The sequence below is a fragment of the Lactuca sativa genome, chromosome 1 (genome assembly GCF_002870075.4).
Source record: "Lactuca sativa cultivar Salinas chromosome 1, Lsat_Salinas_v11, whole genome shotgun sequence".
Taxonomy (NCBI): Eukaryota; Viridiplantae; Streptophyta; class Magnoliopsida; order Asterales; family Asteraceae; genus Lactuca; species Lactuca sativa.
In genome coordinates, this window is record NC_056623.2 from 236,843,799 (window position 1) to 236,915,887 (window position 72,089).

Genomic DNA, 72,089 nt, shown 5'->3' on the forward strand with positions numbered 1-72,089 from the left:
AGATGGTTAAGGACAAGGATACACCCTATCTGAGCATAGTAGGGCATGTATTAGCTGCAACGGCAAACGATCAAGGAGAGGATATTAGGGCGGTGGCTCTTATTGTCTATGATGAGTATCGAGTGTGGTAATGAGGAATCCACTCTTATTACAACCCATGTGATGGAACGTTGGTTGAAGAGTCGAGGATGAGGATTATGTAGTTCGTTATTTCAGACTGAGAGTCAGGGTTATGAATGGACAGTTGAGATGTCCGGTAGTGGGATGGTACGAGATTTTGAATTACTAGAGGTAGTCATGATGAGAAGTTTATGAGGATTTCATCGGAGATTCGGAGAATTCGGAATTACTTGACCTCCATCAGGGAGATCATCGAGCATTGCGTATCATCTTCCAAGAGTAGGTGTGATGTTATTGGAAAAAACAGTCTGTGGGTTAGATTGTTGGCAAACTAATTGGTGATGCATCAAACCCTAAGTGGGGGAGAACCGAGTACTTTTGAGGAGATCTGAGAATGGTTCAAGAGCGATTAGAGAACTGGATAGAGAGGCCTGCTGCGCGAATTCCTGAGACCAGAGTTATTGGTGGTCAAGGAGAGGTGCAGAGTGAGATAGTGCATGTGGTACGTGTTTGAGAAAGGATGAGTGTCTCCACGGCAAGTGGCCGTTGGTAAGAGACCTTGTGGTGATTAGTAATCCTTCAAGGTTAAAATGGTGAAATCGAGGTGGTTGGCTAGCAAGGTTAGATCGGCGGTTGCGAATTTCTGGTTCAGAGTATGGGCTATTATATGCAGTATGGGAAGGAAAGAAGTTGATTGGGCGACCAACCTCAGGGTCGGTCAGTGTATTCTTGCATGTGTTTTGAGCAATAAAGGAGGGAGTTTCGGATGGTTGTCATCATGTTCCGAGTCATTGTCGATTCTTTAGTGTTTCGATTGAGAGTTAGGATACTCCAAAGTTGCGTGTTGTGTGAAATGAAGGATAGTTATGATATCCTGAGGGGATACATGGAGGTATCCATATATGATGTCGTAAGTATGGGATTGGTGGTTGAAGCAGGACGTTGCGATGTTCTGCGATGGTGTTTCGGGGTGTCCGAGTATGATGTCCTGAATTCCGAATTATATTAGAGTTGTGAATTTCAGGCGGCAAGTGGTGATTTGAGTACCTACGGTTCCAGTGGGAGCCCTTCAAGTATTGACATCAAGAGGGATTATTTAAGAAAGTGGATCTCCGCAGAGGTAGGTATTTTGTTATGACGGTTGCCGCCAGAGTCTGTGATGCATATTTGGGTCGAGTATATGTATCTATCTATGATAGTCTGCAGAGCATGAGTTAGTGGACGTAGTGTGGTGTTGTCATGCTACAGGGAGTCGTAGTGCTCACAAGTCAGAGAGAGGGAGTTGTGATACTACGGGAAGCCGTAGTATTCATTAGTCAGAGGGTGTTGTGATACTACGGGGAGCCGTAGTACTCACTAGTCAGAGGATGTTCTGATACTATAGGGAGCCATAGTACTCACTAGTCAGAGGGTGTTGTGATACTACGGGGAGCCGTAGTACTCACTAGTCAGAGGATGTTCTAATACTATAGGGAGCCATAGTACTCACGTAAGAACCCATATCCATGAATGGAATGCACTGGATTCAAGCATAATCAAGTATATCGTAATTGCATGCATACGACTCGGTGAGTCGTTCTTCGGACTCGACGAGTCGAGTCGCGAGTCTCTGATTTTTTCCCTTTTAAGTTATGCCGAGTGGGATCAATGAGCTATAAGTGGACTCTATGAATCGGAAGCCAGACTCAGTAATGGAGGGACTCGGCGAGTCAATGCCCTGACTCGGCGAGTCCAAGGCAGCCTTCTTTCCTTAAGAACATACCCGACGAGTAGTTCATACAACTCGACGATTCACAGACCAGAGTGTTCATCGGATGAAGATGAACTCGACGAGTTATTCATACAACTCGGCGAGTCGAATGAAGGACTATTGGATATCTGTATGGAAGGAGAACTCGTCGATTCATGCCTAACTCGACGAGTAGGGACGGGAGTGAGGACAATCGACTGGATAGGGACTCAAGGAGTTAGCGAGCCAACTCGGCGAGTCGGGTCAACTGGAAGTTGACTTTGACTTTGACTTTTGACTTTGTTAGGGGTAAAATGGTCATTTTACCCTAAGGGAGGTTAGCAGTATTTGATTGAGTGTTTCGTGGGAATTGCAGTCGGAGGATTTTCGGAGCAGCAGCAGCAGACAGACAATTCCCGCGCAGATCAGCAGCTACTTCGAGGTGAGTTACCTTCCAGTAGCGATGGGTCTGCGGCCACAATGCCGCCCCACCACTAGGGTTTGTATGTTAGGTGATTGTCTTTGTGATATCATCTATGTTTGCTACTACCTGATATGTTATATGCTAGCATGATATGTTGTATGTGTAGAGTTTGGTTGTTAGGACCGAAGGGTAGTCAGACACCCCAGATATGTCTGACGGTATGTGATGATATGTTTGCAAGCTAGCTTGTATGTTATATGTGATAGAGGTAGTAAGAGGGGACTAGTCCCTGAGGTTCGGTTGTTAGGACCAATGTGTAGTCAGCACTCCAGAATGGCTCGACACGGGTAGGTCAGCGCCCCATAATGGCTTGACACGGGAAGGTCGGCACCCCAGAATGGTCGTACCGGGTAGGTCGGGCACCCCATAAATGCCTAGTAGTATGTATGTGATATGATTGTATGGTATGTGGTACGATGGGGGAACTCACTAAGCTTCGTGCTTACAGTTTTCAGTTTTTGTTTCAGGTACCTCTTCAGCGAAGGGGAAGGAGCCGGCGTGGTAGCGGCACATCATACACACACACACTTTGGTTTTCCACATTATGATATATTCTGGGATTGTACTCTGACACTATTACTATTTTCATGTGTTGGGTATTTAGACACGAGATATGTTTATTGAAATGATATGATCGTATGACGTTTTACTACAATTGTTTTACAAACTACTTAATTTAAATGAAATTTTTGGACGTGAAATTTGGGTCGTTACAAGTTGGTATCAGAGCCTTGGTTTGAGGGATTTGGACACACTTTCGGGGTCGTCTGGACTCAAACCGAGGGATTAAAATATTTTATAAGAAAATAGTTTTCTAAATAATAAAATAGAAGAGATTTTGTTTCAGAAAGAACAAGTGTGTGGTGTGCGCGACCGGCCGAGTTCAAGTAAGTACTCCCCAAAGTACCCATACAAGTTTATGTTACGTTATCAGTTTCAGTAGAACAACATGCTAGAATAGGACTAAGGATCTAGGAGTGATGCCTTATGTGTCTGCTTTATATGCTTCATCTTATGAGAGTTGCATGCTAGATTTGAGTAGACAGCAGTAGGATAGCCTGTTTAGGTTATGTCTTATTGTATGAGCTTAGCATTGTATTAGAGTTGCTTGAGATTGTTTCCTTTTGTTCGAATGCTGTTTGCTTTGTGCTTTGTGGGCCTTGAGTGATGGGAGTTAGCTGTTAGGTGAATACGTTAAAGTCGCATGTGATAAGGGTTGAATAATCTCAGAGTGTTGGATTTGACCCTATGGCGTAGCTCTTGTTTGAGTCCTAACCGTTATGGGGATGAGTCCCTTACTCGAAGGATTATCTAAGCCTTGTTGCATGTGATTGTATTCAGGTAATGGCTAATTGGCATTACAAAGAGACCTTCAACAGCTGAGGACCGGTTTGGGTGGAGTCAGAGGTTTCCTAGGGTAAGCCTAGGATACGAGTAGCAGAGATCAGCAGTGGTAAAAGGGATATGGTGGAGTCAAGGCAGTCCTTGAGGAAGGTACGGATAGATGTGGAAGGTAGTATAGGCCCGTACTACTGGAAGCAGAGGATCCATACCCGACTTAGGGAAGGCTAAGACAAGACCGGGGAACTTGTAATAGATGTGATCCCTTTAAAGATATCAGTATCACTAATAGTTGCCTGTATGTATTGCAGAATGGTGGTACTACATCAGAGGCCAGCAGTTGGCAGTTCTGGAGAGGGATCGGGTTCGGGATCAGGTTCTAAGTCAGCAGATGAGAGGCTACGTGATTTCATCGCATCAGAGATCACCAGAGGCATCCTTGAGTCGACCCCCATCATTTTCGGGTCGATCAAGGAAGGGATAGTTGAGCTGATGGAGGATCGCCTCAGAGCGTTCAGGAGCGACATGGCATCTGGCCAGTCAGGATCTCGCACACTGTCCTTTAAGGACTTCAGGGGCAGTGGTGCGCCGGATTTCCATGGGGCAAAGGACCCCATAGCTGCCAGGCGGTGGATTGCAGACATCGAGTCTACACAGTTGACTAGCTTCTACCTCGAGGGGTCGAAGGTGAGATATGCAGCAGGATGTTTACGAGACCGAGCTAGAGATTGGTGGGAGTCCGTTGGTGATGATGGGTTTTGAGCATTCTAACACTTCCTAAGTGTACATGCAACCCTAATAACCTTGGATCTATGTTTGTCTAATTATCATGCAAAGTGAATTCCAAGGTTATATTCCTATCTAGCATACATGGGGAACAATTTTAACTTGAATCATAGATAGAATAACTTACCTTGTTGTTGCTTGTGTTCCTTGAAACCTTGTGAGCCTAGCACCCCAAGTGTGATGCCTCAAATGCTTCACACAACACCAAATGCTCTTGGAAAGACTCTTGAGATAACACACACTTCTCAAAATCGGCCAAGCCCTCTTGTTTCTTATTAGTGCCGATTTTTGGTGGAGAATGGGATCCTTATATAGTGTTGACACATCTAGGGTTACACCATGTAAACCCTAATGTGTCATGACTCTTCATTTTCATGACCCATGGGTTTGTAACTCCCATGGAGCATCCATGGAGCATCCTATGGGTAGAACCCAACTTGATAATCCATGGAGCCTCTTAGCCCACTATACAAGATATGGATGAACCCATATATTTAATTAGTTAACCTTTGATCACTTAATTAATTCCAAATTAATTCTTGATCAAACTAATCAAATAATATTATTAATATATTAGAACTTATAATATATTAATAATCTCCAAGTGTTATTTCTCTCATTTAGTCTAACCAATTGCATGGTGCCATGCAACCCAAATGGACCATGCCGGGTCGGGTCAAGTACAAGCCCGAAATAGTTATGGACTTAGACACCTTATCCAACAGTCTCCCACTTGGATAAGTCTAATAACTATATCTCTAGTACTTCAGGAACCGACCGGCAATCGTAGCTCTTTCAAGGTTTCTCGGAACTGAGAAGATGATAGTACGCCATTTAAGATAAGTGATCATATAATCCTCCGTTCTAGATATCAGCCGGACAAATACATGGAACAATGTCTTACTTATTGTCCAGCAGTTTGTTTCCCGATTTCCGATTTGTTTGACATAGAACTTAATTGAACACATCAACTTAGTTCTGACCGGGCCCGGTACATGGGTCAAAACAAAATCATCGAGGGGCCCAGATATCAGCTTCTAATCCAAGAAGGAATAGATAAACTTCAACTCATATGTTTGTTCTACCACTCATTGAATTACACACAAAAGTACGTTTTATAACATCGAGTTACCAATGCGGTTTCGTACAGTCAATGCATAACCAACTTGTAAGTAACAAATCATATCTCTAGGTTTGAAGACTTATATGATATTACCGTCTCACGATCACTCGAGATAGAATTCCATGAAGTGATTCCAGTGAGCGTGGGTTGAGTCCAATGCTCAGAACTTATGAGCACTCATGATTGTTGTAGCCTTGTCCAACACCTTAGACCTCTACAACCCATCATGACAGTCTTGATTCATACCTACTTCCGACATATGACCGACTGTGGAGGTTTGAATAATATGTTACACCAAACAAAATTATTCTGGAAGTCAAAACATGCAAAAGAAATATAGTAAACGATTGACAAGAGATAGCAACACTTTACTCATAAATAAAACACCTTTTATTCATCATCAAATGTCAATTACACTTTACAAATTTCTGGGTTATCTAACTACTAAAACTTATATCATCCTTCAGCCCTATGCTCCGAGCATGCTGGAGATGCTTAACCCTACTCAGTCCCTTCGTGAGGGGATCTGCTGGGTTCTCATCCGATGATACCCTCTTTGCCACGAGGAGTCCTTCTTCGATCCGATGTCTAATGAAATGGTATTTTCTGTCGATGTGTCTGGATCTCCCATGATCCCTTGGTTCCTTGGCTAAGGCAACAGCACTTTCACTATCACAGAAAATTTCCATTGGCTCTTTAATAGCTGGTACAACTCCAAGGTCTCCAATGAAGTTCTTCAGCCATATAGCCTCCTTTGCTGCTTCGCTAGCTGCAATATACTCTGATTCACAAGTAGAATCTGCCACTGTCTCTTGCTTGGAACTCTTCCAAGAAATTGCTCCTCCGTTTAGGGTAAAGACCCAGCCCGACTGAGAGCGGAAATTATCCCTATCAGTCTGAAAGCTAGCATCACTATACCCTACAACTCTCAAGTCATCACTTCCACCAAGGGTAAGGACCCAGTCCTTAGTCCTCCGTAGGTACTTGAGGATATTCTTTACCGCAGTCCAGTGTGCCTTGCCAGGGTTCGCCTGATACCTGCTAACCATGCTCAAGGCAAAAGCTACATCGGGTCGAGTACACGTCATAGCATACATGATCGATCCTACAGCCGAAGCGTAAGGTGTTCGACTCATTTCTGCTATCTCAGCCTCAGTGCTAGGGCTTTGTGTCTTACTCAATCTGGTGTTACTCTGGATGGGTAACTCTCCTTTCTTGGAATCCTGCATGCTGAATCGCTTCAGCACTTTATCCAAGTAGGTACTCTGACTAAGTCCAATTAGTCTTTTACTCCGATCTCTCAAGATTCTTATCCCTAGAATATAGGCAGCTTCACCAAGGTCCTTCATAGCGAAACACTTCCCAAGCCAGGACTTTACTTCCTGCAGGGTTGGAATGTCGTTTCCTATGAGTAGTATGTCATCCACATACAATACCAAGAAGCTAACTATACTCCCACTAGCCTTGACATACACACAAGATTCATCTTCACTCCTAGAAAAGCCAAATTCCTTGACCTTTTCATCAAAGCAAAGATTCCATCTGCGAGGTGCTTGCTTCAATCCATAAATGGATTTCTCAAGCTTACACACTCTATTAGGGTACTCGTTGCTGACAAAACCCTCTGGCTGACTCATGTAAACATCTTCAGCCAGCTTCCCATTAAGGAAAGCGGTTTTGACATCCATCTGCCATATTTCATAATCATGAAACGCAGCTATGGCTAACAGAACCCGAATAGACTTAATCTTGGCTACTGGAGAAAAGGTCTCATCATAGTCCACTCCAGGAATTTGAGAGAAGCCCTTTGCAACCAGTCTAGCCTTATAAGTGTGTACTTTACCATCCATGTCGGTCTTCTTCTTGAAGACCCATTTGCACCCTACTGTCTTACGACCTGGTACATTCTCAACCAAGTTCCAAACTTGATTGTCATACATGGATTGTATCTCGCTATCCATAGCCTCTTTCCATTTAGCAGACTCGGGGCCTGCCATGGCTTCCTCGTAGCTGTTAGGGTCATCTTGACTTACTAGTGTTTCATCACTAATAAGTGTCTCACCTTCTGCAGTAATATGGAATCCATAGTAATGCTCAGGTGCACTCCTAACTCTCGTGGAACGTCTCAGAGGTACAGATTTGTCAATTTGCTCAACAGGAGTTTCCTCCTCAAGTTGAGGGCTAGAGTTTGAAGTTCCTTCACCGCTTGATTCTTGAATTTCTTCAAGATCAATTTGCCTCCCACTGTCTCCTTGGCTTATAAACTCTCTTTCTCGAAAGACTCCTCTTCTTGCTACAAAGACCACATTGTCACTAGGTCTGTAGAAGAGGTAACCAAAGGAATGTTGTGGGTAACCGATGAAAATACACCTCTCGCTTTGGGGTTCGAGCTTATCATGAGTCTCGCGTCTCACGAAAGCCTCGCAACCCCAAATCTTGATGTGGTCTAGTTTAGGTACTTTACCAGTCCACATCTCGTGAGGAGTTTTGGCAACTTTCTTTGTAGGGACTAGATTGAGGATATGGGCGGCAGTCTCTAAGGCATACCCCCAGAATGAGATTGGTAGCGTGGCTCGACTCATCATGGAACGAACCATATCCAACAAGGTTCGATTACGCCTCTCAGCCACACCATTCAACTGTGGTGTCCTGGGAGGTGTCAATTGTGAGACTATCCCACATTCCCTTAGATAGTCGAGGAACTCTGAACTAAGATACTCACCACCACGATCGGATCGAAGCATCTTAATGTTCCTGCCCAATTGATTCTCGACTTCCTGTTTAAATTCCTTAAACCTCTCGAAAGTCTCTGACTTATGCTTGATCAAGTAGACATATCCATATCTACTATAATCATCAGTAAAAGTCAAATAATAACGATTAGCATCCCTTGTGGCATGTTTGAATGGTCCACACACATCCGTGTGTATAAGGTCCAACAAACCTTCACCCCTCTCACATGAACCTGTGAAGGGTGACTTTGTCATTTTTCCAAGTAAGCATGATTCGCAACTATCATCTGACTTTAGGTCAAACGACTCCAAGACTCCATCCTTTTGGAGTTGGCCTATGCGTTTCTTGCTTATATGTCCAAGACGACAATGCCATAATGATGCTTTATCCAAGTTATTATTAGTAGAATCAATACACAAAACATTATTTCCCAAGTTATCTATAACAGATACAGCTTCATACACACCATCACAAGGTAATGCTTTAAAATAAAAGACATTATTATAGAACACATCTATAGAACCAACTTCATTATTAAATGAAAAGGTAAACCCTTGTTTGTACAAAGCATGAAAGGAAATAATATTTCTTGCCATTCCTGGCGAATAACAACACTTATTCAAATCTAAACTAAACCCACTACTTAGCGATAAAGTATAAACTCCAATCTTGGTAACAGGTATAACTTTCCTATTCCCCATGATCAAGTTTATCCTTCCTTGCTCCACATCCTCACTTCTTCTTAGTCCCTGCAAGTCACAACAAATGTGAATACCACACCCGGTATCAAGGACCCAAGAATTAGAATGGGGTGAGTTATTAGAAATGATAGTGTAAATACCTGCATGGTTGGGTTTAACTTTCCCATCCTTCACATCTTGCTGGTATTTTGGGCAGTTCCGCTTCCAATGAGCTTTTTCATGGCAATAGAAGCATTCAGCCTCTTTTGGGTCAGAAGAAGGAGTAACGAAACCTTTCTTGGTTCTACTTGAAGAAGAGCCATCAAGGGTCCGAGCCTTGGTACCCTTAGAAGAGCTCTTTCTCTTCCTCCCTCGACTTTTCCCGATTGCCAAAACCGGAGTAGAGTTTTGAGTAGGAGTGATAGCAACCGACTTCCCCTTAAGACCTGTTTCTGCGGTCTTGAGAAGTCCCTGAAGTTTGCTGAGAGTGACTTCTTCCTTGTTCATGTGATATGTCATGCGGAATTGATCATAGCACGATGGTAAGGAATGCAAAATAATATCTATTGCAAGATCCTCCGGGAAGTTCACATTAAGCTTCAGCAAACGATCCACATACCTTTGCATTTTCTTCATGTGGCTCGTGACGGATTCCCCGTCCTTCATCATGGTTGTTATCATGGAGCAGATGATTTCATACCTCTCTTGTCTTGCACTTTGATGGTATCTTTCCATCAAATCTTGGTGCATGTCATAAGGGTAGAAATCCTCATAAGACTTTTGGAGTTCCGCTGTCATCGTGGCCGTCATGATGCAAGCCACTTTCGTAGCATCCTTTTCATGTGCCCGAAATTCAGCGATCTCCTGAGGAGTTGCAGTGGACTCATTAATCTCCTTAAGCTCCTTGTCAAGGACATATTCTTTGTCCTCGTAGCGGGTAATCATCCTGATGTTTCTGATCCACTCATTGAAGTTGGATCCATCAAAGGTGACTTTCCCACACAAGTTCATAAGGGAAAAGGAGCCATTAGGATTAGAGCCAGAAGCATTGTTGAAAGACATCTGAAGGAGAGAGGACAAGATTAGTTTAGATATAAGAGAGTCCTTAATAAAACACCCAAATGTAATATTAAGGCTAGGATCCAATCACAATATAATATAACTTAGAAGAGGTATGCCGTAATCTAAGCTATATCATATTTGAAAGGTAGGTGAATGACGATTCACCAATTTCCACCACGAAAACCGCAATATTTTAGTATTAGGTTTTGAATGGTTCTTAGAAATTCCTAGATTCTTTGAGATTCAATGAACTTTTCAAAGGCATGTTTCAATCTCGAGTGTGCCCTCCAGGTTTTGTGACTGGGATGCCGAGGATCACAAAACGAGGTGTGAAGTAACCATGCAAATCACTTGGTACCCTTAAAGTTTATCACTCAATCGATGTGCCGGTTAACCACACACGCTCCATCGATACTATAATAAACCCTAAGTCACCCTTTACCTACCTTGTTAAGTCCAAGTTAGTGTGCCGGTTAACCACACACGCTCCACCAACGACTTAATCAAAGTGTAAAGTGTAATTTCATGGAATAGCACCTTATTCACATTTTTCCTAAAGTAACTAAGATTGGGAATTTAATAAAACATTTAGTTACTTTATAATATTCATCATACTTTGAATGAGAATTAATAAGTCCTTGTCTTACCCGTTCGGCTAACGACCCTCCACCGATCAAGCAAGCGGTGGGTGAGAGTGGACACCCATTAAGTCACCATTTTATAGGCAACAACCTTATACCCACCTTATAGACCGGCTTCGTGAATGAGGCGTACTAGCGGTAAGACGACTTTGTTCTTATACATATATATATAATTATTAAATCATAATAATATAAGTATAAGGGTTGAATTTTAACTTTTAAAATTCTAGGGGTTGGAACTAAAGTTTTAACTTAACTTTACTTGTTCCAAAACTTGAGGGCAAGTTTTGTAAACTTTCAAAACTTTTCATTTCTTGTAACTTATGAGTTTAATAGAGTAATAAAATGAGGACTTTTCATTTTTCTAACTCTTGTGTTCTTTTAATGGTTTTTTAATCCAAGGGACTTTTGGTTTTCCATAACTTGAGGACAAGTTATGGACTCCATTAAAACACATTATGATCATGAATTAATCTACCACATAGGTTACAAATAATTCCTATGATCATCTAAACATCATAAGAACAAGAACATGAATATGAACACTTTCAAGAATCAAAATCACATTTAATCTTTGTAATTTTGATAACTAGTTGTTGTAAATGAGTTAGAAAAGACATTACACCTTCTAAAATAAGTTTTCAAGTACCAAAACATTTTAGGGTAATGATTCTAATCCATTTCCAGCAACACAAGTCGAAATTCTGCACTCTGTCGACCCTACTCGCCGAGTGCATAAACCTACTCGCCGAGTAGGTTGAAGATACACATGAACTCGTCGAGTCCTCCCCATGGACTCGCCGAGTCCATCAGTCAGACAGCAAGATTTTCGACTTTCTTCAACTTTTAAGCACAAATAACAAACAAACAAGCCTAGGCTCTGATACCACTGATGGGTTTTGAGCATTCTAACACTTCCTAAGTGTACATGCAACCCTAATAACCTTGGATCTATGTTTGTCTAATTATCATGCAAAGTGAATTCCAAGGTTATATTCCTATCTAGCATACATGGGGAACAATTTTAACTTGAATCATAGATAGAATAACTTACCTTGTTGTTGCTTGTGTTCCTTGAAACCTTGTGAGCCTAGCACCCCAAGTGTGATGCCTCAAATGCTTCACACAACACCAAATGCTCTTGGAAAGACTCTTGAGATAACACACACTTCTCAAAATCGGCCAAGCCCTCTTGTTTCTTATTAGTGCCGATTTTTGGTGGAGAATGGGATCCTTATATAGTGTTGACACATCTAGGGTTACACCATGTAAACCCTAATGTGTCATGACTCTTCATTTTCATGACCCATGGGTTTGTAACTCCCATGGAGCATCCATGGAGCATCCTATGGGTAGAACCCAACTTGATAATCCATGGAGCCTCTTAGCCCACTATACAAGATATGGATGAAACCATATATTTAATTAGTTAACCTTTGATCACTTAATTAATTCCAAATTAATTCTTGATCAAACTAATCAAATAATATTATTAATATATTAGAACTTATAATATATTAATAATCTCCAAGTGTTATTTCTCTCATTTAGTCTAACCAATTGCATGGTGCCATGCAACCCAAATGGACCATGCCGGGTCGGGTCAAGTACAAGCCCGAAATAGTTATGGACTTAGACACCTTATCCAACAGGTGACTCATTGCGAGCCTCGGCTGTTGAGGCTATGACCTGGTCAGACTTTGTGACCAGGTTCAGGGCAGAGTTTGCGCCGGCTGTCGAGCTTCAGCAGCTGGCCAGGGAGTTTTTGGATATGAGGCAAGGATTGTATTGCCCCTGCCTCAGTTATTCATACGTCTGAGTTGCTATGTTTCCACTACAACCAGAGGGGCCACAAGAAGGCTAACTGCCACCAGTTGACAGCAACATCAGCGCCAGTGAAGGCGCCAGCTCCAGCGACCTTGCGGATCACTGATGGCCGGCAGGGCAAGGCAGAGGCTCCAGTGGTGAGGAGTCGGGCATTTCAGCTGACTACCAAGGAGGCACACGCCACACCCGATGTGGTGACAGGCTCGTTCCATGTGAACAATATCCCAGTTCAGGTGTTGTTTGACTTGAGTGTCACCCGATCGTTTGTTTCTCTTGCGCTTATCAAGAGGTTTACTGAGTCTTCGGGCATGTTGGATTGCCCTTTGGAGGTAGAGATTGTCGATGATTGATCGGTGCGAGCATCATCAGTGTTCAGAGATTGTGTCCTAAGGTTGTTTGAGGAGCGCTACTTGGTGGATTTGGTTCCCATTCCGCTGCATGGGAACAAGGTGATTATAGGCATGGATTGGTTGAGCCCTAATGGGGCGGTGATAGATTGGACATAGCAGCTGGTGCGGATCAGGACCCCGAGTGGGGGAGAGTTGGTGATTCACGACGAGAGGCCACATCGTGGACCCACATTATGTTCAGCAGCGAGAGCTAGGCGCTACCTTCAGCAGGGTTGCGCGGGATATGTCGCGTATGTTATGGATACCCGGGAGTTAGGTAAGGTGACAGTGAGCAAGGTTCCGGTGGTACGAGACTACACTGATGTGTTCCCAAAGGATCTTCTTGGAATACCTCCCGAGCGAAAGGTAGAGTTCAGGATCGACCTAGTCCCTGGTGCGGCTCTGATAGCCAAGGCACCATATCGATTGGCTCCTCCCGAGATGCATGAGTTGTCTACACAGCTGTAGGAGCTGTTAGACAAGGGGATCATTAGACCGAGCAGTTCACCCTGGGGAGCCCCGATTCTGTTTGTAAAGAAGAAGGACGGGTCGCATCAGATGTACATATATTATCGGGAGCTGAACAAGGTAACGGCGAAGATCCGTTACCCACTCCCGAGTATTGATGATCTCTTTGACCAGTTACAGGGAGCATCTTGGTTCTCCAAGATCGATTTGCGTTCGGGTTATCATCAGATGAGGGTCAGAGAGGAGGATGTGCAGAAGACCGCGTTTCGGACGCGCTATGGCCATTATGAGCTCGTGGTGATGCCGTTTGGGCTCACCAATGCCCCTGCCGCGTTCATGGACCTCATGAACCGTATGTGCAGACTGATGCTGGATCGGTCTATGATAGTTTTCATTGACGACATCTTCGTTTATTCGAAGACGCAGGAGGAGCACGAGGGGCATCTGCGAGAGGTGTTGGAGACCCTGAGGAGGGAGAGCTTATACGCTAAGTTTTCCAAGTGTGAGTTCTGTTTGCACGAGGTGCAGTTTCTCGGACACATTGTCAACTAGGACGAGATTTCAGTGGATCCGGCCAAGGTGGAGGCCATGATGAAGTGGGAGGTTCCGAAGTCTCCATCCGAGATTCGGAGTTTCCTGGGATTAGCGGGCTACTATCGGAGATTCATTCAGGACTTCTCCAAGATAGTCGTACCCCTGACACGGTTGACCAAGAAAGTCGTGGTCTTTCGATGGGGGCCTGAGCAGCAAACGGTGTTTGAGGTTCTGAGGCAGAGATTGTGCGAGGCGCCAATCTTAGCCCTGCCAGAGGGCGTAGAGGATTTTGTGGTATACTGTGACGCGTCTATTTCAAGTTTGGGCGCGGTATTGATGCAAACAGGGCATGTCATTGCTTATGCCTCGAGGCAGCTGAAGGCTCACGAGGCGAATTACCCGATGCACGATTTAGAGTTGGGGACGGTGGTCTTCGCCCTCAAGATTTGGCGGCATTACCTCTATGGGGTTCGGTGTACCATTTACACGGACCACAAGAGCCTGAGGTATCTCATGGACCTGTCGAATCTGAACATGAGGCAGCGTCGGTGGCTTGACGTGGTAAAGGATTATGATTGTGAGATCCTTTACCACCCGGGGAAGGCCAATGTGGTGGCTGATGCGCTTAGCCGCAAGGCGGTGCCGATCAGGGATATTTGCGTGCGGATGACAGTGGTGACTCCGCTATTAGAGCGGATTCGGGAAGCCCAGTAGGAGGCCATGAAGGAGGAACACCGAAAGAGTGAGCGCATAGTGGGTCAGGTTTCCTCCTTCGATTATGACAACCGAGGATTATTGACACTACACCGTAGGGTGTGGGTGCCGTATCACGGAGGCGTGCGCCATGTCTTGATGGAGGAGGCGCATAAATCCCGATTCTCCATTCATCCCGGGGCAACGAAGATGTATAGGGATCTTCGTTTAGACTATTGGTGGCCCTGCATGAAGCGGGATGTGGCTTGGTATGTGGAGCGGTGTTTGACCTGCAGGAAGGTCAAGGCCGAGCATCAGAGACCGCACCGCAATATGCAGCCGTTAGATATCCCGTTGTGGAAATGGGAAGATATTACGATGGATTTTATCATGAAGCTTCCTAGGACCGCGCGAGGAGTGGATTCGATATGGGTCATCGTGGATCGATTGACCAAGAACGCCCATTTTATTCCGATTCAGGAGAGCATATCGGCCGAAAAGTTAGCCGACATCTATATCAGGGAGATAGTGGCGCGGCACGGGGTGTCGGTATCAGTGATTTCATATAGGGATGTGCGTTTCACTTCCAGGTTTTGTAAGAAGTTTCATGACGAGTTGGGCACTCGTCTGCATTTTAGCACCGCCTTTCACCCACAGACAGATGGTCAGAGTGAGCGGACCATCCAGACTCTTGAGGATATGTTGCGGGCATGCGTGCTAGACTTTGGTGGTAGTTAGGATACCTATCTTCCTCTAGCTGAGTTCTCATACAACAACAGCTATCACACGAGTATTGACCATCCTCCCTTCGAGATGTTGTACGGGAGAAGGTGCAGGACCCCTATATGTTGGGGAGAAGTTGGCCAGAGGGTCATGGGGAGCACCGAAGTGGTGCTCAAGACGACCGAGAGGATTCAGCAGGTGCAGAGTAGGCTTTAGACTGCTCAGAGTCGGCAGAAAAGCTATGCCGACAAGCGCCGATCAGACATGGAGTTCCGGGTCGGGGATATGGTTCTTATGAAGGTGTCGCCATGGAAGGGCGTCATCCGATTCAGGAAGCGGGGCAAGTTGGGCCCTAGGAACATTGGACCATTCAGGGTTCTAGCACGGGTGGTCAAGGTGGCGTACCGGTTGGATCTGCCAGCCGAACTCAGTCAGATCCACAACACCTTCCACGTCTTGCAGGTATGGAAATGCCTAGTGGACGACTCAGCGGTGGTGCCTTTAGAGGATATCCAGGTTGATGACAGTCTGAATTACATTGAGCGGCCAGTAGCGATCCTCGACCGGAGGTCGAAGGATCTGAGGAACAAGAGGGTGCAGCTAGTAAAGGTGCAATGGCAGCACCAGAAGGGTTCGGAGTGGACTTGGGAACTGGTAGAAGATATGAGGGAGCACTATCCCGAGATTTTTCAGGAGCGAGCGGAAGACTTCGAGGACAAAGTCTAAAATAACTGGAGGAGATTTGTATCACCTGGTTCCTGGTATGTAATTTAAACTAAGTATTTTTGCATTTTTAGCTGGAACTCAGCGAGTTGTAGACCCGAATCGCCGAGTAGGGTCGGGATATCGAGCATGTTTAAGTTGGCGACTCAACGAGTCCATATCCTGGACTCGGCGAGTCCGCCAATCTGGAAGAAACCCTAATTTCAAAGGGTTGCACCCTACTTAAACATCGTTTTGTGCCTCATAACGGCCCCCATTGTGTCCAGAACACCCCTCTCAAAGCCCTAACCCCTCTTTTGGTAATTTGAGTGCTTTTGGTGAAATTCCTTGAAGTTTTGGAGAGAAGAAGAAGGTAGATCAAGAGGAGAGGAAGAAGATCCAGAATCTTTGTGCCATTTTAGAGCTTCTAGAGGTGTTAGACTTGAAACCCTCTCTGTTCCTTCATTATTATCTCATTAAGAGCTTATGATAGTCATTTTAAGGCCTCTTCTAGTCTTGATCTTTGAGTAATGAGCTTATAGTGTTAAGGGACTTCAGATCTAGGCATGATTGGGCTCCAGGAGCTTGGATCTACTGCCTTTATGGAGCCATATTACATGGAAACCCTAGATCTACTCTTTTAGTGCATTTTGAGCCCTAAAACCTTCATTGGTGTTTATTTACACGTAAATTTGGAAACTTTACGTGATAATCAAGGCCTAAGAACCCAGATCCATGAATGGAATGCACTGGATTCAAGCAGAATCGAGTATATAGTAATTGCATGCATACGACTCGGCGAGTCGAGTCGCGAGTCCCCAATTTTCCCCCTTTTGAGTTATGTTGAGTGGGATCAGTGAGCTATAAGTGGACTCTATGAATCGGAAGCCAGACTCAGTAATGGAGGGACTCGACGAGTCAATGCCCTGACTCGGCGAGTCCAAGGCAACCTTCTTGCCTCAAGAACAGACCCGACGAGTTGTTCATACAACTCGGCGAGTCACAGACCAGAGTGTTTATCGGAGGAAGATGAACTCGACGAGTTGTTCATATAACTCGGCGAGTCGAATGAAAGACTATTGGATATCTGTACGGAAGGAGAACTCGTCGAGTCATGCCTAACCCGACGAGTAGGGACGGGAGTGAGGACAATCGACTGGATAGGGACTCGAGGAGTTAGTGAGCCAACTCGGCGAGTCGGGTCAACTGGAAGTTGACTTTGACTTTGACTTTTGACTTGGTTAGGGGTAAAATGGTCATTTTACCCTAAGGGCGGTTAGCAGTGTTTGATTGAGTGTTTCGTGGGAATTGTAACCGGAGGATTTTCGGAGCAGCAGCAGCAGACAGACAATTCCCGCGCAGATCAGCAGCTACTTCGAGGTGAGTTACCTTCCAGTAGCGGTGGGTCTGCGGCCGCAATGCCGGCCCACCAGTAGGGTTCGTATGTTAGGTGATTGTCTTTGTGATATCATCTAGGTTTGCTACTACCTGATATGTTATATGCTAGCATGATATGTTGTATGTGTAGAGTTCGGTTGATAGGACCGAAGGGTAGTCAGACACCCCAAATATGTCTGACAGTATGTGATGATATGTTTGCATGCTGGCTTGTATGTTATATGCGATAGAGGTAGTAGGAGGGGACCAATCCCCGAGGTTCGTTTGTTAGGACCGATGGGTAGTCAGCACCCCAGAATGGCCGTACCGGGTAGGTCGGGCACCCCAGAAATGCCTGGCAGTATGTATGTGATATGATTGTATGGTATGTGGTACGATGGGGGAACTCACTAAGCTTCGTGCTTACAATTTTCAGTTTTTTGTTTCAGGTACCTCTTCAGCGAAGGGGAAGGAGTCGGCGTGGTAGCGGCACATCATACACACACACTTTGGTTTTCCGCATTATGATATATATTATGGGATTGTACTCTGACATTATTACTATTTTCATGTGTTGGGTATTTAGACACGAGATATGTTTATTGAAATGATATGATCATATGACGTTTTACTACAATTGTTTTACAAACTACTTAATTTAAATGAAACTTTTGGACGTGAAATTTGGGTCGTTATAGCGAGACTCTTTGATATTCAATGGCTGATAATGATCTACATTATTTCACACGGATCACAAATTCAACCGCCCAAAATTCAAATCCCCTCCAAAAGATTTCACCTTTAAAACCGCGCCCACAATTCATTTCCTTCATCACATTCAAAGTTCAAACCCAATTCAAATTCATCTTTCTCCTTGTGAAAATGTCTGGTCGTGGAAAGGGTGGAAAAGGATTCGGAAAGGGCGGAGCAAAACGTCACCGGAAATTACTCGGTGACAACATTGAGGGAATAACAAAGCCGGCGATTCGGAGGTTGGCTAGAAGAGGCAGAGTCAAGAGAATCAGCGGATTGATTTATGAAGAGACTCGAGGTGTTCTCAAGATCTTTTTGGAGAATGTGATTCGTAATGCGGTGACTTACACGGAGCATGCTCGCCAGAAAACGGTGACTGCCATGGATGTTGTATACGCTCTCAAGAGACAAGGCCGAACTCTTTATAGATTTGGGGGCTAAGTTTGTTTCTCCTTTCCAGTTGATATATGTAATTGATTCGATGGATTTAAATGCTTACTTGGTGAGTGATGTATTGATCTTAATGAAATGCTAATATTCTTCACAAGGCCGTTTGTATTTTGGAGTGTTGTTTTCCCTATTTTTGAATGCTTGGTACTCTCTCCAGTCCATGATTTTTCTAGATTTGATCTTCATTTGTTTGAATCTCGTTTAAAAACTTTTAATTCAGTTTGACCATCAAATGGATTCGATGCAAACAAATCTCGTCAGACCTGACCTTAAAATACTGATTCACCGTGTTCTTGGATGCTTAGCTCTCTGCCACACTGAAGTTTTGTTTAATTTTTGGTTTTTTATTTCTGGATTTGATTGGTGTACGTTTGAATTCGATATGTTGTTGAATCGTTCACAAAAATCTTTATATTACCTTAACACGTTGAATTCAAATAACTCAATTTTGTTAATTCGTGAAGCAAAAGCAGAGGGTCTTAGGTTCATATTTCTTGATGAACTCTTGTAACCCCCAAAAGAAAAATGTCACATCAGATTTCGGAATTGAAACACAAACAAGAAAAACCTAAATTGGAATTTGATCGAATCAACAAAAATTAACATGCTTTGTACTTCGTGCAACGAAGTGGCCCTGCATTTGCAGTAAGCGCAGGCACTTGAGACCCATGAGCTACTGCGAAAGACTGTGCTCTTGAATAACCAGGTGCACAACTTCCATATTCTTATTATTCTCCCTTTTTGTAACCTACAAAAGATTCGGATTTCAAATATTGGGCCAAGAAAATGGATGAATAATGCTGAATAATCAAATATTTAGGCACAAATTTGAAAGAAGAATGCTTGATAATCTACCTCCTGAATATCGTCATATTCAATTAGTAGCTATCTCCCATCATTAAAAGTTCCACAAAGCACAAATCAAGCAACATTCGGGCATTGAATCACTTCCACCAACACATAAAACCACTTGGCAAACAACTTCACTCGCTCGATGAGCAACTCTAAAAGGCATCACCGAACTCAGGCAACCCTATCTCTCGTGGGTATCTCACTACTTTCTTAGTAGATTCCTCAAATGTTGATCTATGTATCTCTATTAGATTGTCTCTTAACTCATAAACCCCTCTCTAAGTGATTCCTGCTAGATACTCTTACTCAACACATACTCAAGGCACATAACAGATAGCAACAACTCCCAGGATAAGGCATCACAAATCAGGCAACTCTAGCCCTAAAAATATGAAATACCTAGCCTATCCTCTAGCATGCGTAAATAATATCTCATAAGTAGCTCATAACACAAAAGTAAGAGTATTTTGGGAAATCACCGTTCGAGCTCTGGCTGATTCTACACACTGCTCCAACTCATTTTCTCTTAAAACTCTTTCTCATTTTAGAAAAACCATTTCTTTTGAAAATTTTTCTCAAATCCTCAGTTTGAGTTCAGATACACCCGGAGGTGCATTCGAATCCTTCAAACCAAGGCTCTGATACCAACTTGTAACACCGTAAATTTTCAAACAAAATTTTCTTTTAAAAGTATAAAATTCTCATAACACATTTCACAAAAATCTCATTTATTTAATTTACAACTCGCGACTCCATAATTTTTTGATTAAAATCCAGGATCCTCAAAAACATAACTCTTTCACTGGTGTATACAATCAAGTCGGTGCCTTCCCGTGAATCTGAGAAAAACATGAAACACATAACACATAACATGTAAGAACTGTTGTGAGGCTATAACTCTGTAAGACCCTCCAGTCCCGCGGCCCGTTGGACCCTCTAGTCCGGTCTCAATGAGGACCCTCCGGTCTCAAAGCTCATTGGACCCTTCGGTCCGGTCTCAGTAACACATAATCTAGCATATATATCACACAGACAAATGCATAACTCAATTAAGCACATAAGACCCTCTAGTCACACATAAATACAACTCTAGGTAAAGTATTATGAGAAGACTCGCCTCGACAGCAAGCAATCATCCTCGCACTCGAATCTCGAACTAGCCACCGCCTGACACATAGGGTAATTATCTCAATAAATACCCGATTCCCAACTCTAAGTAAACCAAAGGTTATTTTTCCTCTTTCTAACTCTTGAAGTGGATAAAAGACCATTTTACCCCTCCATGGTCTCCATTACTCATGTTTGACCAAACCCTAAAGTCAACAGAAGTCAACTCGAGTCAACAGTCCGTGTTTGACCCGACTCGCCGAGTGCACCTGTGTGACTCGTCGAGTCCACTCATTTCCTCAGAAGTCTTGTGAGGGTCCAGCTTAGCTCATCGAGTTGACCCCCAACTCACTGAGTTATCGCATGATCCAACTCATCGGGACAAACCTTAACTGACTCGTCGAGTCGGCTCCTCGACTCGGCGAGTCCATTTAGACTCATATCTCATTCAGATGATTTCAAGGTAGAAAACCTTCCCAAACTTTAGATCTATGCTCTTAGGGATCGATTATCACATAAAGTCATGAGCTTTACGTCAATGCATGACATATGTTGCTCTAAATGCCAATATAACTCTAACAAAGATGTTTAACCACAATAACTCTTATATGGCTGAATAAATCTATAATCTTTGGACTCTCTGGACCTCACAAGTCTAGATCTGAAGTCTAGGCCCTCTAATAGACTCCATGCACTTATTTTCCCCATAAAAGTTAGAAAAAGCCTTAAATTCCAAAATCATGAGATCCAACTAATAAGATGAGCAAGGTGTAGGCTTTATACCTTCTATAGAAGCTCCATGTGAATAAATGCTAGATCCCACAGCCTCTTCCCGTTCCTTGCTTGTTGCTCACTCCTCTCCTTCCAAAAGATTCACCAAAAACACTTGATATTAGCTCAAGCACTCTCTCTTATCTTTAATGGCCGCTAAGGGTTTCACACAGGAGAGGTGAGCAGTCGGTGAGGCGCATTTGAGGTTATAAGTACCCTTAAATAGGCCCCAAACTCGGGGATTTAGGGTTTCACTACACAACACCTACTCGGCAAGTCGGCACACTGACTCGTCGAGTCTGCTCATTAAACCAATTCGGATAACTTGACTCTACTCGACGAGTTGGACTCACAACTCGTCGAGTGGCTACATAAATCTCAGAATTTACTCTTACAACGATATACCTAAAAATCCGGATGTTACATCTTAAACGTTCTAGTAGAGTTAGTGTTCCACCTGTGTTGTATGGTTTTCATATAACAAGTGAAGGTGATACATTTATTAGTGATAATACACTGATAAATTTGGATGAACCTAACAGCTACAAGGAAGCCATGGTAGGCCCGGAGTCTGCAAAATGGAAAGAGGCTATGGACAACGAGATTTAGTCCATGTATGACAACCAAGTCTGGAATTTGGTTGACAACGTGCCGAGTCGTAAGACGGTCAGGTGCAAGTGGATCTTCAAGAAGAAGACTGGCATGGATGGGAAAGTACACCCTTACAAAGCGCGATTGGTTGCAAAGGGCTTTAATCAAACTCTCAGAGCTGACTATGATGAGACCTTTTTTCCAGTTGCAAAGATAAAGTCTATCAGGGTGATGCTAGCTATAGTTGTGTTTCATGATTATGAAATATGGCAGATGGGTATCAAAACTGCTTTCCCTAATGGGAAGTTGGCTGAGGATGTTTACATGAATCAACCAGAGGGTTTTGTTGATGCGAAGCATCCTAATAAAGTGTGTAAGCTTGAGAAGTCCATTTATGGGTTGAAACAAGCATCTCGTAGATGGAATCTTTGTTTCGACGAGAAAGTCAAAGAGTTTGGCTTCTTGCAAAGCGAGGGTGAGTCATGTGTATATGTCAAAGCTAGTGGGAGTATAGTTTGCTTCCTCATTTTGTATGTTGATGACATACTACTCATAGGAAACGACATCCCGACCCTGTAGGAAGTCAAATCCTAGCTTGGGAAGTGTTTCGCTATGAAGGACCTCGGAGAGGCTGCCTATATTTTGGGGATAAGGATAGTGAGAAACATGAGTAAAATACTAATAGGACTTAGTAAGAATACTTACTTGGAAAAGGTACTTAAACGTTTTAGTATGGAGAATTCCATGAAAGGGGAGTTACCGATCCCAAACTATCCAAAGCAGCAAAATAACCATTAGACCAAATTCAATATCCTTCCAAGACTAAGGCCCACAATCAAAATATGAAATGCCCATCACTAGATAAGTTCTCAAGCCCATTAATGGCCCAAAGACCAAAAGTCCGAAGCAAAGCCCAATATTGGCCTAATTTACTAAATTGGGCCCACTTCACCAAATGGGCCTGGATCCAAGGTCCATCATAATTAGTGAGTCCACAATACTCCATCCATAATGTCCAGTCACTGCCCAAAATCCTATACCCCAATAACAGCCCAGCCTCCTAAGGCCCAAAATGAAAACCCAACAGAGGGAGTACGCTGGGCGTACCCTCCTTGGTACACTGGGCGTACCACACTGATCGCGAAATGGAAACGGGACACAGACCCACTACGATGGGCGTACTCTCAGTTACGCTGGGCGTAACTCCTCTGAACTTCAACTCCTCATAAGATCTTAATGGCATTAGCTCTTAAGTCCAAACTTCATATCCATAGACCAAATATGCCTAGGATTCATAAAGTCTCAAACTTTATTACTTGGGACGTCCATAAAGCACTCAATCCAAGGTCTTAATCCATTAAGAACTATCTATAACACATGAGAGACAACCAAAGCCCTTGGGACCTCATTTTTCCCACTCAAGACCTCTCCTAAGGTCTGAAAGGGCAGATAAACTCGACCAACTCGAAACATGCAACAAGATGAGGGTTTTTGGGACATGAAAGATGTCAAAACTTCACAACACATAGATCTACACAATATGATTGTCAAGCTAGAGACTTTTTACCTCAGATAGGTTCCAAAGGATGATGTCTTTCCAGATCTATAAGTTCCAGCCGCTCCACTCCTTCTATGACAACTTCTCCTTTCTTCCTTTATGCTTTCCTTTGCTAATCCATGCTTTCCAAGGCCAAAAACACCCAACAATGGAGGTGGGACGGCTATCAAGGGTTTTCTGAGGGTAAGAGAGTGTCTATGGAGGTTGAGGAGGGAACCATTATGTTCTTTATATAGTGGTTGCCCTTAAAATTAGGGTTTTAAGACTCTGAGAGTACGCTGGGCGTACCTCTAGTACGCTGGGCGTACTCGACCTTGCACCCGCGTCCATTTACTCATTACGCTGGGTGTACCCACGCGTGTCTCATGCATGCATGGCTTACATTGTCAACCTTTTCCATTAAGGGCCATAAATGCCCATATCTTCAAAGTGTCATACCTCCCTCATTCCAGCTCCATTTTTGATCAACTTTATATCCACGAAGAGGTGGCGAAAAGCCCTACGCTTCTAGATACATACCCTGGTCCGAAACCTTCTTGGATGAAATCCATTTCCCATAAAAGGACCAAAATACCCTTCCTCTTAAATCTCGGGGACTCATAAATAAATACTTTAAGAACGGGGCGTTACAATTCTCCCACACTTAAATTAGGCTTCGTCCTCGAAGCCTGCGGCAACTCAACACCAGAACTACTCCCGCAATGCACCACCTGGCATTAACCATACCAGGTTCCTCAAGATACAACCATCAAAACCCGAAACCCAACTTTCCCTTTCTTGCGGTGTTCTGACCACCGCTTCAAGTCGACTACTAGCCTCATCCCCTGATAACTACACATATCAACCAATCACTCGATCCAATTCACAACAACCACTTGGCTCATACGAGCTAGTGGAAATCCTGAACCACCGGAATCTCGATCTGAGTCTAACTTTATCCACTCCATGCCGACAGGATGACACATCCCTCGGGATGAATTTCTACTTCATACACAATTCCATGATCAAAACCAAGATGGGAGTCCGAGACTCCATCCCTTCATCCCTTCCAAGTCTCTTGGCTCTACACCCTCGGAATTCCTTCTATGACCTCAGCAGACATCCAATCCGGATGTGATCCCATACCACTGCCGCAAACCCGCTACTCAATGACCATAAATGGGACACCCCAATCATAACTTCGCACTACTGTCGTCACTTTCGTGAACTTACACTCCTTCTCGGAGCTTCATTCTTTTTCCCTTTTCCTTACCAAGGAAAACCACTTGGCTGCCATGACACTACCACAAGTGCCACGACGCTCACCCAATACTATCCCATTTCCTTATAGCATAACTGCTATCCCATGCACCACACGTACTCTGAATCTTCTCGCAGGGACTTCTCGAGTCCAAGCACGACCTACCCCAATCGTGATCAATATCCAGGGCCAGACCTTCTGATGATATCATATCGTGACATAATCATTCCATATCCTCATGCGGATCTATCAACACGTGCAGAGTCTTCAACATGACTGAACCGCCTTACAAGGCCTTCAACCCATCTGGACCACTCTCAGAACCTTCAACAGGTCTGGACCGCCCTCCAGGGCCTTCAGCCTGTCTGGACCGTTCTCCGAGCCTTCGGCCTGACTAGTACGCCCACCGGCCTTCAGTCTATCCAAACCGCTCATCTAGCATTCACCATCCCGCGCTATCTCTCCAGAAAACTCTCCCATGCATACTATTCTAGCCCTCTAGGGGTTCCGAACTCTATCTCCACCCTCCATACTCAAACCCGGCCTGACCCTAGGGCTTCCACAATAATCACCCTTGGTCTGCATCCCGCCCCGCATGCCTGCCGCTTACTCATACCAGCCTACGCTCTTGGCTGACAAAACCACTGCTGAACCCCAAGCAGCTAAACAACCCCTCGTGTCCATCGATCTTCCGGAGAATTTTCCAATTCTCCCCCACTTAGAGCACTGACTATCAACCACCGGTTGCCATCACCGACCTCCCTCAACAACCCTACACAACACAAACACTTACACGCGAACTGATTCCCACTAGAACGAGCAACCTTCACAAAATCAGATATCAACACTGATCATCTCGGGCTCGAAAGAAACTCGATCTTCAGCTAACCACTCCTCAGATTGCAGATGCTACCCGACATTCAGACCAAACGCCAGATAGCCACTAATAACCCACATGAATGATAACCAACGAAATTCCCAACACTAAACCCATAACCATACCATAACCCTTAAAGAACAACGAATACAATACCGAAAACCACACAACGGGACTAGCAGATAAACAATACTCCACAATAATCACAAAATAACAGGACATTAAGGAAGAAACATACCCGCAGTTGCATTCGACACTGCCCTGACCTCCTCTGCTGAAAGCTGAAAAGCATGACCCTGAGCCCTCGGGGGCTCCGCTCCACCCGTAATCCTCAAAGTGGCCGGTGCTGGAGCCTGCACCGGTCCTGCAGCAAGCTGTGGACAGTTGAACCTCAAGTGTCCAACCTGATGGCAATGATAATAAATCCTAAAATCCCGAACCGGGGCTGTCTGCCGACAATCCCTCGCATAGTGCCCCTCCTTTCCGCACTTGCGGCATGCACCACCGGACCTACAAACTCCGGTGTGACCCCTTCCACACTTTCCACAAGTGTGGCTGCTCTGATCTCCCACTATAGAATCAACAGTCTTAGACCGTTTCGGCGTCGGCTGCGACTGCATCGGAGCCTGCCTCAGCTCTCCAACTGCAACTCAATCTCCAACTCACGCCGCCTGGTGGCCTCCTGCAACTCCAGCAAGGTCTCGCACCTTTGCGTAGACACAAACTGTCTGATATCCCTCCTGAGCATACTCAGATATCGGGACATCTGAGCCTGCTCCGAAGCGAACTCAGGGCAAAACATCACCCTCTCAGTGAACATCCTGGTGATCTCCGTCACCGACTCCGAATATTGCTTCAGTTCTAGGAACTCCTGAGTTAATCTCTCCCTCTCAACCCGCGGGACATAACGAGTGTTGAACATCTCTTGGAACTGATCCCAAGTAACCGCAGCTCTCTGTGCATCATAATACGATCCCGTGGTCAACCTCCACCAATCCTTCGCCCCGAGCCTCAACAGATTCAGAGCACACCTCACCCTCTGATCAGCAGGGCATGAACATGTGAAGAAACAACCCTCCACATCTGACAACCATCTCATAGCCACTATCGGATCTTGAACTCCATCAAAAGCAGGGGGCTTTGTGTTGTCAAAATCCCGATACTGAAAGCTCCGACTAGCTCCTCCTCCTGCCGCTGCCACAACCGTTGCGTAGCGGTGGCAATTTATGACACGACACGACAAAAATACATGGTACGAAACGAAATTGGGACGAAACTAAAATTTGAATTTGTGTCGTGTTCGTGTTAGCTATAAAAAACACAATGTCGTGTTGTGTTCGTGTTCGAAATTCGATACGCAATTGACACGATTTAGCAGTTCTTTATTGTGTTTTCATGTTTGTCGTGTTTATCGTGTTATATTTGATAAATTATTCATTAAATAAACTAGTTTTTAGTATATGTTATATTTGTCGTGTCGTGTCGTGTTTGTCGTGTTTTACTTCGTTCGTTTTCGTGTTAGTTAAGAAAAACACAACATCGTGTTGTGTCGTGTTCGTGTTACCAGAAACTTTGTCGTGTCGTGTCGTGTCAGACAGAAACACGAAACGATAGCACGATTTGCCACCCCTACCGCTGCGGCTGTCGCGACCGTTGTCTCTGCTAGGGCCGCAAAGCGTTCATCAAAATACTCGACCATGGCGGTCTTGATCAACCCAAACAACTCCGACAACTTGGCCTGGAACCTAGTAGCAACCTCATCATGCAAGATCTCGCGAATCCTAGCATCCAACTTGTCCGCACTCATCTGACCAATGACCTCGGGTGGCACCGACCCACCCTGACCGCCCTCTCCTGCTCCCGATCCTAACCCGGATCCACTCCCAGCATGCCTCGTAACGACCATACTGAAAGCACCACAAAACATCAGATACTTCCCATTATCCCGGGAACCAACTCCCAACCCAACCCTAGGGGTCATGGTTTCTTTGATATGCGTACGGGTCCTGTGCTTTCAGTAGTACGGGCCCATACTACCTTCCATACCTACCCATGTTTGTATCAAGTATACCACAACACCCCAGTGAAAAACATACATAACAAGCACTCAACCCTCACTCCTAGAGGAACACCAAAAATCTCCCACAGAGGAACCCTAGGCTAGCAGGCATCATAAATCAGGCAACATTATCATGAAATCCTAAAGATTCCTAGCCTAGTACTAGCATGCTATTCTACCAAAGCTCAAAAACAAATATCATGTATGGTATTTTGGGGTTACTTGTTGGCTCCGGCTGATCGTACCTCCGCGTCCTCCTTTACTCAATTTGAAAACCATTTTAAATTCTCTTTTTAAAAACTCTCCCTGATCTGAGACTGGATTCACACGAATGTTCCTCCAATTCACTCAAACCAAGGCTCTGATACCAACTTGTAACACTCTAAAAATTTAAGCCAATTTAAACTTTTCAAAAACAACCCGATTTCATAAAGTTATTACAAAAAGGTTTCAATACAATTATTACCAGAGTCTTCCCAGAAACATATCATAAAACATAATCATGAGGAGTGGTACGATCACGCCTTTGCCTTGCCACGGTCTCCTGAAGAACCTGAAAAACATTAAACCACAACTGTAAGCCCGAAAGCTTAGTGAGATACCCCCAAAATACCAACCACATATACCATACACGCACAATATGCCATAACATAACATAACATAGAACAACCATGCACTTCAGGTCTACTGTGTGACTGGTCCGCCGCACCGGGCCTTCAGTACACCTGGTCCACCCTCCGAGTCTAGCCATGTCCATCGAGTCTGTAGTGTGGTTGGTTCGCCGGCACCGGGCCTTCAATCCACCTGGTCCACTCTTTGAGTCTACAATATGACTGGTCCGCCGCACCGGACCTTCAGTCAGCCTGGGCACGTCTGGTCCGCCCTCGTGGGGCCTACAGCCTATCCGGACCGCTCGTTGGGCCTTCAGAATATCCGGTCCGCCCTGGGTATGTTGGCCCTACAGCACAAAGCAGGTCCCACCTCAACCCAATCCCCAGTCCAACAACCATGTGCACATAAACATACAATTACATACAATTCATATCCAATCAAACCGATCTAACAGACCACATAGCATGACATACTCTAAACAGGATACCGACCTAACCGGTCACTAGCATAGCATCATCCTATATACCAGGATACCGACCTTAACCAGGTCTCTAACAAATACCATCCTAACTACCAGGATACAAACATAGCAAAACAATAACATAACAATGATACCCGGATTACAATCCGATAAAGGGCCGGCCTTGGTGCCGTAGACCCTGTCGATATAGTGAGGATAACTCACCTCGCAACTGCCGAAACTCTGAAATGAAGAAGCAGATTCCCGAATCACCGCCTCACCGAAAAATCCCAAACTATCCGAAGCAGCAAAATAACCATTAGACCAAATTCAATATCCTTCCAAGACTAAGGCCCACAATCAAAATATGAAAGGCCCATCACTAGATCAGCTCTCAAGCCCATTAATGGCCCAAAGACCAAAAGTCCGAAGCAAAGCCCAATATTGGCCCAATTTACTAAATTGGGCCCACCTCACCAAATGGGCCTGGATCCAAGGTCCATCATAATTAGTGAGTCCACAATACTCCATCCATAATGCCCAGCCACGACCCAAAATCCTATAGCCCAATAACAACCCAACCTCCTAAGGCCCAAAATGAAAACCCAACAGAGGGAGTATGTTGGGCGTACCCTCCTTGGTACGCTGGGTGTACCACACTGATCGCGAAATGGAAACGGGACACAGACCCACTACGCTGGGCGTACTCTCAGTTACGTCGGGCGTAACTCCTATGAACTTCAACTCCTCATAAGATCTTAATGGCTTTAACTCTTAAGTCCAAACTTCAGATCCATAGACCAAATATGCCTAGGATTCATAAAGTCTCAAACTTCATTACTTGGGACGTCCATAAAGCACTTAATCCAAGGTATTAATCCATTAAGACCTATCTATAACACATGAGAGACAACCAAAGCCCTTGGGACCTTATTTTTCCCACTCAAGACCTCTCCTAAGGTCTGAAAGGACAGATAAACTCGACCAACTCGAAACATGCAACAAGAAGAGGGTTTTTGGGACAAGAAAGATGTCAAAACTTCACAACACATAGATCTACACAATATGATTGTCAAGCTAGAGACTTTTTACCTCAGATAGGTTCCAAAGGATGATGTCTTTCCAGATCTATAAGTTCCAGCCGCTCCACTCCTTCTATGACAACTTCTCCTTTCTTCCTTTATGCTTTCCTTTGCTAATCCATGCTTTCCAAGGCCAAAAACACCCAACAATAGAGGTGGGACGGCTATCAAGGGATTTATGAGGGTAAGAGAGTGTCTATGGAGGTTGAGGAGGGAACCATTATGTTCCTTATATAGTGGTTACCCTTAAAATTAGGGTTTTAAGACTCTGAGAGTACGCCGGGCGTACCTCTAGTACGCTGTGCGTACTCGACCTTGCACCCGCGTCCATTTACTCATTACGTTGGGCGTAACCCAACCTACGCTGGGCGTACCCACGCGTGTCTCATGCATGCATGGCTTACATTGTCAACCTTTTTCCATTAAGGGCCATAAATGCCCATATCTTCAAAGTGTCATACCTCCCTCATTCTAGCTCCGTTTTCGATGAACTTTATATCCACGAAGAGGTGGCGAAAATCCCTACGCTTCTAGATACATACCCTGGTTCGAAACCTTCTCAGATGAAACCCATTTCCCATAAAAGGACCAAAATACCCTTCCTCTTAAATCTCGGGGACTCATAAATAAATACTTTAAGAACGGGGCGTTACACGGTTGCCTTGAACAAGGCACCGAGGGATCATGGTAGATCTCGAGATATGGACAGGAAATATCATTTTATTCGACATCGGGTGGAAGAGGGACTCCTCGTAGTGAATAGGGTATCGTCAGATGATAAACTCAACATATCCCCTCACGAAGAGACTGAGTAGGGTTAAGCACTTGCAGCACGCTAGGAGCATTGGGCTGAAGGTCGATATTAATTTAGATTAGATAGTTCGAAACGTGTAATAGATAAATTGTATTTGAAATTTGATGATTAAATAAAGGAGTATTATTGATGAGTAAAGTCATTGTCTTAAGCTAATTATTTACCTATTGTTTCATTTTTTGCATGTTTTGACTTCCTTAATAATAAGATTATTCGAACAATCCACAATCGCTCATACTTTGGAAGTAGGTATGAAAGAAGATTGTCATTAATTGGTTTGTAGACTGTCTAAAGTGTATTAAAACATAACAAAGGTTTGCTACAAAGTTCATGAGTGCTTATGAATAAGATTTGAGCATTGGAATAGACCCACGCTTGTTGGCATCACTTCATAGAATTTATCACGAGTGATCACAAGACGATAATATCATATGGTCTTGAAACCTATATATATGGTTTATTGTTTGCAAGTGGGTGATAATGCGTAAACGCATCAGTAACTTGATGTTATAAAATGCATTATTGTGCATGATTTGATGAATGAATGGTAAATTCATGTAAGTCGAAGTTTATCTGTTCCTTTTATCCTAAGAGGGTAAAAGCAATATCTGGGCCCCTCGATGATTTGGTTTGACTTATGTGTCAGCCCCGGACAGGAATGAATTGATGTGTTCAATTAATTTCTATGTCAGAAAAAATTTGAGATCGAGAAACAGACTGCTGGACAATAAGTATGACTATGTTCCATGTATTTGTCCGCATAATATCTAGAATGGACGACTATACGATCCCTTATCTAAAGGACAGGTTACTGATAAGATCAGAGTTCGACAGCGTCTTTGAGAGCTATGATTGATAATCGGATCCTGAAGTCGTACTTGCATTTATAGTTACTAGACTTATCCAAGTGGGAGACTGTAGGATTAGTGTCTAACCCCGTAACTATATTTGGTATGTACTTGACCCGATTGTGCATGGCCCTTTTGGGTTGCCTTCACCAAAGCAACTATACAATATGAATTATGGAGAAAGAGAGGTTATTATGATTTATTAATATATTATATGAATAATATATTAAAGGATAAATCATATAGTTTAATTTATAATAGTCAATAATTAATTAAGAATTAATTTGTGGCTAAAAGTAATTAATTAAATAAAGGGGACTGAAACTGCCAATTGTGTGATAGTTGGTTTTGGGCTGTGAATCCTTATGGGATTAAGGGGTACGAAATTTGGAGTGGAATCCCACTCTAATTTACTCCAAGGAGGCCTTATTCCAAAAGTTTCTCAAGATGCTTAGGGTCTAAGTCATACAATTAGGGTTTTGACTGAAACCCCAGCAGCTCAGCTATATATAGGACCCCAGGGTTCAGTTTTGGCTACACCAAGAAACCCTAAGGTTAATATAGCCGAAAATGTGCCTCTCGTCTCCTCTCTCCTATATCATTTTCTTGCTTGTGGTGTTTGTAAGCCATTAGAGGTGTTACACTTGTGACACTAAGCTTCTTGAAGGTCAAAGATTCTTGCAACTATTGAAAGGTATCATCTAAACTTGTTTTATTCTAGATTTTGTTTTAATAGTATGCTAGATTAGGGTTTCAAGATTTGAATAAATTTGCATGTACAATAGAGAAACCTAGATCCAAAGCTTTAGGGTTTTGCATGTGCACATAGGATGTTCTATTGCTCAAAACCCATCAGTTATATGTGCATATGATTGATTGGTAGTGGAGGGTATTCCATCTTGAGGTGATAGGACCCTAGTATGTTGTCTTTATAGATTGTTATATGATTATCTGATATAGATGCACATGTTTGATTAGTATGTTGGCATTCCATCCCGATGGTTGAGGGCCTGAGGTATTCCATCCCGATGGATGATTGGACCAATAGTATCTATTATATATGTATTGTGTGTGGGCATTCCAACTCGATGGTTGTGGGTCGAGAGTATTCCATCCCGAGGATGATTGGACTCGTAGTAGGTGGGCATTCAAACCTGATGGTTGTGGGCCTGGGGTAGTCCAACCTGATGGTTGATTGGACCCATAGTATGTTGGCATTCCAACCCGATGGTTGAGGGCCTGAAGTATTCCATCCCGATGGATGATTGGACCCATAGTATGTTGTTTGTTATTGTATGTGTATTGTTGTGTATGAGTATTTTGGGGGTAACTCACTAAGCCTTCGAGCTTACATTTATCGATTATTGTTTCAGGTATAGCGGATGACCGCAGGAAGGCGAAGGCATGATCGTACAACTCCTCATATTCATGTTTATGTTTCTGGGATACTCTGATATTATACATTTTGAAAACAAGTTTTGTAATAATTAATGGTTTTTAATTGTTTCTAAAAGTTCAAATTTGGCATGATTTTTATGGGTGTTACAAAAGTACTCCATCATCGCGGTCTTGATAGACCCAAACATCTCCGAAAACTATGCCCTGAATAGTGCAACCACCTCCTCATTCAATATCTATCGAATCCTAGCATCCAAATCCTCTGGTCTCAACTGACCAGTAGTCCCTACACTGCTGCTGGCCCATCCTGGCTGCCAGCTCCTGATCCCGACCCAGATCCGGTCTCAAATCGCCTCGTAGTCACCAAATTGAAAATACACCGGAGAGATATTAGATATTCCGCAGGCATAACATATAACCATGCTATCTATCATGATATCGATCTAGCATATCATAACCGCAAAACAACACCCTAACTACCAGGATACCGATCTAACAGATCATAACTACACATAATCACAGATAACCAGGATAACAATCATGAGGGACCGACCTAATGTCGTATGCCCTGTCGGTATAGTGAGGAGAAATCACCTCGCAATGTCGATCCGAATTGAAGAATCAAAATTCTCGAATCATCGTCTCGCTAAAAATCCCGAACTACCCTAAATAACAGATAATAAGTCAATAAATAGGAATATTAATCTTGACCAAAAGTCCCACATATAATAATAATAATCCATTTTACATTTTCTCTAATTTGGGCTACGACTCAATACCAAATCCACGATCCACAAGTCCACATATACAAGGCTGATCATTGGCCCAATTTTCCAAATTGGACCCAACTTCCTAATTAGGCCTCATGTTAAGATCCATTACCAAAAAATGGCCTAAAATACCCTATTCATAAAGCCCAGTAAAGGCCTAAATCCAACTCGCCTAAAGGTGGCCCAAATCGCAAAACCCCAACAGGGGCATACGCTGAGCGTACTCCGTCTCACGTTGAATGGAAAACGGGACCATTTACTCGGTACGTGGGGCGTACTACTCTCTACGCGGGACGTACACGAGTTTTGCGAAAAACTCTAATAAGTGCTTAATGGCTTAAACACTTAAGCCCAAATTCCAGATCCATCCACCAAATGTGTCATAGAACAGTAAAGTCTCAATCTTTAAGACTTTGGACGTTTAGAAAGTTCTTAATGCAAGGTCTTAATCCATTAAGAACTCTCAACCACTTGCACCTGACACGTCTAGCCATTGGGACATCATTTTTATCACTTAGGACCTCTACAAGTTTCTGAAAGGACAACTCTACTCATCAAAAACACATCATGCACAAACTTGGGACTTTTGGGACAAGAAAGGGTTCCAATAAGCTAACATGGCAAGATCTACACCCTACAAGCATAAAGGTTGGAGCTTTTTACCTTCTCGAGCTTCTAGTGCACCAAGGAACTCCAAATCTACAAGCTTACTTCACTTTTACAACTCTTTGATGCAATACCTTCTTCTTCAACTTTTCCAAACACACACTTTTGGCTCACACACTCAAGATAGGGGTTAGGGTTTGGGGAAAACGGCTCAAAACTGTGGAGGTTGAGATAAGGGAGGGTTATGAGCTCATAAGGATGTTTATATAACACCCAAACCCTAAATATTAGGGTTTTCACCTGACGTGCGTACGCCCAACGTACATGAGTGTACGCTAAACGTACTGGGGCGTGCCTAGTACACGCAGCATACTCTTATGTACACTTATCGTACTCCTTCTTGATCCAAAGTTGCATCTTTAGCCCTTATAATTCTCATGGCTTAACTCATCCAAGCCTAAAGACTTAAATGACAAATCTTGGGATGTTATATTTTCATTGTTATTATGTGTTTTAACAACATTTTGTTTAAATGAATAGGGGACATATTATCAAGTTGATGTTCAATCACGTACCGATAAACCTTATGATACCATTGTATCTTGCAATATTCAATCAATCTATAATTTATGTCTCTAGGGTCAAGTTGGTCCACCTAAATTTGTGTAAGTTAACTGTGGTTAACATTATATATAGTTTCATTCTTTACATATTAATTATTTTAATATACCGTACTAACTATATATTATATGTTCATACATATAATATTTTGGTTTCTACTATAGTAACGAATGTCATGTTGGATTCAAGGATACCGGAAGTTGAGCGAATTAGAATTAGAGATAGAGAGAATAATTAAATTTTCTACGGTTATTTGTTGGCGGATTATGTAGTAGTTATTTGTTTGCAGATTATGTGGTAAAACCCCGATGAAAACTTTAAATTAAGGAGACTTCCCCTTTGACTCACCGTCCATCTCACCAACTTGAGGCTACATGAGCGTGGGTAACCTACTGAGAAAGGGTTACCAAATGAAAATGGTGAAAGTGAATAATTTAAACAATTTATTGGGTTTTTCTGTTAGACTATAAGGAGTGGTAGCATGCATAGTAATGTTAAACACATTGTCATATCATATTTTTACCTTTCAACTAAGCTTTCATGTACACTTGTATTTTAGAAAAAGAAAAGTCAAATGAAAAAAGAACCAATAAAAAAACATGATGCAAAAAAAGCAAAAGAAAAAAAAGTTTTTTGGACCAATCACAAACAATCCATGTCTCTTTCTCCTCACGTTAAGACTACAATGAGTGTTGATTAACACCTCCCTTAGTCTTGTGCTAGCGAGGCTAGTGAGGGTCTTAGCGACCGCACTCCTACCGGTCATAAAGAAAGCTTTGAGACATTTTTGTTAATTTACCCAAAATAATGATATGTTTATGACACTGACATTCATTTTTATCTATAAAAATGCTGGAAAATGGATACATATTTGAACAACAAGAGTTTATATGCATCTGAAAGGTTATAACTTCTAATTATTTGGTTGATTATATGAATTTATTAATAATCAAAGATATAAGATTACTTACCAATAAAAAAAAAGTGTGAAACAAATCAAATTAGAAAACATTTATACATACCATATTTAGTTTAGAAAAACACGCTATAGAAATACATACATGAAAATCCATCTCATCAATCCACGTATTCAAGCTATAATCCAACCGCTGATAATGATCTACACCATTTCACACGGATCACAAATTCAACCGCCAACAGTCTTCCGCCCAAATTCAAAATCCCTCCAAAAGATTTCACCTTTAAAACCACGCCGACAATTCATTGCCTGCATCACATTCTAAACCAAATCTATTCTCTTTTATCCTCTCTCCTTGTGAAAATGTCTGGTCGTGGAAAGGGTGGAAAAGGACTTGGAAAGGGCGGAGCAAAACGTCACCGGAAAGTACTCCGTGATAACATTCAGGGAATTACAAAGCCGGCGATTCGGAGGTTGGCTAGAAGAGGCGGAGTCAAGAGAATCAGCGGATTGATTTATGAAGAGACTCGAGGTGTTCTCAAGATCTTTTTGGAGAATGTGATTCGTGATGCGGTGACTTACACGGAGCATGCTCGCCGCAAAACGGTGACTGCTATGGATGTTGTATACGCTCTCAAGAGACAAGGCCGAACTCTTTATGGATTTGGGGGCTAAGTTTCTTTATCCTTTCCAATTGATATATGTAATTGATTCGATGGATTTAAATGTTTACTTGGTGAATGATGTATTGAATCTTAATGAAATACTAATATTCTTCACAAGACCGTTTGTTTTCTGGAGTGTTGTTTTCCCTATTTCTCTTGAATGCTTGGTACTCTCTCCAGTCCATGATTTTTCTAGATTTGATCTGCATTTGTTTGAATCTCGTTTAAAAACTTTTAATTCAGTTTGACGGTCAAATGGATTCGATGCATCCAAATCTCGTAAGACCTGACCTTAAAATACTGATTTACTGTGTTCTTGGATGCTTAGCTCTCTGCCACAATGAAGTTTTGTTTTATTTCTGGGCTTGATTGGTGTATGTTTGAATTCGAATTGCTGTTGAATCGTTCACAAAAATCTTTATATTATCTTAACACATTGAATTCAAATAACTCAAATTTGTTGATCTGTGAAACAAAAGCAGAGGCTTAGGTTCATATTTCTTGATGAACTCTTGTAACCCCCAAAAAAAAAGTTGTCAAATTAGATTTCGGAATTGAAGCACAAACAAGAAAAACCCAAACTGGAATTGGATCGAATCAACATGCTTTGTACTTCGTGCAACGAAGTTGCCCTGCATTTGCAGTGAGCGCAGGCACTTGAGACCCATGATCTACTGGGAAAGACTGTGCTCTTGAATACCCAGGTGCACAGCTTCCATATCCTGATGGAATGAAATATGCTCCACCTAGAAACACATCTTTTGAAGATCTTCATTTCCAGTTCTTCTAACCATTCTTATTATTCTCCCTTTTTGTAACCTACAAAAGATTCGAATTTCAAATACCGCGCCAAGAAAATGGATGAATAATGCTGAATAATCAAATATTTAGGCACAATTTTGCAAGAAGAATGAGTGATAATCAAATCAAACTCTATAAAGATCTTACCTCTCTAATTGATTCAATTTTGGAAGCTGTATAGTAGTTCCCTTCATTAAGGTGCTGCTTGCTGTTTGACAAAATGGTGCAGTCTGCGGACCACATCTACAGACCTCTGCAGTAGAAGAGGTGGACTAAACGTCTGCAGTCTGAAAAAAGAAGACTATTTGTTTTGTTAACATCCGCGAGCTACTAAAATAAATTGAAATCTAAGTAAACTGATTTTTTTTAAACTTCAAAGTGATTTTTTAATATTTTTATAACTTTGTTATAAATAATTAACGAATCTATATCAACTTTTATGTATTACTGTATAAAAAATAAAAATAAAAATAAAAATGGTATGAATTAATGTATATATTTAATAAAAACCAACTTTGGTTGCAAAGTTATAATTAAACATTATAATTAGTGATCAAAGTTATAATTAGATCAACTTTTATATATTATTATATAAAAAATAAAAATAAAAATGGTATGAATTAATGTATATATTTGATAAAAACCAACTTTGGTTGCAAAGTTATAACTAAACATTACAATTATTGATCAAAGTTATAATTAAATCCCTTAAAAACGTACCATAAATATTTTCTCGAGAAATTGACGATACTATATTAAATAATGTTTTACAAAATTTGGCAAAAAAAAAAATATAAGAATATATTATGATTTTTTTTTTCATATTTATATAAAAAACTTCAACGATTATTATTGTAATAAATCTTTATTTATAAATTTGTCAAAAATATCATGTTCGAACGTTTTTTTTTATGTTTTGTATTTTTTTTTTCAAATTGTTTATCATTAATAAAGTTGGAAAAAAATATAAATTAAAAAAAAAACTTTAAAAATAAAGATGTATATGTTTTTTTTAGGTTAGAAGATGTCTGAAGATGTTAGAAGACTTTGATTCACATATGCGCCAAGAAGAGGGCGTGCAGACATTTTTAGGTCTGCAGTCTTCAAAAAAACAAACAGTCTGCGAAGGCTAATGTCTACGCATGGTCTGCGCGGCACAGACAAAAGAGGTCACGCAGATCTGCAGACAAAAAACAAACACTACCTAAGTATAGTTGGATTTGCACTTCCACCAACTGCATACATATGCCATTCATCATACTTATTGTTTGCAACATGTGCATATCCAAGCCTCACCCTGAAAATTTTAATCCGTTTACGTAAGGTAAAATTACAAACTTTTTGGTAAAAGTTACCGAACAAGTTTTTAGAACATAAATTACACATACCTTGGCACTCTTTGAACTAGACCCTCTCCAAAATGGTTATAAACTATGGTAATTTTCATGATTTTGTCTTCCATATTATTGTCATTGTGGCCAAGTAACATAACCCGTATGGTTTTGTACTACTGGTCAATAAAAAGGTACACGAATTTGAAACTGTGATGATTGGGATATTATAGCATTTAAATTTGATTTGTATTTTAGATAATATTGTTATATTTGCTAGATTTTTCAAAGTAAGATGTTGCAATAGGAGGAACTGAAAGTATGATGTTTTAATAAACAAATAAATGAAACGACAATGCTATTTTTGCATTTAGGGATGTGTGAGATGCTATATAAGTTGAGGAATTGTTGAATGTTTACCTTATCGTGCTGAGAAAATAAGTTATTTGAGATTGTGATGAGAGTTGAAGCATGGATAATATCTATGAGTCCATCTGTGGCTCGAGTAGGGAAGCAGTGGTCAACCCAAACGTAGGATGAATCAAATATAACAATGGCATCACCATCCGAGCCGTGACGGTGGCCCAAGTGTGTTGACCAATAGTAATGAATGATTTCGAGGACGAAATATAGTTTAAGTTGGGGAGAGTTGTAACCTCTTGTTTTGAAAAGTTCTTATTTTAAGATTGTGGACAATAAATGGATCAAAATGGAGGCCTTTGTCTTTAATGGAATGAAATTTAGACCTTATTGGAGGTGTATGATGTTGGACAAGTGATTTAAACTTTGGATTGTTTGATGGAAGCTGAGGGGTAAAATAGGAAAGGTTAAGTTTTAGGCCTCTTACATAAATTAAGGATTTAGCTCGAGATGTTTTCGGTAATAAGTATCAAGATAGGATTGTAAAGTTTGTCGATAACTTTCCGTGGATATAAAGATCATCGAAAACGGATTTGAAACAAAGAAGTTATGGTTGTTTGAAGTTAAGCTTGAAAAAAGGAGTGTGGCAGTACGCAGGGCATACACGAGCTGGTATGTTGGGTGTACTAGGCCGAAGGGACGCATTTTTAGGGCATTACGTTGGGCCTAATTTTAGGTACTGCGCATACCACCGCAATGCAAACGCCCTATTTTTGTGGTTTTGATCCCTATTTAAGGACTCTAACCCCTTGGGGTCCTTCTTAACATCAACCTTCGCCTTCTTGAACCTCTAACTCGAAACCCTAGCCCCCTATATCAAATCTGGAGCCTTTCTATGTGTTTTGAGTGCATTATGGATTAAAGAGAAGTTCAAGCTTGTTGAATGTTGAAGCTCAAGCTTGTGGATCCAGAGTCTGCATTGCTTTTCTCAACTCCATAAGGTATAGAGGTTGAATCTTGATGATGTATTTGTTAGATATAACTAGTTTTGGGGTTTATGAACTTTTTTGTCGCTTTAGTACATAAAGTTTGGATCTCGAAAGTTTGTGACCTTGTTATGGATAAAGTTGAAAACTTTATCCATCTAAACATCATATTGATTTGGATCTTAGAGCTGGATACTTTGACTTAATGGATTAAGTGGAGAAAGATGCATTTTTGGTCCATTTGAGACATAAATACTAGATCTTGCCATCTTGGTTGTTTTGGACCATCCTAATACATAAAGTTGGAAACTTTATCTTTTATGGAGCTATTAGGAGTCATAAAAATGTGATATTGGTCTCTTTCTTCCCTCTATGCAAGAGTCATGATGCTTTGGTTTGTGTATTAAGTTAGGATTTTGGTGTATGGACTCCTTATAGCCATGGAAAGTCATAAAGTTAGAAACTTTTATAACTTATAATGTTATCTGGGACTAGATTTGAGCTTTAGACGTGAGATCTTAATGAAATAAGCACTTAATGAAGGTAAATGGAATTGGTTGGGTATGTTGGGCGTACTTGGTAGTACGTTGAGCGTACCAGGATGGAGCTCCATAACCAGAAAGGGACCTACTATGATGAGTGTAGTGACTGAGTACGTTGGGCATACTCAGTCTGTTTTGACCTCCTTTAAATTTTTGACTTTTACCAAGTTTGACCTAAGGGCATTTGTAACATCCCGAATTTCAGAAGTACGATTTAAGAGTTTAAAGTGTAATTTCGAAGAAGGGACTCGACGAGTAGGTACACTTACTCGCCGAGTCGGAAGTTGGACTCGACGAGTTGGTACTGGGATGAGAAAAACCCTAATCTTAGGGTTTGCATCCTATTTAAAGGACTTAATGTCCTCCCCTCAGCTCCCTTAGCCGCCTTTGAGATCTAGTAAACCCTAGCTCGTGTATATAAGGCCATTGGAGGGAGATTGAAGCTTGGAGAGGTGTTCTAGTGGAAGAAACTTGAAGATCAAAAGGGTTTGCATCAAGAAAGCAGCGTAGATCCAGAATCTACTGCAGTTTTGGGCACATCTTGGAGGTAATGAGTTGTTACCTTTCCTTTGTTGCTTCTAGATTTATTCTTGAATGAGATTTGAGGCCATTTTGGTATGATTGAGATCCACTTTGGGTTTGGAGTCCAGATCTGAGGTTGCTACTTCAGATCTAGACTTGTATTGGTCCAGAAAGTCATAAAGCATCAGTTATTGAATTGTTGGTGAAGCCCTTTTGTCTAAAAACCAAGCCTTAGTGTGTTTTGGGCCTATATCTCTTTGGTTTCACGTAAAGTTTGCAACTTTATGTGAGGGATAGATTGTAGAAGGGTGGATCTACGGATTGGAGCCTCAGCATGGCTCAAAAAGCTTCTGAATGGATTGAGAACTGGAGAGACTCGGCGAGTCACATGGGTGTACTCGACGAGTTGTATGAACATGTGAATGGACTCGACGAGTTGGAAGAACAACTTGGCGAGTCTGTTGAAGATTGCCTTGGACTCGGCGAGTCTGTTCACATACCCCAACCTCTTTTGGTTAAAGCCTTGGATTAAGTGAGTCGGTCGGCGACTCAGTGAGCCGGACAGGATGAGACTCAGAGATCGTTGGACTCGACGAGTCTTGGGGCGACTCGGCGAGTTAAGTCGTATTATGGGAGTTTCTGAGTATAGGAACTCGACGAGTCATCGGGGTGACTCGGCGAGTAGAATCAACCAGGAAGGTTGACTTTGACTTTGACCAATAGTTGACCAGTTTGACTTCCGAGGGTATTTTGGTAATTTTGGGTATTTATGGAATGGGTTGTTTGGTAGTGTTCTGTGGTGAAGATCGTCTCGGTGGTCGGAGCAGCTTGGTCTTATCTTTCCAGTCGGCATTTGTAGGTGAGTTCTCCTCACTATATCGATAAGGTCTACGGCACCAAGGCCGACCCTTTATCGGATGGGAATCCGGGTATTGTTTTTTATGTTATTGCGTTGCTAGATATGCATCCTGGTATTTAGAATGATGTTATGTTAATGACCTGGTTAAGGTCGGTACCCGGTATATAGGGTAATGTTATGCTAGTAATTGGTTAGGTCGGAATCCTGGTTAGGATGTTGCAATGTTATTGATATGCTAGATACATCCTGGTTTAGGATGGTTGCTATGTTATTGATATGCTAGATACATATGTTATTGATATGCTAGATACATCCTGGTTTAGGGTGGTTGCTATGTTATTGATATGCTAGATACATCCTGGTTTAGGATGGTTGATATGTTATTGATATGCTAGATACATCCTAGTTTAGGGTGGTTGTTATGTTACTAAAATGCTAGATACATCTTGGTTTAGGATGGTTGCTTTGTTACTGATATGCTATGTGATCTGTTAGACTGTTTGTCTGGTTAAGGATTGTTATGCGATTAATTGTTTATTGTGCATATGATTGTTTGACGGGGGTTGGGTTGAGGCGGGTCCTGCTTTGTGTTGTAGGCCAACATACCCAGGGCGGATCGGATATTCCGAAGGCCCAGCGAGCGGTCCGGATAGGATGAAGGCCCCAAGAGGGCGGACCAGACGTGACGAGGCTTGGAGAGTGGACCAGGCCGACTGAAGGCCCGGTGTGGGCAGACCAATCATACTGTAGACTCAGAGAGTGGACCAGGTGGATTGAAGGCCCAGTGCGGGCGGACCAATCACACTATAGACCCGATGTGCATGTTTGTTCTATTTGCGATATGTTATGAGTATGTTTGTGTGTGGTTGGTATTTTGGGGGTAACTCACTAAGCTTTCGGGCTTACAGTTCAGTGTTTTGTTTCAGGTACTTCAGGAGAACGTGGTAAGGCGAAGGCGTGATCGTACCGCTCCTCATGTTTTATGATTTATGTGATATGATTCTGGGGAATACTCTGATGATTGAACTATTTTGAAAACAAATGTATGAACTTAATGGTTTTTGAATGAATTAAAATGTTTTAATTTGGCTCCAATTTTATGGGTGTTACAACATTTTGGGTAATTTGAATAGTAGTTTGAGATTTGGGTCCCTATTAATTGTATAGGTAACCGATAGAGATAACTTTTGGAGCGGTGATCAGTGTAGCTATTTTTTCAGACTGTGAGGTGAGTCTCTTCACTATACTCGTGGGTTGAAGACACCAATGTTGGCCTATTGGATTATGTTTGTAGGCTGACAGTGGTCTTTGTGTCACTTACTATTATGCATGTATGTGCTTGATGTCTTTATGACTCTTGATATGATTGTATGCTTAGTTGTAGGAGTGAAAGATACCCGGTACCGGTTGAAAGAGACCAAAGAGGGTAAAATAGACCCAATACCGGTTGAAAGAGACCGAAGGGGGTAAAATAGACCCAGTACCGATTGAAAGAGACTGAATGGGGTGAAATAGTGCCAATATGGTTGAAAGAGACTGAAAGGGGTGAAATAGATCCACTCTAGTTTTGAATTGTTATGTATGTATGGTATGGGGTATTTTGAGGGAACTCACTAAGCTATATGCTTAAAGTTTTATGTTTACGGTTTCAGGTACTTTTAGTTCGAAATGGAAAAGCCCGTCATGATTGCACTGCATCCACCACCATTCCGCGTATTATGACATGATTTGTACTCTAGGAACTATTTTATAAATCATCAAACTTTGAGGGGTTTTGAAATGAATGAATGATGTTTATGTTGGTTTTAAAAACAAAAATTTTTACATAGTAATTTTTGGGGCGTTACATCAAGGATTCCATTTTAAAAATCCTTGGATACGGTTGAATTTCTTGTAGTAAAGGCCAATCCATTGCCACTATCGTCCGCCTTTGCTACAAACAGATCATTACATTGGGCAGGTGTTCTTTTAGGGCACAAACAAAGGTGAATCCCAAACCTAATAAATGTAATGATAAAACCATAGAAATTAGAAGACATCTATTTTTTTATGTGAATTAATTTTACCTGATGCGCAACTGTAATGAGGAAGTATAACTTGTATTTCGATTTTTTATTAGAGTAAATTACGCAAATGGTCCCTATGGTTTAGGTTAATTTGTGTATTCAATCCCTAATTTATTTTTTTTAACTCGGAAGGTCCCTATTGTTTGTTTTTGTTACGCGCTTGGTCCCTGTCTTACCTAAAAACACTATTTTTCCCTTGGTTTTTAATTTATTTAAATAAACACACCCCTTAACCCCACCCCGCCACCTCACCTTACCTTACCTACCCCATCATTTTTACCTATTTAAATAATAGTTTTCTTAGGTAATACAGGGACCAAATGCGTAACAAAAACAAATACTAGGGACCTTTTGAGTTAAAAAAATAAGTTAGGGACTGTAACGTCCGTAGATCCTGGCTAATCAATTTAGAGATAATAGGGGTCGAAAACGACTTTTCGGAATTAGATTATTTATAATAAATAGTCTTAACCAAGTTGTAGAATATGTCTCAAGGTTTCCGTACATATAAAGAACGCCGAAATCCGAGTTATAACGAAGAAGTTATGACCCGCCGAAGTTTTACGGCAAAACCGGCACGGCACCGGGAGGTGCAAATAGTGAATTTACGATGGAGGACTTTTTAGCCTTAGTGATCTAAACAAAAGTAGTATAATATGTTAAACAGAGAAAATCCATAAAAAGAACGCCCAAATCTGACTTCGTATGAAGAAGTTATGATTTTTCTAAGATTCGGCTTAGGAGTGCACGACCCGAAACTCGAATTTTAGTTCGAGCAATTTTTTGGCTTACGCGACCTAAATGTGAGTTGAAGATCTCATTAATAAGAACTCAACGGTAAAAAAGATAGACGAAAACGGAGTCCGTATGAAGGAGTTATGAATTCTTCGCGGTCATTTAGCAGTCTAATCACCTCCTACTGTTAAATTTAATATCGGTCGAGAATTAGCCGACGGAGTCTAAAAGAAAGTTGTAGATCTTGTTTTTACCTACGCGTGGATATAAAGAACGTCAAAAACGGAGCTCGTATGCGAAAGTTACGGGGTTTAGAAGTCAGCAGGGTGCTGCTGCAAAAAGGGTGACGTGGCTGAATATGGGCCAAGGCTTTCTCCCCAAGGAAAGCCATCAGGTGATGACACGTGGCACTGACTCGGCGAGTCAGTAAACCGACTCGGCGAGTCCTTCAGGATTTCACCCTATAAATAGAGGTGTCGGGTTCCCTCATTTCCTCACCCCTCAACCCTCTTCTTTCTCTCTCTAAGCCTCCCTAACCCCCCAAAGCCTATGGTAACTCCCTAGCACGAGGTGGAAGCCCCGGAGCGCTCGACGGCTCCGAGAAAAGAGCCTTTCGGCTCAGGAATGCTGCTCCAGCGAAGCCCGGTTTTCGAGAAAACCCGCTGTAAGTGAGCTGTACCTATCCTATCTTTAGTATAGCTTATGTTACAATATAGTAATGTTATTAGGACCTTATAAGGAGTGTTTGGGCTATTATTATGGGTTATATAAGTATTGTTTAACGCTTATATACTAATAATAATAGCTAGACTATTAAATTAGTCTCGTCAAACGTTAGACTAAACTCTAGTGGTAATGATACTAGGTTTCGTCAAGGGATAATTGTTTTAAGAGTAACGAAGTGTTGTCCGAGTGCCAACTCACGACCTTATCAAGTGAGTGCGTAGTTACTTTCATCTTACACATAGATATGAAGTATTTTATATAAATTACATGCTATGTGTGCATATTATCTGAGTACTTGCTGTCTATGCTAGATGAACGTTTTTATACATGTTTTAAATGATTTAAACTGTATACGTATTTTATATATACAAATATGTTGGGGGATGACATGGGTAGATGAATGATGAGAGAGAAAAGATGATGTGAGTAAACATAAGCAGCTATGGACTTAGTGCCTAATAAATAACACTGGCAGCTATGGACTTAGTGCCTATTGGACAAACACTGGTAGCTATGGACTTAGTACCTGATAGGAATTGGTAGCTATGGACTCAGTACCTATTAGATAAACGCTGGTAGCTATGGATTTAGTACCTGTTAGGAATTGGTAGCTATGGACTTAGTACCTATTAGATAAACACTGGTAGCTATGGATTTAGTACCCAATGAATAAACTATAGCAGCTATGGAATTAGTGCTTTACGAACGAGCATTGGTAGCTATGGATTTAGTGCCAGTCCTATAACCCTGGAAGTAAGGGACTTCGGAATAAACGATTGCAGGATAGATGACTCTTAGGATAAATCCTTAAGAGTAAAGAAGATAATGGGGGTGGGTATTTGGGTTGATTGTTTGATTGTTTAAACATAATAATTATATTATTGTGGGTTGAAAACCCTATGTACTCACTAGGTTTCCCAACCTGACCCACTCAGTTTATTTATATCACAGGTGTCGATACGAAGTGACATTACACAGAGAGATTAAAGAGATGTAGATCACTAGTGTAAATAAATGTAAGTTCCGTTTATGCTTATGTTCCTGTATTGACGATGACATCCCAAACGTTTTAAAATAAATAAAATACGTTTCTTCGAAAATGTTTTGATAACGTATTTATCGTATTTTTCTGGGAACAAATTCCGCAACATTTTTATGAAAAGAAGTACTCTGATTTTTATAAAACATAAACAAAATCGGTCTTTTCTGGCCGTGAAAATGGGGATGTCACAGGGACCAAGCGTGCAAATTACCCCAAACCATAGGTACCTTTCGTGTAATTTACTCTTTTGATTAAGTATCACCGCCTCAACGCCATCGCAACACCACAACACCGCCATGTTGTTTCCTTATTCCTTTTGCAATCTCTTGCTGCTTTGTTGTTCTCCATGTTCTGATTTTCATTACAAATCATCAAATATTTAAAAGCACCAAAACCCACAATTGATTTTAGAAATCATAAAAGTTCAAAAATAAATTACCAATTCACAAAATGAAATCGCTGACCACCTAAACCGTGAACATTTAAGATCACAAAGACACTTGAAGACTTAAAAATGTTACCAAAAAGTTAAAATCTTTCTGCTTTCCCCCGCCTTCCCCGGTTCCTCAATTGAGAGATAAATGAAATCTAATAATGGAATTCAAACATTAAGGAAACAACAGTAACGCATGGCAAAGAGATACAATTTCGAGTTCGGACGTGAGACATAGAGAGGGTAAACAATGAGCGAGAGAAGGTGGCGATGTATATTTACAAATAAGGAAACGATGCACTCATAAATGGAGTCGTGGGAGTGGAGAGTCTTTCTTATATTCTAATCAAATAAACCTCACGTAACATCCCGAGACCAAGTATGATTCATAAAACCTTGTTTTATTATAGATGTCAAGATTGGCCCTTTAATTGAGAAAAAATGTGATAGCTGAGTACGCAGGGCGTACGCGTGTGTACGCTCATCATACTCATGTGCATGAATTGGACAGGGAGGCCACCTAGTACGCTGGACGTACTAGGCTCAGAGTTAAAACCCTAATTATGGGGCGTGTCTCTATTTAAGGAACATGATGGCCTCATTTATGGCCACCATTTCCATCCCTCACCCCTCTCAAAACCCTAATTTCCGTCCCTTTAGCTTGAGTGACCATTTGTGAGCTTCTAAGTGTTCTTGTGGGATTCTTTAAGTGAAGAAGGAGCATTGAAGAGAATGATGTTGGAGTCCAGGATTTGGATATGAGTTTTTTTGTGGTTGGAGCATCATTTGAAGGTATAAAGCTCAAAGCTTTCTCATCCTTTTTGATTGTGCATATTAGGGTCCATTTTAGGGTTTTTGTCCTAAAGCGTGAAGCTTTGTGAGTTGTTGAACTCCAGAGCCTAATATTTGTCCCTTTAAGTGTTTCTAGTGGAGTGGATTCATAAAAATGAGGTCTTGGACGTTAAACCTACCCCATGCATGAGATATGACCATTTTTGGGAGTAAAGGGTGAGAGTTTTGGGGTTTGGGACTCTCTTAGCCATGAAAATGGTTAAAGTCACGAACTTTATATAGTAGGAGCTGTTAGGGAATCCATATATGAGAGAATAACTATGGTCTTAACGGATTAAGACCAACGGAGTGGGAAAAGCAAGTCTGGGACGTACACCAAGTGTAATCCCAGTACGCGCAACGTAGCGTAGATGATTCCCCGATGCATGCATGGCGAGGCCGTACGCCCGACGTAAAGGGGTTGTACGCCCAGCGTACGCGCTGCAGTTGACTTTTGTTGGCTTTTAGGGTTTGGTAAAATTATGGACTATAGAGGTCATGGAAGGGTAAAATGTTTTTTTATCCTTCTGAGAATTTGTAGTGAGTTTAACCTAGCTTCTTTGAGAGTCGTTTATTAATTAGAGATAATTATGGTATGTGTTAGTCGGATGCTAGACCGTTGATTCGAGTACGAGGTTTATTTGCTTGCTTACGGGGTGAGTCTTCTCACTATACTTACCATGAGTGGTAGCTTTGTGTAACCGAAGGGTATTGTATGCTTATATTGAGTATTGTGATATCCTGCATTATGTCTTTGTGATTTATGTTGTGTATTATTCTTAGCTTTATTGACCAGAGGGTCTTATTCGAGATATAGTCATATAGCCATGAGAGGCTAATGAGATGTGTGTGGTATTTTGAGGAACTCACTAAGCTTCATGCTTACCGTGTTATGTTATATGTGTTTCGGGTATCTCTCAGGATTGCGGGAAGGTGTCGGCTTGATTGTACACACGAGATGAAGTTATGTTTTTGAGGATCCTGATTTTTATTAAAATAATTATGGATATGTGTTTTTCATAACTTGACACGTTGGGGTTTTGTGAAATGTATTTATGAGAATTATGTGATTTTTAAAATGAAAAAAATTGTTTGAAAATTTACGGCGTTACACCTCCACACATAATCATATAGTCAAGAGAGAAATAACGGGAGACCGTGGGACGAGTTATAGAGAAGCGGAACATGGGACATGGGGAGTCATCCGGGAAGGAAAGAGAACCGCCACAAAAACTAAAAATTAGAGAGTTTATTTGTCTGTGATTTAATTCGAGAAAATCGTAGGGCTCAAACTTTTTTCACTTGCCATCGTCAATAGTATTAATAATGTTCGGAGCGAAAATCCAGAAAATCTTTGAGATTATTCGTGCACAATTTGATCAAAATCTTTAGTAGAAAATTTCCTAACTTAAATTTTTTACTTTTCAAAACATCCACTTTATTGCTCCAGGAACCTATATTTTAGAAAAATAGGCAATTGATTATTGAAATGTATACATGGAAAAGCCATCTCATCGATCCATGCGAGACTCTTTGATATTCAACGGCTGATAATGATCTACATTATTTCACACGGATCACAAATTCAACCGCCCAAAATTCAAATCCCCTCCATAAGATTTCACCTTTAAAACCACGCCCACAATTCATTTCCTTCATCACATTCAAAGTTCAAACCCAATTCAATTTTATCTTTCTCCTTGTGAAAATGTCTGGCCGTGGAAAGGGTGGAAAAGGACTGGGAAAGGGCGGAGCAAAACGTCACCGGAAAGTACTCCGTGACAACATTCAGGGAATAACAAAACCGGCGATTCGGAGGTTGGCTAGAAGAGGTGGAGTCAAGAGAATCAGCGGATTGATTTATGAAGAGACTCGAGGTGTTCTCAAGATCTTTTTGGAGAATGTGATTCGTGATGCGGTGACTTACACGGAGCATGCTCGCCGGAAAACGGTGACTGCCATGGATGTTGTATATGCTCTCAAGAGACAAGGCCGAACTCTTTATGGATTTGGAGGCTAAGTTTGTTTATCCTGTTGAATGATATATCAATAGAATTAATCGATTCCAATGTGTACTTGGTTTACAGGGTATTGAATGTTAATGAAATGCTAATTTTCTTCACAAGACCATTTGTTTTTTCGAATGTTCGTTTAACCTGTTGCTGAACGTTTAGTCAACTCTCTGCAGTTCATGATTTATTATTTTAGGTGTCCATTTTTGGGTCTGATTTACATCTGTTTGAATATCTCTTCAAAGGAAACTTTCGATTCAATTGTACCATCAAATGGATTCGGTGCATTCACGTTACGTATTTGATTTTGAAATACTGTTGTACTGTCTTCTTGACGTTTCATTTTATTTTTTTGTTTCTAGTTATGGGCTTGATTAATGTGTGTTCATATTCAAATTGCTATTGAATCATTCACAAAAATCTTTATTAATAATAACACATCTAAGTCAAAAACTCAATTTCTCCCCTTTTGATTTGGGAAGATAAAAGCAGAGGCTTAGGTTCATATTTCTTGATGAACTCTTGTAACCCCCAAAAGAAAAATGTCAAATTAGATTTCGGAATTGAAACACAAACAAGAAAAACCCAAATTGGAATTTGATCGAATCAACAAAATTAACATGCTTTGTACTTCGTGCAACGAAGTGGCCCTGCATTTGCAGTAAGCCCAGGCACCTGAGACCCATGAGCTACTGGGAAAGACTGTGCTCTTGAATACCCAGGCGCACAACTTCCATACCCTGATGGAATGAAATACGCTCCACCTAGAAACACATCTTTTGAAGATCTCCATTTCCAGTTCTTCCAACCATTCTTATTATTCTCCCTTTTTGTAACCTACAAAAGATTCGAATTTCAAATACTGCGCCAAGAAAATGGATGAATAATGCCGAATAATCAAATATTTAGGCACAGATTTGAAAGAAGAATGCTTGATAATCAAATCAAACTCTAAAGATTTTACCTCTCTAATTGATGCAATTTTGGAAGCTGTATAGTAGTTCCCTTCACTAAGTATCGTTGGATTTGCACTTCCACCAACTGCATACATATGCCATTCATCATACTTATTGTTTGCAACATGTGCATATCCAAGTCTCACCCTGAAAAATTTAATCCATTTACGTAAGGTAAAGTTACAAACTTTTTGGTAAAAGTTACTGAACAAGTTTTTTTAGAACATAGATTACACATACCTTGGCATTCTTTGAACTAGACCCTCTCCAAAATGGTTATAAACTATGGTAACTTTCATGATTTTGTCTTCCATATTATTGTCGTTGTGGCCAAGTAACATAACCTGCATGGTTTTGTACTTGTGGTCAATAAAAAGGTACAAGAATTTGAAAATTCGATGATTGGGGATATTATAGCATTCAAAATTGATTTGTATTTTCGAAAATATTGTTATATTTGTAATTTGTTAGATTTTTCAAAGTAAAATGTTGTAATAAGAAGAAATGAAAGTATGATGTTTTAATAAACAAATAAATGAAACTACACTGCTATTTTTGCATTTAGGGATGTGTGAGATGATATATAAGTTAAGGAATTGTTGGATGTTTACCTTATCGTGCTGAGAAAAGAAGTTATTTGAGATCGTGATGAGAGTTGAAGCATGGATGATATCTATGAGCCCATCTATGGCTCGAGCAAGGAAGCAGTGGTCAACCCAAACGTAGGATGAATCAAATATAACAATGGCATCACCATCCGAGCCTTGACGGTGGCCCAAGTGTGTTGGACTGTTTCTCACAAGGCCCGATTTCCCGGGCTTACAATCGTGAATGCTAATCCCATGAATGATCACATGGCTCACATGTTGTATAGTTATACAAGGCCCATATGCAATTTCCACTTTGACCCCTCGCCCATCGATGGTCTTGTAACTATTCACCATAAGCTCGTTCTTGAGCTTTATGACCATATCTTTAGCGAATACGATCCACAAAGGTTGTGTTTGGATCACCCCATAACGTAGGGTTCCAGGTTTAGGGTTTATCGGATCGTCTGTAGGGTTTGTGACCACATACGTTTTACCGTTTTTTCCTCCAATAGCACCTTTACCAAAGCCAACGGTGCAATCGGCTAATGCACGACGATTATACGCCCAATTTGTGGTTTTACGCCGACATGCATCGATTGCGTTCACGGCCCGTGGTGCTTTATTGTAGATGGAGATTGGTTTGGGGGCATTATAGTAAATTGCATGAGAGATTGAAACATGGTAGGACACGAGAGTTAGGATGATGAAGAGTGAAGCCATGCCCATGTTTCTTGCGAAGTGAGATAAAAGAAACCATGAAATATGGTTGATATATATAAGATTGGATAATTACACTTTACACCCTTGTTTTATCTTTGTGTTAATTTTTGAACAAGTTGGAACTTTTCTGTAACAATGCAAGCCTTACATTAGCAAAAATTGTGAAGTTTGGGTCCTTTATAGTTTATATAAAAGCGAGAGGTAGTTATATGTAGATATCTAGTTAAGAGATAAGAGTATGACAATGTGGCACACACTACTTTGACTTGCTATGATTTTGAGACGTGAGTGCACGCTTATGCAAATTTGACTTTTGAGGATTTTTGGGCTTAAACGCTTAGGATGTTGATAGTTGACTTTGGGCCTTTGGAAATTTAACTAAACTATTGTATTTGTAGAGTAGTGACCAACGGGTTCCCATTGTTTTTATTTTTTATTTTTAGGCTTTTCGGTTTAAGTGAATGAAATGTTTTAATTCTAAGTCGATAAAGTGTAATATATGTTAATTATTTGGATAAAACTGAATTGTCCAATTGGACAATTTGGATCTGACTATTTGGTTCAGATATTCGGATTTTTGGATTGGTTTTTAGTACAACCGAATTATTATTTTGGATTTCGGATTGGTTTTGGTTTATAAAATAAAACCCGAATAGTCCAAAAAAACCGAATTGCAATTTATTATTTTGTTCTTTTTAATATATATCTTTAATAATTTATAAATTTACTAAATTATTCTTTTAGTATATTAAATTTTTTCATCTATTATAATACTTTAATATGTACTTCTTATAAAAAAAAAGTGTCTATAAAGTAGTAAATTATAATATAATTTTCTTGATAGTTATTTATAAGTTTTAATTTACAACTAATTAAACAATATTTTTTAGTTTATATTATAAAGTAAGTTAATACTAAAGTTATATATTTGTTGAAATGTCTTAATTTTTGAAAACCAAATTGTAAAAAACCGATCCAACCGAATTATAATTCGGTTGGACCGGATCGGATTTGAATTTAGTTTGGACTATTTGGATCTACGTTTTGAAAACCGAAATTAATTTGGATTCACTTGATCGGATCGGATTAAACTGATCCATCCAAACGAACACCCCTAGTCATATATGAGCATTGTAATTCACAAAACCAAATAGATTCGTATGTTGGTTGATCGTTTTCAATGAGACTGGATCTTTGCAATTAATATAAAAGTTATTTAACCCTCAAAAAATCATGGCCATAAATCAGCCCAAATTCCTTCATTTAATCTCCATATACCCTAGAATTAATATTTTTGGTTTTTATTTATTTTCATCATCAATATATAGGAAAGGGGCAAATATATATATATATATATATATATATATATATATATATATATATATATATATATATATATATATATATATATATATATATATATATATATATATATATAGAGAGAGAGAGAGAGAGAGAGAGCGAGCTAGGTTCAAATGTTTTTAGCAAGTATTGTGTGCCTAAATGCACTAATGAGAATTCAAGAAATAATAAACCGTTAAATAAATCATTTAAGGGTATTTTGGACCTTTTATACTTTTAATTAAGGAAATCATTTAATTCAATCTTGCAATTAAAGAAATAAAATAAGTATATTTGACCTAGCCTCTCTCTTAAATTCTGTCTAATAAAACCTCCAAAATCCTCAAACCCTTTTCACTCCAAGTTCACCAACCGGACCACCAGGTTCAATCCCCTGCCCACTCTGCCGCCATGGAATGGAAACGTCTCCTACAAGAAGCTCACAACCACAAAACTGCTTCCCCAAATGTTGAAATCCACCTCATCCCTCTTATGCTGCTCGTATTCTTCAATGGCGGAGACCGATGATAGAATTGCAGTTGAAAAATTCTTCAATGGCGAAAGATGCGAAGCAAAGCAGTCAACGGTTCTTCGTTCCTCTCCCGTCGTCGGTAGCAAAGAAGACCAAGGGGAAGATCCCCCGTCGTCGGAAGCAAAGCAGTCAACCAGATCTGATCTAATCTGATCGATTAAGATCAAGAAAAATGGCGATGGCGAGGGCAAGCTCTGGCCTCGCATACCCAGATCGTTTCTTCGCCGCCGCTACTTACGCCGGCTTTGGTGGCTCCTCCAATTCATCTTCCTAAGGGGTCACCTCCAAATTCTCTAACGACGTCGCCCTTTTGCTTTACGCCTTGTATCAACAAGTTTTTATTTTGCATTCGGTTTCGTTTATGAGCATCTTTCTCCATAATTCTCAATTGCTCAATTTTCCCGAAATCATTTCAATTGATCTAACAATATTTGTCTTCTATTATTAAATTACTTGCTTTGAAATTCATTAGCTCTGGGTTTTTTGTTATTATTAGAAAAGGTAGGTATTAGATAAGGTTGCTAATTTGCTGTGTGTTTTATGCAATTGGGAATTTTATTGTAATTTATATTGAATATCTGTATATGATAAACCCCTCTTTCAAGAGAAAGAGTTAGAATCTGATTTTGACCTCAAACCTAGTACTTTAAAATCAAAGCTTTGGTGTCAATTATTCACCTGAATCATTAGATTTCTTGTATTTGGTTATAAACTTAATGCAATTGCTTTTTTTTTTTGGTGAAACTCAAAATTCTTACCCATGAAGGAGCTTAAAGGTAACCCCACTTGAAAATAGAAACCACAGTCTAGTTTTTTTTTCTTCCCTGATTCATTTGATGATAATTGGACTTGCATACTCTTAGCTTGATTCTAAATTCAAATATGTTTTCTGAAAGCTAATGATTATTTTGCAATTGATCACATTGTTTTCATGCTTTACTGATTTTTCATCTCAGTTAAATTAATGGATCTAAATTTTGTTTCAAATCAGGCAACTGTTGGACCTTGTACTTTACCAAAACCAAGAGGTTGGAGTCATGTAGAACAAAACAAATGGACAAGGTTTGTTTATACTTTACCAAAAAAGATATGTGATACTTCATTCTCAAAGAATGAAAAACACAACAATATTCTTTCAGAATTTCAGGATTCAACATCCAAAAACAGCAATATTCTTTCAGAATTCAAGAATTCAAGAAGAAAACATGGAGAACGAGAGTATTCTAGCAGAATGTTGTTATTTTTTAAGAATGTTATGTTTGCTGATATTCTTTTAGAATATTTATAACTATGTTAAAATGTATAAGACTTTTAGTCTGTAAGAATATGTATGAATTTGTATTTAAGTTCGGATGTATAAAAATATATTAGAATGTTTGTTATTTTTCAACGTCTTATTTAAGAATTTTGTTTTTCTTCAATAATATTCTATTAGAATAAAATTCTGAAAGAGTATCATTCTAATAAAAAATATTCTGATAGAATAAAATCGGTAAAAATTGAAATTGAATTAATTAAAAAATTCAGATTTTTTTTTAAAATTAGGAGAATTAATCATCCCCAAAAAATTCGAAAATTTCCTTTTATAAATGTAGTTAATTGTCCAAAATACCCTTTTGCTAAAAATTGTGTGATTATATGGTACATGTTACCCATTGTAATATCATACACTCTCAAATCATGTCCATTGATTAATTTCATCCGTTGGTCCAGTGCATTCTGGCACACAATATTTAGTAAAAACAAAATAACCTAAGCCTATATATATATATATATATATATATATATATATATATATATATATATATATATATATATATATATATATATATATATATATAATCTTTTTTGTTCAATAATATAATATTTTAGGGGTTGTTTGGTAGCTTCCTTATTCGTCAATTAAGAGATAGAAATTTAATTTTTCAGATTCAGAATGTTTGATAGTCTCTTAGTTTTTGTCTTAATTGTTTTAACAATCTTTTAATTTTTAAGAGAAGAAGTTGTATTTGAATAAAAAAATGTGTATGCTTCGAAAATACCCTAATATTTCATCAAAAAATTTTCCCTCTTGTTTTCTATTTTACAAGACTGTCTCCATTTTCCCTTCTATTGCTCTCTTTGACTTTTTAAAAATTCAGAGTTTCTTACAATTCAGATTTTAAAAGTTCAGATCCTACTAAACACCAGTGAGAAAATAATTACGATTTCTTATTGATGAAATTGATTGCAGTCTTTATAAGGACATTTGCTTGTAACTTGAAAATGAAAAATGGCATTACATTATTTTTCTCGTAGTGTTTATAAATACTGTAATTTTGCTATCATTATGCATCAAAGTAGAATCTTGGTTCTTGTACGGATGTTATATAATATTTTATTTTTGAAAAGGTCTAATGTTAAGATTATGTAATTGTCTACCATATTCTTACATATAAATTGACTTCAATGACTAAAGGACATCAAATTCATTTGTAAATGTATTTATAAATATTCAATAGTTAGTCAAACAATTTTTTATATGTCGATAAATGTATGACTAAGTAAACCAAACCTATCGGCTTACCTTTTATCTTAATAATCACATTACCACGATAATAAATATTTCAAAAAACTATAAGGTATAAACCATTTAATTAATAATTTATTTTTATTTATCTATAAATGTAAATACAATTATAAAATATTAGACATCCAATCCCAATCGTACCCGACTTTCTTACAGGTATCATTTTCAATTGGACGTCATTTAAATGTTTAAAATAGACAATAATGTTCTTTTATTTATGCATAGCTACACATCCCATGTAGACAAAAATCCCCTCTTTTGCATACGTTGTTGCAACCCCCACAATGATGCTTTTCCACCATCGGATTCACACACGATCCCTTGCAACAAATCTCCATATATTTGCATTTCCTCCCACAAAGCCCGCAATTTTGTTTATCAGTAATCACATCAACACATTTCTTGTTGCAACAATCTGGTCCAGGGCTTCCCTTTGCAAGACAAAGCCTAGGGTTCCTGTTGCATTTTAATCCCCTAGTGTCATCAAGGACCCCACCAACCCCTAATGGTGTACTCGATACCAAACTATCAGCTTCATTGTCATTGATATCGAACCATTTTTCTTCAGTTGGTGTGGAAGAAAGTGTTGTGGCTAAGGTCATGAAAATGGCAAGGGCAATCAAGAATCTTGTTAGAGTGTTCATGGTGGTGTCTCTAAATGGGAATGTGAGTTTTGTTGGAGTAATGATTAGGGATGGGTATTTATAGGGATGTAATGTGAAGGAGTTTGAAAGATGGGGGTCTCTTTTGTTGAAAAAAAGGTTTGGTTTTGATAGCAAATTTTACATTGTTATGTATACGTATTGAATTCTGTATGTAGAATTAGAAGAAAAAAAAAGTAGATAAGAATCCACTTAATAATGTCAATTTGGATCTTGGATGGTATATTTGATGTATACTAGACGTATTAAAACTGATGTAGTCATGTGTAAATTAATTCTTAATATTGTATCACTAACTCCGTTAAAGAACAAAATGTTTTTTTAAAAGGTACTCTAACATAAAGATAGACCAACAAAGAGAAACCTATTGTGGTCCTTTCGATATCCCAAAATTGATTTTGAGTTGCCCGTTTCTTGTGAAATAAACACAATAATTCAAGTTTGTGTCCTCCGTTTCTTGTGAAAAAAACACAAAAATCAATTTTATAACATGTTAATAGTGTCCCATGTAACAAAGTAAGCCATTAGTTAAGTTTAGATATTTGCAATGATTTCATCAATGGTTTTATTAGTGTATGGACTTCGAAGGTCTCATGTCGGATGCCAGTTTGAAAGGTACAATCATGATTATTTTTACTTTTTTCACAACGTTGGATGTGATATTTTGCTTAACAATTTGTGATTATAATATGGAGAGGTCTAGGTTTTGATTTTTTATGATTGAATAAATTACACGGTCCTAATGGTTTGGGGTAATTTGCGCGTTTAGTCCCTAATTTATTTTTTTAACTCGAAAGGTCCTTACTTTTGTTTTTGTTACGTACTTTGTCCTTACTATTTGTTTTTGTTACGCGTTTGGTCTTTGTCTTACCTAAAAAGACTATTATTTAAATAGGAAAAAATGGTGGGATAGGTAAGGTAATGTGAGGGGCGAGGGGTTGGGAGTGTGTTTATTTAAATAAATTAAAAAAATCAAGGGAAAAATAATATTTTTAGGTAAGACAGAGATCAAACACGTAATAAAAACAAATAGTAGGGACCTTCCGAGTTAAAAAAATAAGTTAAGGACCAAACACGCAAATTATCCTAACCATAAGGACCATTCTTGTAATTTACTCTTTATGATTATGTTATTGTCTTCTATACGTTTCTTAGGTTTAGTTAGAGGTGTTACGGGTTTTTTGTCTTCTATATACTTTTCATAGGGTTAATTAGGGGTGCTATTGTCTTTTTTCTTGAAAATTCATGTTCTATAAATCCCGTTCAATTTGTTCGTGATGCAAAACAAGTAAGGATGAGCATATGGACCGGGGAACCGGCTGGAACCGGAACCCGATGGAACCGGTCAGGCCGGGACCGGGACGTTATTTTTGTGGATTTTTGAAACTGGAAACTGGTAGGAACCGGAACGGATATAACCGGAATCGGTAGAACCGGCAAAAACCGAAACCGTATGATACTATTTTTCGAGTACCGGTTCCAACATTTGAAGGCACGACAAGAACCGGTAGAAATCGGGAACCGGTAGAACTGCCGGGCCGGTTCGGTTCTTGATTTTGGCTGAAGCCGGTTCCCGGGTCGGGTCCGATTCGGGCCAGTTCCGGCCGGTTCGGTCCTTTTGCTCATCCCTAAAACAAGACAAGACATGACAAAAGATCTTCATAACATTTACAGTGCCATTAGATGATACAGGAACCAAGGATGACCCTATTTCAGTTTGGTTTTTGACAAAAACACACACACACAACTAATTGACTAAAACATATGTAATATGATACAAAACAAAGTAGAAGCCATTCATAATTTTATTTTTCAATGGAACCCTTAAAAACGCATTGTTTAATTTAAAATTTATATACTTAATCATTAAACTTGTACACAAAACAATGGCACTTTGGGTTTTCCGGTTCGGGTTTCTTTTCATTTTTTATATAATAAAGCCAAAACAAACCTACAAATATGGTTTTCTTAAAAGCCAAAAACAAGATAATTTGGTTCTTTTGCACACATCTAACCGGGATTGATTATAGTATTAGGGTTTCTTTAATAAACACTATGGATGTAACTATTTAGAGGTCACCTATTAACCTCTAAATCTATCAAAAATCAAACATGTTTGATGTAGCCTCTGAATGGTTAAGGAGCCCTACCTTCTTTTAAGTAAGGTTTATGCCTCGAGGCGGAGCGAGGCGTAAGCCCGAGGCGGAATTAAAAAGTAAATATAAAAACTATATATCTTATAAAAAATAAAATACTAAACATATAATTGAAACTACAATAATATATAATTGAATCTCCAAGGGTCTGAACTTCTTTGGCTTCCTAATGCACCTGGTCGTCATTCTCCTCACCAAGAACAATAAAGTTCTCTGGTGCTTCTATTTCAATATCTTCTACACGAAGTGTAGAATACGTAGAATAGAATACTAGAAGGAATTGTTACACGGAATAGGAATATAGGATAACAGGAATGTCACTTGAATCCATTAAGGTAATCGAAGCATCAAAGTATAAGATTGGAAATTGTAAGTAGGTGGTCAATTTTTCAGTCGACAATCAATTTCCAGTCAATCTCCAATTCGGCATTCCAAAATCCAAATTGACGATCCCAATTGCAAATTGAAGCAATTCCATTTGGGAAAAACACGTTCCAGCATTCAATTTGGCCATGGGATGGGATCGTGACTAAGTCAAAATAAATCAAAATTAAGGGGTGTTTGACTTTGCTTTTAAAACAATTTTTGGACTTTTAACTTTTCCAAAAAGTTAAAAAAGTCCGAAAGATGTTTGGCAAAATAGAAAATCCTTTTAAATTAACTTTTATCCATGCTTAAAAAAGAGCCTTTTAAAAAGTCATGAAATCTCATCTTTTTGTGACTTTTGGCTTTTATCTAAGTCATACAAACACATTTTAAATACCTTCTTCTAGAAAAAGTTCTTTTAGAAAAAGTTTTTTTTTACAAGGCGTACGTTTCTGAAAAACGCACCGCCTCTATCGATTCATCTACGCTTCACCTGGACGAAGCGTACGTCTCAAATCCAACCACAGAGGCGGCGCCTCTAGTTCGGCCATGGTCCGCTTCACCTTAAGGCGTACGCTTCTGACGAGTTTTAAAACGATGCTTTTAACCATTAAGAAGTTGAAATTATTAAGCACTAAATGGTTCAATTTTATCAAATAGCCCCTTAGTAGATAAAAAATTGGAAACTTTTGTCCACTATCACACCCCAAAAAGGTTGAACAAGGTGAGCCAGAGGACTATATTGCTCGGATTTAATTCGAGTTTAATCACTACAATTCAATGTAATTAACAGGATACAGTCCTCTGATTCAATTTCAAAGCTCAATGGCTCAAGTGCTAAACTCAACAAAAGTAAAGACAATAATCTGCATAGGGAAATACCTCAATTACACTTCATTATGTCACATATACTAGTCAAATTACAATGGGTACACTTCATTATGCTATAAAAATACGAGTTTTTCTACTAGAAACAAATGCATTGAACATATGTAATCTATTTTGTTCCGTACATGTTCTCAAAATCTTAATATGATCAAATCCAACTTCCAATAAAGTATATATAATGCATTGAATAAATACAGAAGCTATATATATGCATCAAATAGATGTTCTACCTCAAACTTTCAGAAGTTGCATCTTATTGGTGAAAGCAATGGCAATCCAATCAGGCATGGCGGCAGACCACTGGAGCTGGTTAATCTCCGCCCCAGCTGTATACATTGACATTGGATCAATCCCATTAGGTCCAGCCACGGTGGGCAACTCCCATATAAGAGCCTGTGAATCATCTCCGGCTGAGCAAATATGCTGCCAACTCGCCGGAGCCCAAGCAATTGCATTCACACTTCCTCTATGTCTCTCTAATTCAGCCACAGGCATGGTGGGAGATCGAATATCAAGAATCACAATCTTATTACTGTCCATTAAAATGGTGGCCATGTACCTTAAATCCTGCTTGTTCCAAGCTAATCGTAACAATGGTGTATCTGGTTGAGGGCTTTCGTATATTATCGTTGAGTGCTCCTTGTCACGTAAATCAAAAACCCTAACAGATCCATCTGCGGAAACAGAAGCAAAGACACCGGCCTCTCCCCAAGCAATATCATGAACCTCCTTATCGTGAGCAATCAATTGTGTTTCTACAACGCCTTTTTCAACATCCCAAATAGTACACGTTGTATCGATTGAGGAAGTACCGATTCTCCTTGGTTCCACCTCGTTCCAGTCGAATGAGGTCAACGGTGCACAGAATTCGCTGCTTTTACTGTTGTTGAGAACGGAGATTTGTTCAACTGAGTTTTCACGGACTCCATAGAGGCGGAGAAAGTCACCGGAGGAGGCTAGGATATCACCGGATACCTTAGGGTTAGGGTGGAACATAAGTTTAGTAGGAGGATAAGGGTGGTCGAATGAGAGGTTAGGAATTGGCTTGATGGAAAGAGTTTCTTCATCGAATGTCACGATGTCGACTCGATTGGCGTATTCTTCGACGAAGCTGCCGAGGGCAATTCTACGGTGGGAGGCGGCGGCGGAAGAGATGGCCATGGAGTAGAGAGTGTAAGGGGATTCATATGTGACGAAGTTGTCGGATCTGAGTTGAGATTCTAGGGTTGAAGTATCCATTATGGATGAAAACTGAGAGCAAAGATAGATTCAGCCAAGGAAGACGGTGGTGGTAGAATTGGGATTTTCCGGCGCCATGTGAAATTGTGGAAATAGAAGGATATAACTGAGAAGTTGCTTTTTCAACAACCACCATGTTGACCAGGAGACAAGACCGGCGTTGATTAAAATATAATAAAAAAAAAAAAAATAAATAGCTCTGTACGGTTTAATCGAGAGTTTTTGTCTAAGGGAGGATGTAGTCGTTTTCATTGAACTCACCGAACTCAATGAACCCACTGTCATATTAGCTTTTCTTTTTGATTTTTCTTTATCTTTTCGAACCCACAACATACGGAAATCATATATTTCTCAACCCACTTAATTAAAAAAAATATACAAAATAATCAAAGTAAAATATTAATTACCAATAGAGTTACCGCCAGTACCACTCCCTCTTTTGCGGGTTGTTTAATTAGTTTCACGAACCCACTTCATCCTCTCTCTATACTTTCTCTCTCTACATTCTCTCTCTCATTTTCTCTTGCACCATATGTTTTAAGACTCGTACCTTAGTTGTTTAGTATTTTTTTTAATTGAGTGGGTTGAAAAAGATAAGATTTCCGTGTGTTGTGGGTTCGAAAAGATGAAGAAAAATCAAAGAGAAAAACTGATGTGACAATGGGTTCAGTGGGAACGACTCCCTCCTCTCTAACAGGTGGTTTTATTTACCCAATAAATATTTACCATGTAGTATGTTATTATTTTTTTTTAATGATCCTTTACTTTTTTATTGGGTACATGTCATTATAACCCAACAAACGGTTTAAAAGACCCTTCATTTTATTTCTTTTTGCTTTCTAAGGGCATCAACTTGTATTTTACCTGCTAATTTTGGTAAACAACCCATTATAACCGGTTAGATCTGCCAAATAGGTTAGAAAATGATGACATGGAACCTCGTCAGCAACACTTAGAGCCTAGTAGACTTCTACCTCGTCAGCAACTTTGGGGATTTATCTAAGCACTACTCTAACACTTTTTCTTACCTAAAAAAAGATTTCAACTTTTTTCTTCTATCTTTTTCAAAATTGGGAAATGGAAAAAGCTTAATTCCATTAACAATGGTGACCTCTAATCACCACAACGTGTCCAGGTTTTAAAGCTTCTCGATTTCTGGAGGAACTTCACAGGTGACACGGGACAAAGTACATCGGTTGGTAGAAAGGTCCCCGGTGGAAAGGGAGGACCGAGGGTCGTCGGAGATGGCGGATTTGAGGGAAATTAGTGCTTGGTATTCCAGCAATCGGCCTGATTTGGCAGCGAATGAGTTGAGAATGCACTGTAACAGTAGTAGGAGGAAGAGGAACCTCATCTTGTGGTCAATTTCTCTCACGCATACATACACACACTAGTTATTTTAGAGAAAAAATGGGGAAGAATAAGAAGAAAGTTTGATGAAGAATTAGGGAAGGAGTGCGAGTATGTCTCCAGCGGTGGCGGTGGTCGAATTCCCGATTCGTTTAGGGATTGACTCAACCGATTTATTAAATTGAAACAGTAATCAGGTGGAGTGTTGGTAGTAGGATTAAAAAGAATGATGAACTTGAAGCAGGATTGAAGTTAAGCAGCAACTTCAGGGTCGACGGATGCAGCCTGCTGAGGTGTGTCACGGAGTGCGAATATGTCTCTAGCGGTGGTGGTGGTTGCTGAGGGTTTCTTGGAGCAGACTTTCGGAATTGAGATTGAATGATAACAGGGGTTGGGGGTTGGAGGAGAGTAAGACGAAGAAGAAGCAGTGAGAGAGAAAGAGATGATGAATACTATTTTGAGGGGATGTGATGATAATGGTGATGGATTCCACATGGTTGTTCTCCCCCAAATTTGTGCTCTCTTGTTCGTCTCATTTAACGATACATTAGGTGGCATCTGATTTGACAAATGAGTTGACTTTTTTTAATGACGTGTACAAGATAACCAGCTGATTGGGAAAGGGGTGACCGGGTGACCCCTTCACTTTCTAGAAAATGGCCTTAAAAACGGGTAAAAAGAGAATTCATGCCCTTACAAAGTCAAAAAATAACAATAGAGACCTTTTAAACCAAAATAGAAAAGTTCGTAGGACTACAACGACATTTTCCCTTTTCCTAGAGCACAAAATAAAACCATTTTATATGTATTCTAAACTTTCACTTGTAACTAATTATTTATTTATTTAATATAATCATTTTTTTTGCTTTTAATGTTTACTAATTGTGTTTTACAAACATCATTATAACTAACAATTTTTTTTATAAAAATCAAAAAACAACTTTTAAAATTTAGATCAACCAACAACTTTTTAAATTTAAACCAACAAACATCATCTTAAACTAAAAAAAATTCATAAGTAAAATATTTTAAGTACAAACCTAACAATCGTTTGTTACAAAAAAAAAACACTCCAAATAACTTTGATTCGATAACCACTATCTGCAACGACAATAATAATAATAATAATAATAATAATAATAATAATAATAATAAAGTTATACGAATGAACCAAAAAAAACAATGAATGTCTTAATTTACCTTGGTTTAGACAGATATTTTTTTTTTTCGATTGTGACAACTTTACTTACAAATTCCACAAACGCTTTTCTTCCTTCTTTAATGTCCATTCCATTTCGAAGTCTTGTTGAGCGAGGACGATCTTTTTTATTCCATAAGAGCTCTAAATTTGGAAGCAATTCTTTAAATAATATGCTTCATGAGGAAGTGGGGAAAATTCACAAGCCCAAGTATCACAATATTTGACAATTAAGTAACATTTATCAATATATTGCCAACTATTCAAAGAAAGTGTGGCACATACAGTCAAGACATGTGAACATTGATATTTAAACACTTTCCACTTATCACATGTGCAAGGTTTTTGCTCCAAATTCACTACTTGCACATTTCTTCCTCTTTGAGTTATCAACTCAAATATACCTTTCTCTCGATTAAAAGATCTCAAGGAATGCGCACTTGCTTTTGATATCAAAGTTACTTGTTTGATAAGAACATGAGGGGTATATGCATCTCCATTAGCTCGTGAACTAATTCCTAAAGGGCGTCTCACCTCCAAATAATGCACCAATCTATAAAAAGTAAGTTAGACACAAGCCCTGATTGGTAAAAAAGGGCACCTTTAAGGACATTATTAAAAATCTCTAACAAATTTGTTGTGAGCAACCCATATCTCCTCCCACCATCATGTGCAAGTGTCCATCTATCAAGTGGATGGATCTCTAGCAATTGTCTAGCTTATGGATTTAGCTTCCCAATTTCTTCCATGGTTGAGTTGAAACTTTGAACTTGATTTTGACTCCCGACATGATAAGCTAGACCTTTCAATTCTGAATTACGAAACTTCTCAACAAAGTTGTTGATAAAATGACATAACCAATACCTATAAAATAAACAACAATAATGTGAGTTATAAAGTTAAAAAAAAAAGCATAATGTATGTTATAAAGAATACCTATGAAAACCACGTGACTCTAACCATGGTGATCCATGTTGATTGACTGCCTTTAGGATTCTAAGATGACGATTAGAAATTAAACAAATACCTTCACGTTCTTTTACCACATGAATCTTGATATAAGAAAGAAACCAATTACAACTATCATATGATTCATTTTCTACAATTGCAAATGCTAGTGGCAACATCTGATTATTACTATCCACCCCCATTAATTCATTGTTCCTTTGTACTTATCATACAAATGTGTGCCATCAATGCTAATCACCTTCCAAAAATATACAAACCCCTTCATAGAAGGGGCAAAAGCCCAAAAAACACGTCTAAACTCCATGGGTTCTTCATTGGTTGAGCTCGAAACTAACCACTCGACTATAGTCCCCAGATCGAACTTTTGAACCGCACATACAAATTTGGGTAAAGCAGAATAAGATTCTTCCCAATTGCCAAACACTTGTTCAACTGCCTTCTGTTTTCCGGTCCAAACCTTTTTGTATGAAGGAATATAACCTAATTTATCGAGTATTTTGACTCTCAAAGCAGGAATACTAATTGAAGGTTGCTCTTTAATAAGATGTTTGGTTTCCTGGTGTAACACCTGATTCCCAGTACGCAGTTAATTCAAGCATTTCTTGTGTTTTTCTCTGGGATTCGACGAGTTGGAGGACCAACTCGTCGAGTAGAGTCGAGATCCGCGGACAGTTTAAGTGACTTGCTAGACGAGTCGAAAGACTGACTCAACGAGTAGGTGCTGTTTGAGTAAAACCCTAAATTTGAGGGTTTGCACCCTATTTAAATGCCTTATCTCAGCCTCCGTCGTCCCTATCACTCCCAGAGAGCTGTATATCAAAACCCTAGCCGTTCTTATTGTGTTCTTGAGCCTTGTGGTGCTACCTTTTGTGATTAAAGATGGGAAAGGAGAAGGAGACTTGTGAGACCAAAGGGAAACAAGAAGATCTAGAGTTTAGAGCTCATTTTCAGCTTATTGGAGGTATGAAGTTGAACCTTTGTCTATAGATCTTGATTTTGGGCCTTTTCCTACATATTTTTAAGCCATAGAGAGGTTGTATTTGAGATCAAGTATTGGAAGTCAGTGTATTCTTTAGATCCAGGTCTATTGGGGGGGTTTTATGGCACAAAGGTGCCCATTTTGCTGCCATGAACACCCCATGCACCTTGGAGGCCATCTTTTATGGCTTTTGGGGCCAAAGACCCCTTGCATGTGCACCAAGTTGGAAACTTTACGTATGCAATGGACATTAGGAGGCCAGATCTATGATTTTATGGTGTTGAGACCCATTTAAATCGACTGTATAGTGTTGGTCAATGATATGGTCATATTTAGTTATAAAATTCATGCATTATCTTAATACTTTATGTTGTTTTTGTCTCATTTAATGAATAAAAGGTGCTTAATTAGTTAAGAATTTCATTTTTCAGCAACAACGACATGCTCAGGTGGAAAAGGAAGCCGAAATAGCGATTGGAAGCTTGGATCTTGGATTTTGAAGAAAGAAGGATGTTGTTGGACAGCTTGACCCCTTGTCAGTGTTTTGGCCATATCTCATGAACCGTAACTCCGATTGACAAGATTCAAAATGTTCTGAAAGTTAGGCACACTTTCAGACGACTTTCCTATTTTGAGAAAATGATGATTCCAAACGGACTCGACGAGTAGGCCATAAACTCGACGAGTCACGTCAAACTTTTGCGATTCTGGATGCGCTGACTTGCCGTGCACACGTTTTAAGTGACACACTCGCCGAGTTGGTCACTAGACTTAACGAGTCACCTCTATTTTGTGAAAATCTATATAAAGGGACTTTCAGATCGATACCCTGGCATGGAGAGAAACCCTTGGGGGGTAAAGCTGCGATTAGAAGACCTGCTAAGGTGCTGGAAGCCAGAGAATCAACTCTAGATCCAATTTTGAGAAGAATCAAGGCAAATTCAAGTCAATTCTTACTTATTCTTTAAGTTGAACTATGTTTGAGTTGTTTGATTTCGTTTTTTATCTTAGTTTTATTATAATTATGAGCTACAACTATTATCTTCTGTTTAGGATAGATGACTTTATGATTATGATATGATTTTATGGTTAAGATTAATTTTATTTGGTAATATTGTTTGGTTAAGCTTGTTAAAGAACCTTATATGTTAACAATAACTATTTTCTGTTAGTAAATTAGTAATTAAGTTGTATGAACATCTCTTAATTGCTAATCTCATATGATTTATGTGAACACATAGTTATATGCCTAGGAATAACGAACGTGAAACTAGGGTTAACTAGAAAATGGGTAAATTAATGTGTGAGCTTGTGTGATGAACCATCAACAAGGAGTTAATTGAATTAACATATTTGATTAGCTTATTACAAGTCTTACTTAACCCGAATTAATAAACTAGGAAATCTATTAGTTTAATCACTTGATCACTGCTTGAATTGATATGTTTCCTAAGGATTAGTAATAGCGAACGTGAACCTGATCACACTTATCGGTAGCCAATGCCAATTAATCCATTGCACTCGTCATAAAATCAACCATAGGAATAAATGATTCAAACCTAAACAGAAGTATCTTCTATTATTGGATTTAGTTGATTTTTGTTTGCTTAGCTGTTAGTTGCTTAGTTTGAGTATTATTTAATTGTTTAAGTTTCTAGTCCTGTAAAACTAGAGAAAACCCCCTTTCTATTGCTTGTATCATTTAGATAATATTAACATTTATTTTAATTGTTTACCGTTCCCTGTGTTTGATACCCTACTTACCTGAACTAAACTCCTAATCGATAGGTACACTGCCTTTCGTGTGTTTGTCTTTGCGTTTAAGTTAGTAGGATTAAAACTAGTTGGTTTTACACACATCAGTCAAGGATGGACTCGACGAGTTGTTCTTGGGACTCTGCGAGTCGCGGTGTAATGACCACCAAATCCTTTCTGTGGATGGACCATTGTTAGGGAGGAAAGTCCCGTAGATGTTTAGACACAAAAAGGGACCTGGGAATCATGGGACTCGATAAGTGTATGAACAGACTCGGCGAGGCCAAGGCAATCTCCCAATCTTTGAAGATAGACTCGACGAGTTGTTCATACAACTCGGCGAGTCGTAGACCGGACACATTATTCTGAGGGAGATGAACTCTCCGAGTTCAAGGAAGAACTCGACGAATAGGATGAAGATGGTCCCAATGGTTTGAATGAAGGGGAACCCATCGAGTTCTTGCTAGACTCGACGAGTGGATTCAGGGTTGGATCGAGTTAGTGGAGTATGGACTCGACGAGTTGGTAGACCAACTCGGTGAGTCAGGTTAACTGGGTGTTGACTTTGACCAACGTTGACTTTGCCTGGTTTTGGTATTGACCCTGGTTAGGGTTGTATGTTCTATATGATGACTTGAAGGTTGTCGTGTAGGGATTGAGGAGTCGAGGAGAGCCAACCTTCACGCCAAGGAAAGTCAGACACTACAAGACATCAAGGTGAGTTACCTTCCAGTAGAAGTGGGTCTAAAGCACCAAGGCCGGACCACTAGTAATTGTTAGTTGGGATGGTTATCTTTGTGATAATTGTTTGGTCTGTTATTGTTGGATATGTGAGTATGCTAGACTGCTAGATATGTGAGTATGCTAGTTTGCTAGTTGCCATGTTATATGAGATAATATCAGTAGAAGGGGACTAGTCCCCGATTCGGTCATTAGGGCCAATGGGTAGGTCGGACACCCAAACACGTTTGACAACATGATTATGATATGATATTATGTGTTAGTAGTAGGGGTGAAATAGTCCCCGTGTTCGGTTGAGATAGACCAGAAGGTAGGTCAGCACCCCATAATAGTATGACATGGGTAGGTCAGCATTTATATGACTAAGTCTAGTCCAATGTCGTTGGCCGCATACCAATAACATCTGACTGGTGGGACTTGTTGATATATGGTCCATTAGCATGGCCTAGACTGTGACATCCCCTAATTTCTCGGCCAGAAAAGACCGATTCCAGAATTCACTCTGCGTTTGTCTCTATACACCATAAACGACTCTTTCCCTGGCGGGTTTACTTTTACTATCTTCTTTCTACATAATATTCCTGCATCATTGGCGCTAAGCCAATCCATTCCTAAAACTATGTCGAATCCATTTAACTCGATATGCAATAATTCCTCATGGAACTTATTCCCATCCAAGTCAATCAGGATGTTTTTCATACGATGGCTAACAAGTACAAACTTGCCACTAGCAATCTCGACTAATAAAGCATTAACTAGCCTATCTACAGGCAAAGCTAGCTTTCTACCAAATTCATGCGATATAAAGGAGTAATTGGCTCCAAAATCAAACAAAATTTGGGCAGGCAATTCGTTTACGATAAAGGTACCTGAAGCGACATCGGCTTCTACTTTTGAAACTTCGAGTGTCATTTGAAAGGCTCTCGCCTTCGGCTTTGGTGGAAGATTGGGTTTTTCTGCATCCTTCTTCTTCGGGCAATCCCTCAAAATATGCCCTTCTTCATTGCACCCAAAACATACGTTCTTATTGAAGGTGCATTCATTGGCATAATGCCCAGGCTTTCCACATTTGTAACAAGTGACTTCCACGCTGCACTTCCCAACATGTTTCTTCTTACACTTGTCACACCACTTGGCTTCGGCTCCTCCTCCAAATTTTCTCGAACCAGTCTTCGAGAATTTGTTCTTTTTATTGGAACCTGAATTTCCTTCAAACTTTCTCTTTTCGCCAACTTCAACCTTGCTGGCGGCTCTCCCTTTTATCATATCTTCAACAGACTTAGCAGCCCAGATAGTTGCCTCCAAAGTAAGTGCCTGACGTACTTATTCCCATGGAAGTCCCTTTGCGTACCTGTTAATTTTTGCCAGCTCATCTGGGACAATACGAAAAGCAAAATCCATTTTGTCCGTGAAGTTATTCGTATATTTGTCAACAGTCATACTTCCCTTCTTCAATGTTAGAAATTGGTTTTCTAACTCAAGCACGTTTTGGGCCGAGCAGTACTTGCGCTTGAAGTGCACCAAGAACTCTGCCCAAGTTAGTTGCAGTGGCTCATTAGGGCTTAGGGTTTTCCCCAAAGTGCTCCACCATCGAGCAACACTACCCCTGAACTGATGTACTGCAAACGTGGTTTGTAACTTGCCTTGGCAATCACAAGTCATGAAAGCCAACTCCATTTCCGAGATCTAGTCCATTACTCCAACGGGATCTTCTTTTCCAGTGAAGGTCGATGGCGTGCAAGTCATAAAGTCCTTATACTTGCATCCATTTCTCTCCACTCTATCCTCGTGGTTATTTCTCCCAACCACAAGTGGATCAGTTTGACTAACAGATCTACTGTTGTTTCCTTCTTCAGATCGATCGTCATTCAATTCACGTTTTTCAACATGAATTGAAGATTCATCCCTGTTGTTCAGCAACATTTGCCTCAGTTCCTCCCTCTATTCAGCCAACATGGTCTGAATCATAGTTCGTACTCCAGCCATGGTGATGGGTTCGGGTGCAACTCCTACTATAGGCACCTGTTCCACCACTTGGGGTTGAGGTTGTTGGTTTATGTTTGCATTTCCAGCTCCACTCTGAGTTCTTGCCATTACAATCTATATACCGAATAAGGCGAATTTAGGTCTTTATCCTTGTTAGACATGTCAATTCCCTTATCACTCTGAAACGTTTACATGTTAGTTCTAATCTCGTAATCATACGCTTAGAATCCTACACACATAAGGTTTCAAGATCCGGTCGACAACATACCATAGATCCGAACAAATAATGGCACACATGGCAAACACATTTAGCACATAAGGGCATTTTAGGCATCTTTCCTAAAATAAACTAGTGCTCGTGTCTAAAATATGGTAGACACTCACCTCACAATCATCTTAGCATTCTAAGTTCAAGTCAAGGAATCCTACAATTTCTTAGTTCACTTAAACTAATGCTTTGATACCAACTGTAACATCCCCTAATTTCTCGGCCAGAAAAGACCGATTTAATTTATGCTTTTTAAAATAAAATCAGAGAAATCTTTTTAAAAGATGTTACGAAATTTGTTCCCAAAACAAAACATGATAAAAGTTTATCAAAACCTTCTTTAAGAAATGTATAGTTTCATTTCATATCAAAACCTCGGGATGTCATGTTCCGATACAGATCAAAATCATAAACAAGACATTATAAGCCTTTCAATAGTTATTTACAACTACTGGCCTATAATCCAAAAATCTCTCAGCGTCCTCCAACTATGCTCGGGGTCCACTACCTGTAATCATAAAAACTAAGTGGGTCAGCCTTGGGAGCCTGGTGAGCATATAGGGTTTTCAACCCACATTAATAATATACTTATTAAGTTCACCAATCAACAGTAACCCTGATTACCTATTCTCGTTGTCCTCACTTTACGTCCCTAAACACCTATCACAAGGAACCTAGCCTAAGGAATATCATCGGGATGGACACTACTGCTAAGGGGTTTCCTTAGCCATACATGTACTAAAGGCAACCATGAGGGGGATGGAGTACGCCAATGAACATTTAATTCATCAACACCTACAAGTTGCGAACCTGCTAGTGTTCCACTGGACTGTCTAGAAGGGTCCGTGGTCGTCATCTATACTCCGCTAGATGACTACAACAACAACAACAACAACAACATCGATGCCTCTCACCATTTTAACACACATCAACTATTTCATCTACCCATGTTCTACCCAACATATTTTGTAGATAAAAAGCATATACAGTTTAAAACTTGTATAAAACATCTATTCAACAATCACCTCAAATAAACACTTAATATAATTACACATAGCACGTATTTTATAGAAAATATTCCATATCTAGGTGTAAGATGAAAGTGACTACACA

The 72,089-nt window shown here is 40.0% G+C and overlaps 6 protein-coding genes and 1 pseudogene across 6 annotated transcripts; 3 read left to right on the forward strand and 4 right to left on the reverse strand.

Moving 5' to 3' along the window:
* Positions 1-18,282: 18,282 nt before the first annotated feature.
* Positions 18,283-18,677, forward strand: LOC111899291 (histone H4). Its single transcript, XM_023895149.2, has one exon. The coding sequence runs from the start codon at positions 18,295-18,297 to the stop codon at positions 18,604-18,606; it is 312 nt and encodes a 103-aa protein (XP_023750917.1). The 5' UTR covers positions 18,283-18,294; the 3' UTR covers positions 18,607-18,677.
* A 17,431-nt stretch (positions 18,678-36,108) lies between these two features.
* LOC111899288 (histone H4) lies at positions 36,109-36,582 on the forward strand. Its single transcript, XM_023895146.3, has one exon. It carries the CDS (start codon positions 36,164-36,166, stop codon positions 36,473-36,475), a length of 312 nt encoding a protein of 103 aa, XP_023750914.1. The 5' UTR covers positions 36,109-36,163; the 3' UTR covers positions 36,476-36,582.
* Positions 36,583-36,954: 372 nt separating this feature from the next.
* Positions 36,955-39,185, reverse strand: LOC111899290 (putative pectate lyase 2; annotated as a pseudogene).
* Positions 39,186-49,357: 10,172 nt separating this feature from the next.
* Positions 49,358-49,824, forward strand: LOC111899289 (histone H4). The gene has a single exon (XM_023895147.2). It carries the CDS (start codon positions 49,408-49,410, stop codon positions 49,717-49,719), a length of 312 nt encoding a protein of 103 aa, XP_023750915.1. The 5' UTR covers positions 49,358-49,407; the 3' UTR covers positions 49,720-49,824.
* Positions 49,825-50,245: 421 nt separating this feature from the next.
* LOC111899285 (putative pectate lyase 2) lies at positions 50,246-51,984 on the reverse strand. The gene is made up of 4 exons (XM_023895144.2): positions 51,279-51,984; positions 50,908-51,011; positions 50,676-50,814; positions 50,246-50,548 (listed from the first exon to the last, which is right to left on the reverse strand). Exons 1-4 carry the CDS (start codon positions 51,981-51,983, stop codon positions 50,327-50,329), a joined length of 1,170 nt encoding a protein of 389 aa, XP_023750912.2. The 5' UTR covers position 51,984; the 3' UTR covers positions 50,246-50,326.
* A 4,650-nt stretch (positions 51,985-56,634) lies between these two features.
* Positions 56,635-57,063, reverse strand: LOC111899292 (stigma-specific STIG1-like protein 1). Its single transcript, XM_023895150.1, has one exon. The coding sequence runs from the start codon at positions 57,061-57,063 to the stop codon at positions 56,635-56,637; it is 429 nt and encodes a 142-aa protein (XP_023750918.1).
* Positions 57,064-60,474: 3,411 nt separating this feature from the next.
* On the reverse strand, positions 60,475-61,873 carry LOC111899286 (protein TRANSPARENT TESTA GLABRA 1). The gene has a single exon (XM_023895145.3). The coding sequence runs from the start codon at positions 61,728-61,730 to the stop codon at positions 60,723-60,725; it is 1,008 nt and encodes a 335-aa protein (XP_023750913.1). The 5' UTR covers positions 61,731-61,873; the 3' UTR covers positions 60,475-60,722.
* Positions 61,874-72,089: the final 10,216 nt, after the last annotated feature.

Coding starts and splice junctions, on each gene's coding strand:
- LOC111899285 (XM_023895144.2), bottom strand. CDS start 51,983: ATGGGCATGGCTTCACTCTTCATCATCCTAACTCTCGTGTCCTACCAT. Junction 50,815..50,907: donor CTAGTTCAAAGAATGCCAAG/GTATGTGTAATC, acceptor TAAATTTTTCAG/GGTGAGACTTGGATATGCAC. Junction 50,549..50,675: donor AAATTGCATCAATTAGAGAG/GTAAAATCTTTA, acceptor AATCTTTTGTAG/GTTACAAAAAGGGAGAATAA.
- LOC111899292 (XM_023895150.1), bottom strand. CDS start 57,063: ATGAACACTCTAACAAGATTCTTGATTGCCCTTGCCATTTTCATGACC.
- LOC111899289 (XM_023895147.2), top strand. CDS start 49,408: ATGTCTGGCCGTGGAAAGGGTGGAAAAGGACTGGGAAAGGGCGGAGCA.
- LOC111899291 (XM_023895149.2), top strand. CDS start 18,295: ATGTCTGGTCGTGGAAAGGGTGGAAAAGGATTCGGAAAGGGCGGAGCA.
- LOC111899288 (XM_023895146.3), top strand. CDS start 36,164: ATGTCTGGTCGTGGAAAGGGTGGAAAAGGACTTGGAAAGGGCGGAGCA.
- LOC111899286 (XM_023895145.3), bottom strand. CDS start 61,730: ATGGATACTTCAACCCTAGAATCTCAACTCAGATCCGACAACTTCGTC.